This window comes from Melanerpes formicivorus, unplaced genomic scaffold (genome assembly GCF_026170545.1).
Source record: "Melanerpes formicivorus ecotype bairdi unplaced genomic scaffold, bMelFor1.0.p_v2 SCAF_15, whole genome shotgun sequence".
Classification (NCBI taxonomy): domain Eukaryota; kingdom Metazoa; phylum Chordata; class Aves; order Piciformes; family Picidae; genus Melanerpes; species Melanerpes formicivorus.
The window spans coordinates 9,450,577-9,522,665 of record NW_027142367.1 but is presented as its reverse complement, the minus strand read 5'-3'; the positions used below and the strand labels follow the sequence as shown (position 1 = coordinate 9,522,665).

At 42.0% G+C, this 72,089-nt stretch overlaps 2 protein-coding genes across 2 annotated transcripts; one reads left to right on the top strand and one right to left on the bottom strand.

The window, feature by feature from the left end:
- Window positions 1–28,067: 28,067 nt before the first annotated feature.
- CYB5A (cytochrome b5 type A) lies at window positions 28,068–43,900 on the bottom strand. The gene is made up of 5 exons (XM_068147573.1): window positions 43,681–43,900; window positions 34,288–34,416; window positions 32,658–32,687; window positions 30,030–30,064; window positions 28,068–29,107 (listed from the first exon to the last, which is right to left on the bottom strand). The coding sequence occupies exons 1-5, from the start codon at window positions 43,822–43,824 to the stop codon at window positions 29,029–29,031; spliced, it is 417 nt and encodes a 138-aa protein (XP_068003674.1). The 5' UTR covers window positions 43,825–43,900; the 3' UTR covers window positions 28,068–29,028.
- Window positions 43,901–45,682: 1,782 nt separating this feature from the next.
- Window positions 45,683–68,293, top strand: CUNH18orf63 (chromosome unknown C18orf63 homolog). Its single transcript, XM_068147572.1, has 15 exons — window positions 45,683–45,730; window positions 49,001–49,142; window positions 49,400–49,563; window positions 49,717–49,795; window positions 50,476–50,532; window positions 51,899–52,010; window positions 53,191–53,232; window positions 54,201–54,277; window positions 56,215–56,324; window positions 56,976–57,072; window positions 57,172–57,257; window positions 57,812–57,989; window positions 59,105–60,181; window positions 63,837–63,927; window positions 66,837–68,293. Exons 3-14 carry the CDS (start codon window positions 49,430–49,432, stop codon window positions 63,894–63,896), a joined length of 2,109 nt encoding a protein of 702 aa, XP_068003673.1. The 5' UTR covers window positions 45,683–45,730; window positions 49,001–49,142; window positions 49,400–49,429; the 3' UTR covers window positions 63,897–63,927; window positions 66,837–68,293.
- Window positions 68,294–72,089: the final 3,796 nt, after the last annotated feature.

Here is a 72,089-nt window from a genome sequence, read left to right as displayed (position 1 = left end):
CGAAGCGATGATAGTGTAAGGGACCGAGAAGTGGGAGGGACGGGGAACTGTTCCGCTGCGCCGGTGGAATGGTATTGTGAGAAATGCAGTAATAGATGGAGAATGTAATACCGCATTTCCTGTGGTATTAGAAGGCCAACAATGAATATGGCAATGGAAGAGGTTCTGATGGTCGCTCTACCCGTTTTCTTGGTCTGTGTGGGGATGAACCTTCAGGTAGGTGACCGCTGCCCATTAGGGGGCAAGGGGGTGGGGGGGAATATTGTGTGGTGCTGGGAGCTGCTCCCATCTCACTCTGCTCTTTGGGGTCCTGCAGAAGTGGCAGCAGAAGGGGAAGAGCAAGAAGAGCAGCAGGTTGTATTCCATTCAACAGATTGTAGATAATGTGAGGACACTAGCCAGTTTTGAAACAGGTGCTTTATTTTACAAAAGGGGTAATATTATCAAATTATTGGAGCAAGCGATTCAATAGTGAAAGTATCTATATATGTCTTTGAGCAACTCAGGTATAAATTAAGCAGGAAGGAATCTAGTGTTGGTGTTAGAGTACTCCCTTATATCAAGCATCCTATGCATCCTACACACCTATCTGTCTCTTCACAGTAGCTGCAATTTTTCTACTACCAAGATATCTGAGAATTTTTCTGTAAAGGTCATTTTAGAAAGCATTTATCTGCAGCAGCAGGCCTCTCTTACTTAAGTGATTCTGATGGACTTTGATAGGAAGACAAGGTCACTATAACTGAAAAGGAAAGGCCATCACCTGGGAACCAGAGGGAAATCTTTGTCCCAAGATTCACTCTTGAGGGTAATGGGTTGACTCTTCCAGTGGGATGTAGCTGCCATGGGAAAAAAAAAACAGTTCATAGAAGTAATGTAGCAAAATTCTGTGAAGGTGTTGAAGGTGAAGAGTGAAAGTTCACATGTAATTTGGAACTACTTGGGGGATTACTAATGGTAGTGGAATGCAGATTAGTAATTTCTGATCAGATGAGCTATAGCCTTCCCTTGTTAGTTCTGAATTCTTTAAGTACACAAAGACAAACCTTCAGTTTACCAGGCAGGCTATTTATTGGACTTTAAGCTATATTCCTTTGGTGATTCCTTATTAGAATGAAGTATATAGATTGATAATTTTTAATCCTATCACTGTTCACTGATTGTCCACTTGTGAAATTGACAGAATCAAATGGAGTCATTTCAGTTCCAAGATGACCTTATAGCATGCAACATAATGTGTTTCCATGCAATTAATATGCAGCATGTGATACTCCATTTATGTGACCAAGCACATACAGAACTCAGTTTATGCTTTTTGGACTAATATGTCATCACTGGCTTTATTCAGCTAACTAAACAGAAATGCAGAAAAATAAATAATGCTTGGAGTATTTTATTATTCTAAGTTGCATTTGTTACAGTAAAGAATAGCTAGTCAAATCCTGTCAAAGGAATCATGAAAGAAATGTTGTCTTAAAAATGTGTGGATTTAGTTATGTATTTGTTTGCTTGTTTATTCAGAATAACGAACTATGAATCAGCCATAAACCATTGCCAATGTCATATGGTAAGGTCATGTTCTTGATTTCAGAATTTCAGCTGTAACCAGTCTCCAGTACACACTGTGGTTTGGAGACTTTTCATTTATCTTCTGGAGGAAGAAAGAAAGGTGTTAAGGTTAAGAATCAGGTGCATTCATGGGTTTGCTGATTTTGAAACTGAAGAAAACCTTCTAAAGAAAATTTCCTAAATGCTAAGGATAATATGAAGAGAACAGGAGAGCTGTGTAATCTGTTAATTTATCTTATTGCTAAGACTTCTCTGAACAGTGTATATATGTGCTTATATGTGTACAAATACACACTGATACAGTGGATTGTACTGATTAATGGAATAGGTTTACTGATGAACTCCCTTCAGGATATTTGTACAACAGTATTACATATTTCTTTAATATCTAAATTTGACAATGAATCTTCTCACAGCATTTAGAATGCTCCCTACTATTAATTTTCACAAAGGCTTGCTGTTGCAGAGGAGTTAATAGTTTTGCCACACTTTAACAGAAGCTTTGTGATGAAAAGGTCCAAATCTCTTTCTTTGTGTGTGTTTGTATCCACAGATGGGATTCTCCCCAATGCTGTTCTGTTTAAAACCTGTGTGGAGTGGGAAGAATCCAGGGAGGTGGTTGTTTCCAGATAATGTATTGAGAGTCCTGTCCTAGTCACAACCAAGAAGTGAAGGATATCTCTGAAAGAATAAAATACAGTAAACTGCTAACAATCTTAGGAAAAATTAAGGACTTAAGATCGGAACAGAGACTTTTGCTACACATATTTCATCTGAACTGATTTTCCTCTATTGCTACGTTTTTCAACTTCCATGATTGCATTAGGTAATTCACAGATGTGAAGGAAAATGTTCCACTTTACAGGGACTGCAATCTCATTTTTACTTATAGACAGTCTTCATTGTCAAAGACTGAATGTGGAGATAATGGTTGGCTAATAGATGCTCAGTCTGGGCAGGCAGCCGTTTGTGATACTCACTCTATTGTTGCTTTCACAGTTCTGTTAGAAGGGTTTGGCCAGATGTACTGTGTTTGCATGGGTGGGTGCTTATGCAAAGATCAGCCATTCAGGTAAAATGTTATTAGACTTACCAATTGCCTTCTGATTTTCGTTATCGTTGTTGGTGTTCAGTATTCTCCTCATGGACTTCAGAGAAGTTGTTTCTTGTATCGATTGTATTCTTTAGTTTGAGAATATTGCATTGTCACATGCCAGTTATATTATTTTCCAGAACAAAATATAATGAAGATGAAATGCTGAAAATGTTTATGAGGAAGATGCTATGAGAGAGTGCTCAGATCATTCCAAAGCTCAGCCATATTAAATTAGGGCTTGGACTGAAGCCTGTTGTTTCTCTTCTCATGGACTAGGAAACTTTTCAATTCTGATCTAAGAAATTTGCAGCTGAGAAAGAGAGACTGTCTCTTTATTCAGGCTCCACTTTCTGTGATTTCGTCCCTGGCAGGTGACAAGAATTAACACTAATATTCAGCATTCCTGATCTACACAAATGTAGTCGTATTTTTCTTGTTTCCCAGAAACCAGAAGAAATCCAGGCCCAAGAGTATATTATGGATTTTTCTGCATTCCCATTTGGTTACAATGAGACCAACTGCTGTTTAATGTTGTATTCCAGATCTTGTGTGGGGGAGGATGTTAGATTAAATGTTAATAGGGTACTTGTCAGTTTAACTTTGCTCTGGTGGTATTTGCACTACATCACCAATATTTCTCCCCTAAGAATGGAGAAGCTGACCTCACAAATATTTGAAGTTGGACCACTGTAGGTGAGTAATAAGTAGTATTTAATCCCCCATGGTCTTCAAAACAAGTAGAATTGTCAATGCAGGTGTATGTTTCCTCTTTTAAATCAACTTCTGCACCATTCATAAATACTTCTTCTATGGGGTGCCTAGTTTGACTACGTGGATCAACTCTGTTCCTTGTCAAACAAAACAAGAAGTGTTCCTCACAGGATTAGGAGCAGGTCTTGGGATACTTATTAATAGAGATGCCAGAGTACTTGCAAGAAAACATGTTGCAACACATAGTGGGATGGACGAATTAGAGCAGCCTTTAGGATCCTCTCTGTTAGCATTAGAGACTAGTCAATGGCTCTTATCTGATATAATGCCCCGGTGGGGAAGAATTAGTGAAAAAGGCCACCAGGTGCTTGTAGATACACTCAGAATAATTCAAAATAATATCTCATTAGCTCTTAGCTGTGCACAAGCACATTTGTGGATATAATCTACAGTGGCAGCAATTAGAAAAGAAAGTGAAGAAGAAATTTTACCCACTGAGATTCAAAAAGCAATTTGGGATAACACAATTGAATTTGAAAGTGGTGTTTTATCTATATAATCTATGTGTAATGCATATGGTACATACTACTCATCCCAGTATAACATTAGGATTAAATGATGAACAAATTGTACTTTATCCAATAGAACATAGAGTTCTATGGAGGCCCAACAAAAAGGAAGTAGATGGCAAACAATTGATGTAGACACATGTAATGTGTGAGAATAACAAGGGTTTACCTGAAGCTCAAGATGTATGTTTACATACCATGCAAAATGTCAGTTTGAAATACTTCCCAATGGAATCATAGAACCCAGACTGGTGTATATGGGTAAAGGATGTGTCTGCAGAAGAACTCTGTAATTTTATACATGTAGATGGTAATTTTGTGCACACAGATAACTATTCAAATATTTCTATTTGTAACTTTACTGTGTTCATGGGATGGGAATTTAATTATTCAGTTCCCTTTACATCCCAACAGTTACTACATTCAGATTGTTCTCTGTACCAAGACTTGTTACCCACTGTCATAGGGTTGGAAGGGTAAGGCCAAAAAGCCTCCTCCCTCCCCGCTGTAAAGTAAAGGGAAGGAAAAATTGAAGGGAAAGGAAAAACAACTCACAGCTGAATTAGCAAAGCAGTGGAGCTGTATATTTACAAAGCAGGGAAATGCAGGGGAATTTACAGAATTTACAATATTTACAATATATACAAAGATATACAATAAAGTAGCACAGAAATGAGAGTTCCCCCCTCTGCTGAGGGGGTTCCCCACCTCTGCTCTCCCCTCTCTCCCCCTTTCCCCAGAGTGGGTTAGAAAGAGAGAGAAAAGAGGAAAAAAAGTTAGAAGCAGTTATGTGTTAATTGGAAAGCAGTTAATACAGGCCTTGCAGTTTATCAGTTTTTCAAGGTCAAGCCTTGGCCGAAAGCCCAGCACAGAGAGAGCTGCTGCTCGGCGGAGGAGCGGAAGAAAGACTGATAGAAGAGTGCCGGAATGCCCAGGATACCCTCCTGCACTCCCAGTTCAGAAGGTGCTTCCTCCCAATCTACCAATGAAATTAGTTTAGATCCATCTTTTAGTTTACCAACTTCCGTCCACCATATTCCCTTTCTTAAGGGGACAGCCTCAAACGGTCACACCCACTTCCACTGGAATGAACCTGGTGGTGGTAAGACAATTGCTGCACCACCAAGAACAGAAGCATGCATTAAAAAAGCAAGAGGAAATGGACAAAAAGCCCTGTTTGCCACCCACCATGGGGAAAAAGAAATCCACTGTGTCCCTAAGAGGGTAAAAAAGGATACTGACCACTGTTGGTGGGAATCCATTTGTGGATGGTCACTCACAGCCACTTGCATATCTAACCACATGTTGCATCTGATGATAATAGCATTATGCTTAGCTTTATAGTGTTTGTTACTTATAATTACCTTAGAACTAATAAGATTAAGATTAATATAATCTCATATATTAAGGACATGAAGGTTAATTGTTTGTCTTGAAAGACTTTATGAACTTTGTCTGACCTTTGTCTGACATACTAAGCAGGAATGCTGGATAAAAACAGAGGGAGGACAGTTACAGCAGTCACTTCCTAGCTCAAATGGAATCTACTGTATAGCATCACTAGAAAGACTTCTTAAAGCCTTAAGCTGTAAGATGTGAACTTTCACCTGGAAACTGCTGAAATTTTACTTAGTTATGTGAAGGGAGGTCTTGAAGCCCATGCAAACCAGAAAGAGAGCCACAGCCATCAGCAGAAGGTGCTGCTTTGAGATAGGAAAAGGAATGGCCCACATGGAGACAGTGAAAGGATTCCAAGAAGAACAAGGAGGCCACAGACCAACGTATTACTATTGGAACAAACCATCATGGGAGGAGAACTTGGATTGTCAGGGTCTAATTGCCCAGAGATTTCCTTACTCAGTATCCATCTCCAGAGCCATTCAGCTCAACACATTCTCGACTTCTGTATCACTCAATAAATTCATCATATATGTCACATTGGAGAACCTGGGTCAAACCTGAGGGAAGAGGAATCAACCAAGAGCGAGTGTGTGTGTGTGTGCGCGCGTGTGCGTGCGTGCATGCATGCAAGGAGTCAGAGGAGGCACCCAGGTCTACTAGAGCTGCATGATGCAAAGGGACTCTGATACTACCAGTTAAAATCTCTTGTGTGGGTGTGACTCCTGGAATGGTGTAAGGGCTTCTTTCTTAGCACTCTGCAAGCCTCTGTAATCTTACCCCTATATAAATCAAGGGGATAGTTTTGAATCTAAACTGAACTTGAATGTGAAGGAAAAAATGTAAGAAATCACCTACAGATCTGGCAACAGCTCATGTTCCTGGCCAAGCTGTCAGCCCGTGGCTTGGACAGCAGCACCCTGCGCTGGGTTAGGAACTGGCTGGAGGGCCTAGTCCAGGGAGTGGAAGTGAATGGTGCCACATCCAGCTGGCAGCCAGTCACCAGTGGTATCCCCCCAGGGATCAGTGCTGGGCCCCATCCTGTTCAATATCTGTATTGAGGATCTGGATAAGGGCATTGAGCCCATCATCAGTAAATTTGCAGATGACAGCAAGTTGGGGGCAGGTGTTGATCTGTTAAAGGGTAGAAGGGCTCTCCAGAGGGACCTTGACAGGCTGGACAGATGGCCAGACTCCAACATGATGGCATTTCACAAGTCCAAGTACCGGGTGCTGCACTTTGGTCACAACAACCCCATGCAGTGCTGCAGGCTGCGGTCGGAGTGGCTGCAGAACTGCCAAAGAGAAAGGGACCTGGGGGTAGTGGTTGATAGTAGGCTGAACATGAGCCAGTAGTGTGCCCAGGTGGCCAAGAAGGCAAATGGCATCCTGGACTGCATCAAGAATAGTGTGTAGCAGGGAGGTCATTCTGCCCCTATACTCAGCACTGGTTAAGCCACACCTTGAGTACTGTGTCCAGTTCTGGGCCCCTCAGTTTAAGAAGGCTATTGAGACTCTTGAACATGTCCAGAGAAGGCTAACAAGGCTGGTGAGAGGCCTTGAGCACAAGCCCTATGAGGAGAGGCTGAGGGAGCTGGGAGTGTTTAGCCTGGAGAAGAGGAGGCTCAGGGGAGACCTTATTGCTGTCTACAACTACCTGAAGGGAGGTTGTAGCCAGGTGGGGGTTGGTCTCTTCTCCCAGGCAACCAGCACCAGAACAAGAGGACACAGTCTCAAGCTGTGCCAGGGGAGATTTAGGCTGGAGGTGAGGAGAAAGTTTTTCACAGAAAGAGTTGTTGGCCTTTGGAATGTGCTGCCCAGGGAGGTGGTGGAGTCACCGTCCCTGGGGTTGTTCAAAAGAGAATTGGACGTGGCACTTGGTGCCATGGTTTAGTAGTCATGAGGTGTTGGGTGACAGGTTGGACTTGATGATCTCTGAGGCCTTTTCCAACCTTATTGATCCTATGATCTCCAGGGAAGTGGCCTCAACCACCTCCCTGGACAATCTGTTCCAGTGTTCCACCACCCTCATAGTGAAGAACAACTTCCAGATATCCAATCTAAATCTGCCCTTCTCCAGTTGGAAGCCATTGCCCCTTGTCCTGCAGGCCTATGTAAACAGTCTCTCCCCATGCTTCCTGTAGGCTTCCTCAGGCACTGGAAGGCTGCCATTTGGTCTCCCAAGATTCTTCTCCAGAGTGAACAATGCCAGCTCCCTCAGCCTGTCCACATAGCAGAGGTGCTCCAACACCCTGATAATTTTTGTGGCCCTCCTCTGGACCCTCTCCATCATTTCCATGTCCTTCCTATATGAGAGTAATTGGGGGGGGGGAAGGGGGAGCTGGAAGAGACACAGATCACTGAAGGAGCAAGCTGAAAGGTAGAAATAAGACGATGTATCATGACTGCAGGAAGAGAGCGAGCTGGTTCTCGGCCCGCGCTGACAGTAAGTATCTCAATGGGACATAGAGCAATTGCTGTAGATAACAGAATAAAGTGGGATAAACTGGCAAAATGAGGGAGATCTCAGGGAAGGATGGTTGGATTTCAGAGGAGACTAAGAGGAAGGTGTATGAGCAAAGGCCAAACATGGCAGCTGAAGGCTCTGCAGTGGGGTTTTGAGAGCATTGTACCTCAGAAGGTCAACAAGGCCTGGAGATCCACTTCAGTAATGTCCTCCAAGGCTGAGGGTATCACAAATAGCAAACCTGATGTGGGATGCAGCAGAACTGGGAGCAATGAGGAACAAGTGATTAGGATCAGGCTGTTTATCTGAGTGGAGATAAGGGGAAGAAAGGAATGTAAAGGAGCAGCTAAAAAGGTAATCAAGAGAGGAAAAGGAAAGGGTAGGAAAAAGGAATAGAATAGAATAGAATAGAATAGAATAGAATAGAATAGAATAGAATAGAATAGACCAGACCAGGTTGGAAGAGACCTTCAAGATCATCGCGTCCAACCCATCAACCAATCCAACCCACCTAAACAACTAACCCATGGCACCAAGCACCCCATCAAGTCTCCTCCTGAACACTTCCAATGATGGTGACTCCACCACCTCTCCGGGCAGCCCATTCCAATGGGCAATCACTCTCTCTGTATAGAAATTCTTCCTAACATCCAACCTAAACCTCCCCTGGTCCAGCCTAGGACTGTGTCCTCTTGTTCTGGTACTGGCTGCCTGGGAGAAGAGACCAACATCCGCCTGTCTACAACCTCCCTTCAGGTAGTTGTAGAGAGTGATAAGGTCACCCCTGAGTCTCCTCCTCTCCAGGCTAAACAACCCCAGCTCCCTCAGCCTCTCCTCATAGGGCTTGTGTTCCAAACCCCTCACCAACTTTGTTGCCCTTCTCTGGACACCTTCCAGCAACTCAACCTCCTTCCTAAACTAAGGGGCCCAGAACTGGACACAGGACTCGAGGTGTGGCCTAACCAGTGCAGTGTACAGGGGCAGAATGACCTCCCTGCTCCTGCTGGCCACACTGTTCTTGATGCAGGCCAGGATGCCATTGGCCCTCTTGGCTGCCTGGGCACACTGCAGGCTCGTGTTCAGCCTACCATCAACCAGCACCCCCAGGTCCCTCTCTGCCTGGCTGCTCTCCAGCCACTCTGACCCCAGCCTGTAGCACTGCATGGGGTTGCTTTGGCCAATGTGCAGAACCCGGCACTTGGATGTGTTCAATCTCATGCCGTTGGACTCTGCCCATCTGTCCAGCCTGTCAAGGTCCCTCTGCAAAGCCTCTCTACCCTCCAGCAGATCAACTCCTGCCCCCAGCTTGGTGTCATCAGCAAATTTACTGATGATGGACTCAATGCCCTCATCCAGATCATCAATAAAGATGTTAAAGTGCACAGGGCCCAGCACTGATCCCTGGGGCACACCACTACTGACTGGCTGCCAGCTGGATGTGACACCATTCACCACCACTCTCTGGGCTCTGCCTCCAGCCAGTTCCTAACCCAGCTCAGAGTGCTGCTGTCCAAGCCATGGGCTGACAGCTTGGCCAGGAGTTTGCTACGGGGGACAGTGTCAAAGGCCTTGCTGAGGTCCAGGTAGACTACATCAACAGGCCTCCCCACATCCACCAGGCGGGTCACCTGATCATACGAGTAGATCAGGTTGGTCAGGCAGGACCTGCCCTTCCTAAATCCATGCTGGCTAGTCCGGATCCCTTGGCCATCCTGTAAGTGCTGTGTGATTGCACTCAGGATGACCTGTTCCATGATCTTGCCTGGCACTGAGGTCAGGCTGACAGGCCTATAATTCCCTGGCTCATCCAACCGGCTCTTCTTGTGGATGGGCACCACGTTGGCCAGCTTCCAGTCCTCTGGGACCTCTCCTGGACCCCTTTGTTTTTAAGGGCTTTATCCCAAGGAACCCTCTGAGTTAGTTCCTTGAGTAACCTGAAGTCTGCCCTCCGGAAGTCCAGAGTGGAGGTCTTCTTGCTGCCCCTCTTAGCTTGACCGAATACCAAAAATTCAATTATCTCGTGGTCCCTGGCCCCTAAGCACCCTCCGACCACCACATCGCCCACCAGCCCTTCCCTGTTGGTGAAGAGGAGGTCAAGCATAGCCTTACCCCTGGTAGGCTCTTGCAGCACCTGGGATAAGAAGCTGTCCTCCATGCACTCTAAGAACCTCCTAGACTGTCTCCTCTCTGCTGTGTTGAGTTCCCAGCAGATGTCAGGCAGGTTGAAGTCGCCCATGAGAACAAGGTCTGGTGATCTTGAGACAGCCTTAAGCTGCCTATAGAATGCTTCATCAACATCTTCCTCCTGGTTGGGTGGTCTATAACAGACTCCAACCAGGATGTCAGCCCTGCTGGTCTTCCCTCTAATTCTCACCCACAGGCACTCAACCCGATCGTCCCTGATCTCCAGCTCAATGGCATCTAGTGCCTCCCTGATGTACAGGGCTACCCCTCCACCCCTTCTTCCTCGCCTGTCTCTCCTGAAGAGCCTGTAGCCGTCAATTGCAGTGCTCCAGTCATGTGAGTTGTCCCACCACGTCTCTGTGATGGCAACTACATCATAACTTTCCCGCTGCAACAAGGCTTCCAGCTCCTCTTGTTTGTTGCCCATGCTTTGTGCATTAGTGTACATGCACTGCAGCTGGGCTGATGGTTTCACCTCTGACTCTAGCTTATTGCCCCCAGACTCCTGCCTGAGGGGCTAGTTTCAGCCCCTTCCCCCTTCAAAACTAGTTTAAAGCCTTGTCGATGAGACCTGCCAATTCCCTTCCCAGAATCTTTTTACCTTTGGGGGACAGGAAGATAAGATATACAAACAATGTGACCTGGGCAGTATGGAGGTACTTTCAGACCACCTCAGCAATAGTTCACAGGCTTACAGGACCACTCAGGATGGAAGGGAACTTAGGTGGCCTCAGCCCAGCATCCCTCACACAGCTCTGACCAGTTGGTTTTGAAAACCTCCAAGGATTTGCAAAATCAGGGTCTTAAATCACATCAGTTGTCTTGCCCACACCACATATCAGCCCCTCTGCCATGGCCTGGAGGCAATGGGACACTTCCCTTGTGCAAGCAGCCCATGATCCTGGGGACCTTACCAAAGCTGCATGTTAAAGCAATGCAACCCTCCAACACAGTGTTCTGTATGTCCAGGATAGCTGCCTGAAAGCTTGTTATCCCTTGTGCCCCATCCTGCCCCCCCTCTCAGGTCATTTGATGGACACAAACACTGCACTGGGTTTAGCCAGCAGTGAGTGACTGCACAAGTTGGGGTCAACAAAAAGTTTGTTCATAGCTAACTCTACTTTAGCATGGATAATGCACAAGAAAGTGGTTTGAATCAGGATAGAATTCATTTATGCAAACCAGGCTGCCCAGTCAGTGTTTCCACATTTAGTAACTTGTGACTAATTCTTAACTCATTGAATGTTTTGGTACCTGGTAATTTAATCACTGAGTTCTCTGTACGAACCAAATTAACCAGGCCTCAAGATGCCCAGTTCCCTAACATTTCATTTTTAATTGACTCTTTATGTGACTTGCTCTGGGACTGCAATGCCAGCACCTCTTCCTCAGGCACCAGTTGTTGTGATTTAACCACATCATTCATGTAGTCATAAGGCAGTAAAAGACCACAAGAGGTCAGCTAGCCTAGGCCTGACTTCAAGGCCAGGGAAAAGTGCACCCAAAAGTAAACTGTCTAACCTAAAGACCTTTGGCTGTGGCAGCTCCACAAATACCCATGAAGCCTCTTCTATTGCTTCCTATTCTTGGTAGACCTATGATCCTCAAATGTCCTCTAATCTTTTCCTGTGCACCAACAGTATTCAGTGACACCTGCCCAACTGCGTCATCTTTCTTTTAACACCATGATAAAAATGATCCCTATCTCCAGTTTATCAAAGTTTTTGAACTCTTTGTTCCCCTGTATTCACACCTTCTTATAGGCAAGAAAATCTGCACAAGAGACACCTGGAGCATAAGCCTCTAGTGAAGGTGTGGGTTGGTACTCTCTGTGTCAGTCTTCCACAGGCACTCTGTGACCACACAGGCTCAGCTCTTACGCTGCTGTCCTTAGGGGCATACATTAAAGGCTTTTCCTTTGTATCTGGGCCAGCTGTTTTTACAAGCAGTGTCAAACCTAGTATCTTCAAAACTCTTTTCCCACTGCCAAATTTATTAAACAATAGGTAATAATTTCCAAACTACCTGGGGGAAATACTACACACTTGATTTCAAATGTGACACTTCTTTAGGAAATACTAAGAGCAAAACAGATTCATGTATTTTGCCTTCATGGTAAGTACATAATTTCTTCATTGGCTGAGCAAAATTAGATGAATCCACATATGAATCTAAGTTTTTTTTTTTTCAGCCCTGGAGCACTTATTCCTGCTATAATTTTAAAATCCTGGCATAGGACAACAACTCTTAAAATAGTGACAGTGCAAGGCCTGGAGAAGATGAGATATTTTCTGAACACTAAGAAATCAATGAGTGAGTCACCTGTGCCATACTTTATGATACTCATCTTGCTTTGAGAGGCAATGTTTTGGGTCTTTTATCTGGAATAACCTGGTATTAAGGTGCTTTTAGTGCACAACTTTGTTTCTGATTTGAAAGAAAGTTGGCTTTGTTTGATGTTTTGGAGGTTTTGGGGGGGGGTTATGCTAATGAGTACTGTTATTTACATTCTGATATCACAGTATTCTAGATCTAATAAACCTCTGATTATTTTTCCTTTCCCTCTCAAAGTGACTGTTTGAAAGGAAGGAAGAAGCAATGACTCTCACTGTGCCAGTACTTTAGAGATGTAGAATAATCTGTAGTTGGTGTATTTCATCACTAGAGGGAAATCCACTACAGTGCTCTTCTCAGTAATGCTGGTAGGCACACGCTGTTCTCTGGAGCTACAAGATGTGCAACAGCCTTCATGTTTGGATACAAGTATTACAGTCTTCCCTACAACTTTGGACGCTGTTTTTTCCCTTTCTCAGAAAGGTGCCCTGGGTTATTGTCCCTAGTCTTATCACAGCACACCAGAAAATAAGAAAGAAGAAGCTGGAGCGCAATTATTCTCAGGAAAGATTAAAACTGAAACCGGGCCAGACTCATCAGTGTAATCATCCTGCAGCAGCGTCTCCAAGCCTCCAGGACAAAAAGCTATCACCGTTATGAGAATACAAGAAAGGAGACAGTGAGCCCTGTGTGCACCACCAGCCCTCAGACCACAGATCTTTGGAAGAAACAGCAGGATTTTGAGAAGCTGTAAAAACCACTTCCAGTTGCTCTTTCCCTAACTAATTTCCATCTTACACCAGAACTCATGATTGCTGATATTGAAAGCATCTTGTTCTGTCCAGTTTTAAAGGGACTAAACATACATTTGGAAATTAATGGGCACAAATGAAAAGAATGACAGATAGCCGGGGTGCTGTGAAGGCAAATTTATTGCACTCTGCCTCATAGACTTGATGTCACCTTATGTATTCCTGTGCTCATACCCTGTCTTGGAGCACACCGAAAGCTTTTGAGACATGGACACTATGGATGTGTACATCCTTGCCTCACCAGCTCTAGGTTTGCTGGCAGCCAGCACTGCTGCCTGAACGGCCACTCAGTCACCTTGCCAGCCCACCCTTATCCAGCTCCCCAAGGGGACAGTCCCTGCTCCAGTCCACCAAACACTGCAGATGATCTGTATCATTAAGAGAAGGAAAGAAATGAAGGAGAAATGCTAACGAGGGAGCAAACCTGATTTTCACTTCTAGTTCTTAGGGATTTTATAGTGCATTTTATCTTTGACCTCATTTGGTAGGAGTTAAAGTAAGTCAACAAGAGAAAAGGATTGCATAAGCTACTACCATTTTGTATGACAGGTTGTCTATTTCTGCTTTAAATGTTTCATTTCAAGATTATAAATTGAATTTGCCTCCAGAAACATAATTTCATGCTGTTTTTACAGTGCCCTGCTGTAGTGAAGCACTACAGAAATCAGTACTGCATGTGTAGCTGTCATTAATTATGCTCCTTTTATTCAGTCATTAATTATGCTCTGTTTAATCAAAGCCTCAATTTTAATGAAACAGTTGTATGATTCATTTCTTAATACTTCTATTTTCCCTTTTGAACAGTGTTATGTTCCTTAGCATTCAAATATTGCATTGAAGTTTGTGGAGATTTTTCATGCCTGAACTCATGCTATGATTGAAAGATTTCTGAGTGATTTCTTGACAGACAGATCCTCACATTGCCATCTATGCTTTTTGGGGTATTTTTCTTGCTTTTGTCTCCCCTGCAGTGGTATACAGTAGTATCCACTTTGCCGCTCTGGAGCCCTATGCACAGATGCTGAAAGATGGAGTAAGTCTTTGAACAAGGTTACATCAACTGATGGGAACATCTTAAGCTCTGATCAGCCTCCTCTGTAATTTCATAATGATATTGTTCCTTTAACCTGTTGCAAAGTGATTTTCATCTTCTTACTCAACCTTCTTTGAATGCAGCTGAGCATTTGATTACAAGACTTTCAGGCTTCAATGATGAACATCTGAACCTAAGGATCATCAAACCGCAGAGATCAGACTGAAGAAGTGCTTGGCATCACACTAGTTTTGAACACCTATCAAAATCCATTTGACTCTTGTATTCTCTTCTGAAAACTGAAGTATCTCCACATTTGCATATTGAAAAACCAGGGCACTAAGTAATACATCATGTGTCCTTGGAGGCTTTCTCTCCTAACAGCATTTTTTTTTCTCCTGTGAACATACCTTTTAGCACATATATTAAAAAGGCTATTTAAAAAGGATTTAAGTGCTATTCCTAGATAATAGCAACTAACAGAGAAAAGAAGGTGAAGGAGAGCAGGAATAGAGAAAGGAAAAGGAAAGAAAAACCTAGGGAAATTGCAAGCAGGTTATCTGCAAAGGCTGATCAAAACAGACTGGTGGAGACACCAGAACCTGCCTCCACCCTGTCTTAAGCCCCCGCCTCTGTCTTGTGCTGCAGGTCAGTTTTGAGCATACAGACAGGCAGGCTTTCTAGATTTGCCTGGTTTGGAGATGGGAATGCCAAAACACCCAGGACTCAAGGCTCTTTCTAGACTTTTCTTTTTTAATTTTTCTCCAAGAAACAAATATCTTAGGAAGAAGAAATTTACCTTGCAGAGATCCATAGGTCATAGCCCCTTACTCACATGGGTTAGTGGTCCTGTAACTGCTTTTCCATATTTGTGTGCTTCAGAAGAGCAAGGTAAATAACAAGCATTTTCTTTACCCACTGATTTAGCCATAATGCCTTATGACACATTTCATACTGATGTTTTCAGTGAAGATTATATCATTAGGCCAGAGCCAAAGAGTAACCTTCTTTTGGTACTTGTTTGCATACACATACATGCACATTTACAGAGAAAGGCATAGGAAAAAGCCAGTCAGAAGGATCCTCCTGATCTCATCGAGTCCAATCCCTGCTCAAAGCAGAGCCAACCTTGAAGCTAGATTCACTGTTAAAATTAGATGGGATTGCTCAGGGTCATGTCTAGCCAAGTTCTGATTATCTCCAAGGATGGAGATACATGCCCCTTCTGTAATAAACAAGTGGCTTAGGCCCAGAGCACAGGCAGCCCAAGGACTTAACCTTTTGGAGTTTATCTGCAAAATAAATTAAGACTAACGGAAGGCATCATGTGAAAGCAAAGAAACTTCATCACATTTACTAGACTCACATCTGTCTTTGGATTATAATCTACTGTTCTGCAATTAATTTTGCTTTTCTAATTCCAGTGTTTCACTCTAACATCACAAAAGTTACGGATATTTTTCCCTTAGGGAAGAAAAATAGTTACATTTTATAGAGGTATTCAATTTAGGGGCAAAAATTAAAATGGTATGAAAATGTTTTCATTAGGTTCTCTCACTCACAAATACTAAGAAAATTACCTTTACTGATTAATAGACTTCTGGCAATCAAGCAGTCCAAAGTTTTGTTTTCAGGACTGAACTCTTTTGCACTGTATCAATGATAAGCCTTTTCAAAGAGTTGTAGAAGTAATGAGTTAGGCTTAATAATAAATTACCTGGGGAATGATCCAAGGGCTGCAGCTGCATTTTTGCAGGCATCCCTAACTCTGACATTGTTGAAGTGTCAGTTCTTGTATAGTGCCCCTGACAGAGGCAGTGCTCAGTGACCCATGCAGGCATCAGCTGACAGCTTATAGTTTCATAGTTTAATAGTTTCATTCAGGGTTGGAAGGGACCACACGGATCATCTAGTTCCAACCCCCCTGCCATGGGCAGCAACACCCCACACTAGATCAGCCTGGCCAGAGCCTCATCCAGCCTGCTCTTAAACACCTCCAGGGACGGGGCCTCGACCACCTCCCTGGACAACCCATTCCAGGGTCTCACCACTCTCATGGTGAAGAACCTCCTCCTCACATCTAGCCTGAATCTCCCCACCTCTAGCTTCATTCCATTCCCCCTAGTCCTATCACTACCTGAGATCCTGAGAAGTCCTTCCCCAGCCTTCCTGTAGGCCCCCTTAACTTGTCACCTCCCTTATTAGTCTACCAGTTGCCTTGGTGTATCCCAAATCTCAGCTGCAGTCAGGTTGTGTAAAAGGATGATGGCTCAGGCTTGCATACACCTATGAGCTGGAGTAATGAGCTGGAGTAGGCTGGAGGTCAATCTATCTGGTTCCAACAGCACTCTTACAGCTTTCCACCTCCTCTTCTGCTGCTGTCCCAATCTGAGAGCTTGAGGCATGGCAAAAGGGTCACACTATGCCAACAGCTGGAAAAAAGGGAGAGGCTGCCCATGCAGAGTCCAAATCAGTTCACTGACAGTCTCGCCTTTCCTTTGGACTTCCTGCTCTCTGATGTCTCTAGACTTGGCTTAGGTCTTCTGGAAAGCATTACTCTGAACGTTTTTCCTTCCAGTTTGCATACTGGACCATGACAATGGCTCTTAGGCAACAGAAATAGTTAATTAAGGGGCAAACCTCTGCAGGGAGCTGTCATGCAACAGGGTCAGCTTAACTCTTGCCTTGGACTTTGTCCCGGAATGGTTGCCTCCACAGAGTCCAGAAGGACACAGTCAAAGCTTAAGTAAACAAAAGACTATTGGTCTGCCTGGGCAACTGGGAAGAGGAAAGATAAATTAAACTGCCTGGATAATCGTAAAAAGATTAATTGTAACTAATGTAGGGCAAAGATGGAGAAAGAATAAAAGGCTTCTCCAAGATTTGCAGTGAGGAAAGATAGAAAAAACATCAAAACCGAAACTTTTCCCACTTATATGAGTATGAAAAGTATGCTGTACACAAACAATGAATTACAAAAATTACTCAATGAAAGGAAAAGCTTTTTGGTTTGTTTTCTGTCTTTTAAAAAGGAATCAAACCCAAGTGTAAAGACTTTGCTTAATCTAAAACCCGTGAATCACTTTATATTCTTTTCTGTTTATACACCACATATTAACTAAGATCAAGATCTATTTTCAGCTACCATTACATTGAAAAAAAAAACCAGATCTCAAGGGTTTTCTTCCATCTTCTTTCAACTTTGGGTGTTTTAGCAAATGTTTGTGTTTACAGAATACTCTCATTCAGGATGTCAGCTTCATTATGTATCTCCACTTAAACCCACAGCCTGACATAACCATAGTCCTCCTCACCAAGGAAAATCTTTTTGATGGTTAACCAATTTAAGATTCTTGCAAGGATCCCAGTGTATCATAGAATCATAGAATTATCAGGGCTCAAAGGTACCTCAAGGATCATCCAGTTCCAACCCCCCTGCCATGGGCAGGGACCCCTCACACTACATCAGGTTGCTCAGAGCCACATCCAGCCTGGCCTTAAAATATTCAAGGGATGGGGCTTCTACCACCTCCCTGGGCAACCTGTTCCAGTGTCTCACCACCCTCATCATGAAGAACTTCTTCCTAATATCCAATCTTAATCTACCCACTTCTAGTTTTGCTCCATTCCCCCTAGTCCTATCATTACCTGACACTCTAAAAAGTCCCTCACCAGCTTTCTTGTAGGCCCCCTTCTGGAAGGCCACAATAAGGTCACCTCAGAGCCTTCTCTTCTCCAGACTGAACAACCCCAACTCTCTCAGTTGGTCTCCATAGGAGAGGTGCTCCAGCCCCCTGATCATCCTCGTGGCCCTTCTCTGGACACATTCCAGCATGCCAAATCTTTCTTGTAACAGGGGCTTCAGAACTGGATGCAGCACTCCAGGTCAGGTCTCACCAGAGTGGAGTAGAGGGGGAGAATCACCTCCTTGGCCCTGTATCCTATTCCTTTAGAGCAGTTTTATGATGCCTTGCTTCTAAGAGCACTGCTTTTCATTAACATGCACTTGTGTGACACAGCTGATACTGGCACGCCTTTAAAAGAAAGTCCTTTTGCAACCTCTCAGAGAGCTTATAGCAGTCTTCAGAGGTACCTGTGAAAGGAGTTTTGCAAATAAAGCCATACTATCAGGAAAGAAAGAATTATGAAAATACAATAGGCAGCCCTAAACCATCACTTCTAGGACCCAGTCCTCTAGAGCCAGACATTTGTTTAAAAACTCTCTGCTGTAGTTAATTAAACCCTCGGCCACAGCAGAGTTAGCCAAGTGCCTTCAGCCAGCAAAGCCAGCACTGGCCAGAGTTGAGAGAACACACACAAACTCTTCTGTGGTGGGTGGGCAACATTTCTTTCTCCTCTGAAACCTGACTATTAAAAACCAAAAATATCTACTAGGAATAAGGGAATCATTCAAAACCTCCCCTGGATACAGATCAAGCCCCTCAGTGACTTAGAGCCCCGTTATTTCAGCAAGGTCAGTGGGAGTTAGCCTGAATTTATGGCCAAGCAGCATTTGGCCCAATGTTGTTTTTCTTCTGTCTCTGCCCAATTTTCAATTAAAGGTAAAATAAAACTGGAGGATTGGGACTGAGTGGGGTATGTATACTGGCCCCCCAGGTACCCCTGCATGTAGCATGCTCTGCATCACCCATGCTGGCAAGTGAAAGGTTTTGAATGAAGAAAACGCAGCGGCAGTGACTACAGAAGTCAGGTAACCCTACATGGTACACATTCCTGTAATTTTATCTCAACAAGGAAAAAGACCATAAAGAGATCACTCCAGCCTCTTAGAAAACCTTTTGTTCCTCACTGCTCACATTGCCTGGCAACAGAGAAGCTCTATGTTTGGGCTGAAACTTGTGTCTCGGCTGTATTTTGGTACAGCTACAAAATCCAGGGACAGTATTTGCCACACAGAAGTAGACTGTTGTGTTTTCCTTTTTCAGTTTATATATATGCACACATATGCAGCTAGATGAACAATTAGAAGGTATCAAGGTCCTTGCAGCAGTACAGAACAATAATCCCACTAGGTTTTGGCATTAAGCAACTTTGAGCTTTACCTTAGCTCAGTAAATCTGTTTGCTTTTCTCAAGTGTTTCTAATAAGTAGTGTCTCCTTCATGGCCTTGCCTCTGAGAAGCTACCTCAGGCACTAGGTTGCAGGAGTCTCAGTGTATAGATGGAACAACTGGGTGAAGGTAGCCTTGTTTTACCAGCACAAGGCTTCTTGTGAATAAAGATTCACTGGTACAAAGCATCCTTAAACAAAGGCAGTGGATCCACCTTGTCAGTCCAACAAAGCACTGTCAAAATGCTCTAGAGTAAGGGTATCTGAGGAAGCTTCAACAGCCACAGCGTGGTGGCTTAGTGGAGTACAGGAGCTGCAGTGTGCAAAGAGCAGGACAGGAAGGCTGTCACTACCCAACGATAACTCCAGAATCCTTGGGTTTGAAAACAACACTAGTGAAGCATTGCAGGACACTCAGAAGGTGACATAAGAAAGCAGTTTTTACTTGTTAAGGAAAGTGTTTCAGAGTTTTCAAATGCAGAGTTTTCAATGCCTGCTGCTTGGAGCAAGCCTTATTTTACCAGACAAAACTTGTTAAACTTGCACTTATACCTTCCTTATTCTTTTCTGTTGCCAACAATTTTAATTCCCATACATCATTCCTGTTTCACTAAGCTACTTCTGATCTCTGAACTGCTTGGTGATGTGGTAATTCCCAATATCATTAGAAACTAGAGGAACCTCTGGATGAAAACTCCAGTATTTGGAGTACAACAAATTTGTTGAGTTTTCTGCTTGTTTGTTTGGTTTTGTGTGTGTGTTTTGCAGTGGAAATCAAATCAAGTTCTGACCTTGTGAAGTCATCGAATGTATGCTATGAAATATTTATTACTACATCAGAGATATGAAATCATAGAATCATATCTGGTCTAGATTGGGAGGGATCTCCAAAGCTCATCTAGTCCAACCTCCTCTGCAGTAAGCAGTAAGCATCCTCAACTAGATCAGGCTGCCCAGAGCCCTGTTGAGCCTTACCTTGAATATCTCCAGGGATGGGGCCTCAACTACCTCCCTGGGCAATCTGCCTGCACTCTGGCTTTGCCACATTAAATTGTAATAATAAGACTTTAGCTATTTCATTAAATGGAGACATCAGGAGGAAGATGATAAGCAGAATGTACCCTCTATCTTTTACCAATGTTTTAGCCACTTAAACAAAACCCAGTAAAGAAATATTTTTTAGGATATAGCAATCTGATTTCTGTGGAAATCCTGTTTTCTTCATGACATTCCCAGTCACAGATCTCCAAAAGCAGTAGAATAGAAAAAACAGAATAGAATAGAATAAACCAGGTTGGAAGAGACCTTCAAGATCATCGCGTCAAACCTATCATCCAACACCACCTAATCAACTAACCCATGTAACCAAGCACCCTGTCAAGTCTCCTCCTGAACACCTCCAGTGACGGCGACTCCACCACCTCCCCGGGCAGTCCATTCCAATGGGCAATCACTCTCTCTGTGTAAAACTTCCTCCTGACCTCCAGCCTGAACTTCCCCTGGCACAGCCTGAGACTGTGTCCTCTTGTTCTGGTGCTGGCTGCCTGGGAGAAGAGACCAACCTCTGCCTGTCTACAACCCCCCTTCAGGTAGTTGTAGAGAGCAATAAGGTCACCCCTGAGTCTCCTCCTCTCCAGGCTAAGCAGCCCCAGCTCCCTCAGTCTCTCCTCATAGGGCTTGTGTTCCAAGCCCCTCACCAACTTCGTTGCCCTTCTCTGGACTCGTTCCAGCAAGTCAACATCCTTCCTAAACTGAGGGGCCCAGAACTGGACACAGTACTCGAGGTGTGGCCTAACCAGTGCAGTGTACAGGGGCACAATGACCTCCCTGCTCCTGCTGGCCACACTGTTCCTGATGCAGGCCAGGATGCCATTGGCCCTCCTGGCCGCCTGGGCACACTGCAGGCTCATGTTCATCCTACCATCAACCAGCACCCCCAGGTCCCTCTCTGCCTGGCTGCTCTCCAGCCACTCTGACCCCAGCCTGTAGCACTGCATGGGGTTGTTGTGGCCAATGTGCAGAACCCGGCACTTGGATGTGTTCAATCTCATGCCGTTGGACTCTGCCCATCTGTCCAGCCTGTTGAGGTCTCTCTGCAGAGCCTCTCTACCCTCTAGCAGATCAACTCCTGCCCCCAGCTTGGTGTCATCAGCAAATTTACTGATGATGAACTCAATGCCCTCATCCAGATCATCAATAAAGATGTTAAAGAGTATCACTGCCAGGATACAATCGACGAATCCTAGGACTCCTAACAACTGAATGACATTTTAAAACCCTAGAATTCCTTTTTTATTCTGTTAATAAAACAAGTATTAGAGTAAATTTATCTTTGTTTTAATAGCATTGTGTGTGTGGATTCAAAATGAGAAGGGAGTTTTTACCCCAAAGCCAGAATGCTCATTGCTCTCTACAACTACCTGAAAGGTGGTTGTAGCCAGGAAGGGGGGGTTGGTCTCTTCTCTCTAGCAACCAGCACCAGAACAAGAGGAACAGTCTCAAGCTGCACCAGGGGAAAGTTTAGACTCAAGGTGAGGAGAAAGTTCTTCACTGAGAGAGTCGTTAGCCACTGGAATGTGCTGCCCAGAGAGGTGATGGAGTCACCGTCCCTGGAGGTGTTCAAGAGGGGATTGGATATGGCACTTGGTGCCATGGTCTAGTCATGAGGTCTGTGGTTACAGGTTGGACTTGATGATCTTTGAGGTCTCTTCCAACCTTGGCGATACTATGATACTGTGATGACTGGAGTGCAGTGTGCCAGAAGCAGCAGCGTGCTGGGCGACAGCCACTAACGCCCCACAGCACAGAACACGGCCACAGCTCAACGCAAGGTTCACACCGGGTGTCTCATTTTGTGCTCAGGTTTAAGACATAGCCCTGCAATCTTAATTCATTGCATACTTCGGATTGTTCATTGTTCTGCTGGTTTACATAGTAAACAAAAAAATCCAATACTGACAGGTGTGAATTTTTAAGGGCATTTAGGATCATCTGCTTGCCTGCAGGCCCTGTTACTGACACCTTTTTCAGCAGTGTCATTAGAAGTACTGAGCATTCCAAACAAGATCACTCTATTTGTACTAAGGATTTTAGACACAAGAGTGAAGTCCCTGCACTGATGGGTTTAAAATATAGGCATTTTTTAGAGTACAAAAATAACACAGATTGCTGCTTTGTCATCAACCTTAACCCTCTGTATTTTTAAAAATGAAATTCCAATGAGCAGTTGGAAGTAAGAAGGGCAGCTACTTTTTAAGGGATTCATAATGAGCTCATGCTGACTGCAAAAAGCAAACTGAAGGGTTCCATACAGAAGTGTGTGACAAGTCTGGAGCTGTATTCTCATGCTTCACGCAAACCAGCAGCAAGACCCAGCAGAGCAGTAAAGTCATGCCTACTGGGAATGATACAGACACATCCGAGCTCACTCTAAACTAGGCCAAAGTTCACCCAGGCTGTAAAACTTTGTCCAAGAAACAGGATCAATACTCAAGCAGTTCATCTGTTTCAGTTAAAGAAAAAAAGCAAGCCGAATTCATAGCAGAGAGAGTAGGACTCCCTGTAGCTTAGCAGTTAGGGCAAAGAACTCAGAAAATTCTGGATGACAGCACTTGGTTTTTTTCCAGCAACTCTTCCTGCTCTTTCTCACCTGCTGACACTTACGTGCAGACACCAACTCCCTGCACAAAAAGCACAGTCTGTTGTTAGGAGGCTGATCCTGTTGACGTGTGCTATGTGACCTCAGACACTACCCTCCTCCTGGGAGTCCTCTCAGGACTCTCATGGGACCTTGAGGCAGGAAGGTCTTGTTGCACACACACTAGATGTTGAGCTTTTGAAGCAGAGGATCATATATCCTTCAGTAAAGGTACAACCAATTATCTTGCATGCAAGTAAGACTCAGAGCAGACCAGCACCAGTAACTGCCTGGGACTAGTTAGTCAGCTTTAAATCTACACACCCTAGCTAGTATTCTAGTAGCTCATTCACCCATATCCTCAGGTCTGAAGATCCCCTTGCCATGACAACAAAGTATATAATAACCTGTATTCATTAAATAAACAGCATCAGAAATTAGTTCCACAGCATCACCTAAAGCAAGGTTTTCTCATTCTCATCCTGAAAGCTGTGACTGCTCAAATACCAGCTTCCATTTATTATTCATACACGGCCTGTCCTTCCTCAGACTGATGCACTGAATGTTACCCACTGCAACACTACTCTGAAAATGGACATAGTTGCTTGTTTCCAGCTCCCATCACCCTGTGGGTGTCTAAGCAAGAAGCTAAGCGCTTCTTTCATGTCCATCATCAGCACTTACATAGACAACAGACCTATCTTGCTCTTAGAGATATCTCTGCAAGCCATGTTAAGACCACATGAGTGACACTAAAACCATCAACTAGCTTCAGAAATCTGTGACAGCTGGCTGTGGCAGGAGAATGATCTTCTCTTCAAGAAGGCAGTTAATCACTCCCCTTGCCTGGCTTGCCTTTTTCTCTTGAACCACTCCCTCCTTGACCTTGAAGCAGTTTCTACAACACATTCCATTTAAAGAGACATTCTCCCCTAGTTGACAGGTAAAATCCTTGTGATTTAAAACCATAAAAGGACATCTTTCTCCAACACCTAAGTAGGGGGAACTCCAGAGATACGGCGGAGCACTCTCACCCTCCAGTAGGATCAGTCAGTCAGCTTAATCCACACCCCAGGGTCTATGGGAAAAGACAAGATTTCTGTGGTATTGTGCTACTGTGTGCAGTTCCTGAGCTCTGGGAGTCCACGTGAGTTCTGTGGTGTTCCATCTGGAGATACAAAACACAATGTCTCTGAGGTTTTCCTGTGCATAACTCCTCTGGCCTGACAGTGCTACTTTCAGTGAACAGAGCTGACAGCTCTTGGCAGTACGCTGTCTGCCTGAGTACAGTAAATTGTAAGACACAGGTGCAGAAATTATACCACACAGGATAAAAATAAATCAATCAATCTATTCCTTGTATGTGAGACTCTGCAGCACACTTGAGCCCACGCTGAGCTGTGTTTCAGAAGCTATCAGTATAGACCAGCAGTCACACTGAATGTCCACAGTGTTAGAAAGATGACAAAGAAAATGTCAAGGGTTGTTTTATGCACACTCTTTCACCTAAGAAGATTAAGAACAAGTCTAACTAGTTTTCAGAAAGAACAGAAAATCCACCATTAATCATCTACTGAGATCCAATGTTCCAACATTTCCCATTAAATCATGTGCTTGTCTTCCCACCCACTTATAAGCCAGGTCATTCAAAAATCAAAATATTTCAACACAAAATGAATTAACCATGAGAAGGAATGAAATGTGGTATGAAAGGAAAGTAAATTCAAATAGGTGATCCATTAGTTACTAGCTTCACCTCAGCTCTGGCCAGGCTTCAGAGCTAAGCATGCACAAACATGAGCTTCCTCCCGCTCCTTGTTTCTTCTGTGCTGTTTCTGAACTTCTATAATGAGGAGAAAAAGTTTTAATTCTATGAGTGGTCTACATGTTCTGTGTGACACTTTGATACTGCTCATTCATTCTGAGTTTTGGTTAATGACCTTCATTGCTAGCCTTGCAGAAAATACAGTAGCAGGTTTGCTCAACATGGTCAAGAATGTACCCTCAGTCAAATATCCAGAATATAACAATAGCTTCTTCCCTTTTCTTTTCTTTTGCCTCTGAAGAAGGTTTGTGATCAGTGGCCATCTGCCCAGCTTGTAGCCCCTTGCCAGTTTTTCTCCAGCATTCTGCAAAATTCTGACTGCAGTGCAGCATTCAGAACTGGAGACAGGCATTGGACCAGTGTGTGGAAGCAAGTGAGCCAGAGAAAGAGATAGTCTACTACCTTTTCCTCATCACAGCAGAAGGGCCAAGTGATCAAGCTGTGCTGGCTTAACTCCACAGCCACCAAGAGGATGCCAAGGCTGTCTCCATTTAAGGGAGCTCTCTGCCACTATGCATTCTTGTGAACAAGCAAGGACAGACAAATGAAGGCCAGAAGTGCAATACTCAATTAAAGGCTGTATACACAGTTACAAGCAGACAGTGTAAGACAACGATCTCATTTTAAGAACCCACCAATAAAAACAGCCTCTCCAAACAAAAATCAGTATTCAAGTTTATTGCCAGACAATTAGAGCAGATGAGGTCTGGGGACAAAGGATTTTGTTCTGAGGAGAAAGGAGACTCTGTCCATTCTTCTCTTTTTGCTGTCAGACTGTGAAAACATTGGCTACCCTTAATTCCCTCGGCTAGTTTTTCAATAGCATAGTCATTCATTCCTCAACACACCCACAGACCTTTTCTCTCTTCCTCTCATACTCATAATCAAAAGCTAAGTCAAAAAGACTCCTCTATGACCTCCTATGGAAAGCAGATCTAATCTTAGGCTATTAAAAAGGAAAACTACAAGCCTGGTGATTTTTGAACATCAGTTTACATTCAAAAACCTGCAATAGTTATGTCCATCTTGGAGGAATAATTTACTTCAGCACTGGTGGAAAGCAGTATGAACAGACAAACTACAAGGCATGAGCTGTGTACATCTACATTAACATTTTAACTTCTAAGCAGTTTTTGAAGCATTGCCTACCCAGCTTCACTCTGCGGATGTCAGTCTCTTCTCCCAGGCAGACAGTACCAGAACAAGAGGACACAGTCTCAGGATGCACCAGGGGAGGTTTAGGTTGGATGTTAGGAAGAAGTTCTACACAGAGAGAGTGATTGCCCATTGGAATGGGCTGCCCGGGGAGGTGGTGGAGTCGCCGTCACTGGAGGTGTTCAGGAGGAGACTTGATGGGGTGCTTGGTGCCATGGGTTAGCTGTTTGGGTGGGTTGGAATGGTTGATGGGTTGGACGTGATGATCTTGAAGGTCTCTTCCAACCTGGTTTATTCCATGATCCTTTCCAAATCCTCTGCACAGGCCGACTCACCTGCTTTTAGATGGGACTGTGCTTGCATGTAGACTGCAAAAACACAGATCCAGGATATGGGACCCAAAAAGAGCTAAGTCATACTAGAACTCCTGAAACATACACAGCATGGGAAAGAAGGCCTTTAGCAGCAAGTGTTTTGCCTTGCCCACGCTGATTGTACTGCCCTGTCTGCTGATGTGAACATAATTATCCCAGTCTCAAATTCTTGAAAAAAATAATATAAAAAGTAAGCTTTCTAAAAGCTGCTAGGTTTGGGGATTTTTTTTCCCCTTCCCCTCACCTAGACATGTGAACTGAAATGTTACTTTAAAAACTAACAGAAAATTCAGTGCTTGAAACTTGATTGATGAGTCTAAATAACTCAAGAATTAATACAAATGTTCATACATATATATATATAAATAGATCCTGTAAAAACTGACACTAAACCATGAATTTTGAAACTCCACCACACCAAGGAAAAGCGAGGGTGAAACCAGGACAAAGTAAGTTAGTGCTAAACACAATCCCAAATGTTACCATTTACACTGAGGGTTAGGAGTTCCAAGGTAAAGCAGTTCACAGGGTCACAGGGTGTCTGGGGTTGGAAGGGACCTCCGGAGATCTTTGAGTCCAACCCTTCTGCCTTAGCAGGGGCATAGAATCTAGCGTAGGTCACACAGGAATGCATCCAGATGGGTCTTGAAAGTCTCCAGAGAGCCTCTCTGGGGAGCCTGTTCCAGTGCCCTGTGACCCTAACAGTAAAGAAGTTCTTCATATAGAGGTGGAACTTCCTGTGCTGTAGTTTACATTCACTGCCCCTTGTCACAGGGTGTGAGAAGAGGCTGTCCCTTCCTGACACCCAGCCCTCAGATATTTATAAACATCTATTAGATCCCCTTTCAGCCTTCCCCTCTCCAGATTAAACAGCCCCAGGTCTCTCAGCCTCTCCTCACAAGGCAGTGCTCCAGTCCCTTAATCATCCTTGTAGCCCTCCATTGGACTCTCTCAAGTAGATTCCTGTCCCTCTTGAACTGGGAAGCCCAGAACTGGATGCAATATTCCAGGTGGGGCCTCACTAAAGCAGAGTAGAGGGGGAGGACACACTCTTCTTAATGCACCCCAGGATACCATTGGCTTTCTTGGCCACAAAGGCATATTGCTGTCCCATGGGTAACTTCTTGTCCCCCAGGACTGCCATGTCCTTCTCCATGGGGCTGCTCTCTAGCAGGTCACCTCCTGACCTGTACTGGTGCAGTTTATGATTCCTTCCCAGGTGCAGGACTCTGCATTTATCCTTGTTGAACCTCATTAGGTTGATGTGATCTACTCTAAGTACACGTCTGCAACTGTAAAACAAGGCTGACAGAACACATGAACACAAATGTGAGAGACTTTCAGAGCTGAGGCTGTGTGAGATGTGCTTATTTGTTGTAAGAGTTAAATGAAGTCTCACAAAAGGAATCCCACCATAAGGGATCTTTAAATGACTCTTATAAGACACATATAAGACAACCCTCTCAAGTCACAACACTTTCCTCCCTCAAGTACTTTTTTAAAGCTAATGCTTAGAGCGTACCATCTTTCAATTTGATTTGACACAGGGCCTAAATTTCCTAAAAGACAGGCCTTGGAATGGTGTCTGAAGTCCTGATGACTGTCATGGGGGCAGAGCTTGCAGGCCCAAACCGCTGCTAAGTCACAAGTTGGTCACGCTGATGACAATGTTCATCTATGCAAACTCCTCTATAATACACATTCCCACTTTTTAAATGCAACTTGCCTGCATAAGGGACACAACTTTCAGCATGCACAAGTAGTTCTGAAAGAGCCCCAGTATGCAAGACCCTACAAAAGAGTTTGAAATGAATGCACCTGAACCAACAAGAGTTAGCAATTAAAGTTTTATTCATGACCATTTACATTGCCCAAAAATGTTCCTCACAAAATGCAAACTTTCAGTTATGTTGTATTTACCATGAAAAATAGTCACCACAGAGTCAGAACCACATTCCATGCAGCAGTTTTTCCCTCTCAGAATGTACATAGTAAAGATGAAGATTTTATAAAAGTCTAAAAGTTCCAGAACAAATTCTAGGGTCACCTGAGTGCTTGGCAAGAACAGTATTTAGTATCAGGGGAAAAAAAAAAGATAATCTACTTTTCACAAAACTGAGACAGACATAACTGGGCCAAACATGGGTTTCATGTTTCACCTGAACTTTTCACTAGGGGCCCAACAGAACAGTTTGCTTGTAGAAGTATCTACAACAACCACCGAACAAGATGTCAAGAGGAAAAGAATAAAATAAGAATCAGCTCATTAGCCTGATTGGTAGAGCCCAAGCACTTAGAGGCACCTATAAACTACTACTCCACTAAGCTTTTCCCACTGTATTTAATTAGCATTTAATTCAAATGTACTACATTTAAGGAGACACTATGATTTTAAGTCAAGTTGTATACATGGACAAACACATGTACACAGTTTTGGTAGTCATTTAAAGCTGTAAAATGTATACATAAAGTGAATCCTATGGATCCCATTACAGATTAAAGAGACATAACCAGGATCAGTGTTACATACAAAACAATATTCTAACACAGAAACCAATACAGTTATCAAATAATTCGAGTAAAATTGTTATACAAAAAGAGAAATGCTACCTTTTTATTACTTCAGAACAGCAAATAAGAAGGCAACATTAAGAAAAGTGCACAACAGAAGAGAATCATTCAACTTTTTTTTTCCCAGAAAATGGAACCTTTCTTCAGACATCAGGCTTTTGGGGCAGGATTGCTCATGTTCTCTCCCACATCAGCCTCTTCTTGCATTAGTTCAGTAAGGCACTTACTCTGACATGTAGGAACGATACATCAGGGCCACGATGATTGCTGCTATGGCTGGGATCAGCCAGCTGGTCCACGGACTAAAAGGAAGGTTTTGAAACTGTAGTTTAGGAAGTAACAACCAGCAAGTTTAAAGAAAAATCAAACAACCCCAGCCCCCTTAAAAAAAAGCCACCACAAAAACAAGCAAACCAGCCCAAACAAACAAAACAAGAACACAACTAACCAAAAAACCCCACCAAAAGCAGAACAAAATTGCTTAAAGAAGTCCTTCCTCCGTCCTTGAGCAAGTACTTCAAATATAGATTGACAGAACACCTGGGCTGGCCAGCAATACTCTAGCCAATAGAAATTGTCAAGGCTTTGTACTACAGCTTACAAGAAGTTTGCTTACTAGAGAAGAATCTAAGACGTATTTAAAGTCATGGCAAACTGCCCAGAATATCATTCATTCAAAAGCCATTTAAGTAGCAGCATCACATGACAATATCAGGCACCCAAGCTCCACACTGAAAGGAGCATGAACAGTCCTCTGAGGTTTCAGCAATAGGCAACTGTCAGCAGGGCATAACTTCATAAAGTTTGATTCAGCAGTGTTCCAAAGTGTGTCCCAGCCTAGGACGCTCCTTATAGGCATAACCCCCTTACTTCCCTTAAATGCCACAGCTGTAGCAAAAGCGATGTGTCTGTGTCAGTAAAAAGTCAGTAACAGCACCAAGTGTCTTCTATTCACCTGACAGGCTGCAGAAATGAAGGCTTGTGCACCATAAAGCATTTGGTACTGATACATACCAATGGAAAGGGAAAAAAAATATCTAGGTAGTAAGCTAACACGCTTGTGAAGTAGTACACAGGTGCCAACTTGGTCTTCATATTGAACAGAAACCTTCATGCACCATCCTCTCACATTTAAGCTTCCAGCAGATGAAAGCTATTCAGCTTTCTAAGCTTCAGAAACATATTCATGAGACACTTGGTTTGACATCAGGTTTCATACTATACCTGGAAGTAGACTCAACGGTGGTAATAAGCGTTTCCTGGAAAGTAAAGCATAGACAGATATTTACATCAGGCAGACACCCACCTCCATCTTAGCCAGCCCCTCAAATTCAGAGAGCTCATTAAGTGACACCAATTTACAAATAACTCAGTACATTGCATTTAGAAGGCATTTGCTCAGAACTCCTATAACAGGCTGCTGTATTAGAAGGAGTTTATATAATTAGCACTGTATTAAAAACTAATTAAAAACCAAACAAAAATCATCACAAGGAATTGTGCTGCAAGCCTTCCGTAACACTAATTTCAACCTCAGGTTACATTTGAAAAGTTTGTTTTTAAGGCATCTAAGAGATCCTTTACTTGCTTGAACTCTGAATTAATACACAATCATTTCTTGTACCAAATCTACATGAAGAAAGCTATTAACTTACACCCGCAAGGCCCATTACACTCAGATGTTTTGTGTTTCAGATGGCTTAAGAACTAGTCAAATCATTATAGGTGCTTCCAATGCTGATTTCAATTTCTTGTTCAGTTTCCACAGAAAAAGCAACACTACAAGATCAAAGCCCAGTTGGGTGTATGTGCAAATTTTATATGAGGATTTAATCTGAGTACTAGTAATTGCAAGTGACCCAAGTGCTTTTAAAAGAGCCAAGCACTAAGCTGTGCTTACCTTTAGTGGTACAAGAACCAGCACTGAAAAATTGTTTCAGTATCAAAATATTTGCAATTCTTTTAAAGAGCAGGAGATTCCTAATATTCTCTCACAGGTTCAAACAGGTCAAGCACAGGTTTGCAAGTGACAAATACCACATTTTATAGATGTAATCACTGAGTCTTAACTCTCCTCTGGTTTTGTGAGCACCTCTGTAAAAAGCTAATCCCAAATACAAGCAGCCTGGAACATTTTACACCCACACTATCAAGTCTAACACCTTCTACAACACTCGCCACATTCAGGGCCAGGGGATGGCTCCCCCCACACCAAGAGAGCAAGAGAAATGTGGCCCAGCACATCAAAACCTGCTTTTAAACACCAGAACTCTTGACATCTACACTAAGGGTACTTTAAATATCATGGAAAGGATAAGAAAACCATCTGAAAGCACAAGGCCTTTTGGCAGCTCCTAGATAGCCACAGCAAAGAGTCTAAGCTGTCACATGTCACCCATCCAGAGTGCAGTCTTATCAGCCACACCCACACATCAAGCTGGAGAAAAGTGTTCCAGCTTCCTTGTGGAATGATGGAAAGCACACACATAGTGTAGAAAAATACAACCAGCACCAAAACAACCCAATATGTCAAATAGGACTGCAGTAAAAAGCAACTGTGATACATCTTAATTCTCATCTGACCATGCTTTGGTCAAACTAACATTCTAAGCACTTCAGTAAGTTCATGTGCGTTTTATCAAGAGATTGTATACCACTTGCACTGGGCAGTCTATTTCTCAGTTGCATTTATGGTTGTTGTTCTTACAGCTTAAGTGTGAAGTGCTCTGAATTAACAACAAAACAAAACACCAAAAAAACCCCACCAACCAACAAACCACATAAAAGTCACAGAATCACCAAGGTTGGAAGAGACCTCAAAGATCATCAAGTGGAACCTGTCACCACAGACCTCATGACTACTAGACCTCACCTAAAAAACCCCAAACCCAGACACTGTTCTTGGTATGAAGCTTTGAATTCCAGTTACCAGTCCATTTCTTATTTTTATTAGTGTACCAGTACCAATCCTTAATGACTGAGAAAGAAAACAATTTCAGGACATGTGTATATATATATAGATATATTTTTGAAAAATGTCTTTAACTTATTTGTGTTATTGGAGAATCTCACAGAAGTGAGCATTTCTTAAAAGTAATGTCTCAAACATCAAGATCCTATTCCTACTGAATTCCACTTAAAAATAATCTTCACTTATTTCCTAAGTGCACTGCTACACTGTTAAGCCAGTCCCAAGCAAATATCCTTTATATACACAGCAGCAGCACCTTTACAAATTAATCCCTGATGCACTTGCTTCTTTAAGGGACATCTGAATTTTACAGGTTTGATAACTGAGTCCCAGTACAACTCTGCTTATTAAAGATGGGGGGGATGGGGGTGGGAAAGAAGGGCAATACTGAATTGATAGGACGCCGATGAAAATCTACCGGAGACAACCAGGAAGCCAACACAATTTTCACCTGGAGAAAGGCTCCTGATTGCAAATTAACTGATCTGTAATATGCAGCAATCAATGCCTCTACATTCCCTGTCTACTCGTGTTTCCAATGTATTGTTATCATCACATTTTTTCCCCCATAAAACACTTAGTTTAATCCATTCTGTCTATCAATTGATTTTTATTCCTTAAAACTGAATAATTGAAAATCACTGACACTAGGCTCACCCTTTTGCTATAGTGTAATGCTTAGTAACCTCTTGGTTTGAAACTGTGAATGAAAACAGCTAGCAGAAAAAAAAAAATTGAAGCTGATGCAACAGATTTAAGAGATTTATGAACTGAAACACTTAAATCAAGTGTGAATTACTTTTGCCTCTGAGGATATATCATTTGCAAACAGACACTGACTGAAATACTTAAAAGAAACAGTCAAATCAAGATACACTTACTGCTGGTTTCTGAAGCTTTCCTCTGTCATCCTGCAGGGATTAAGAAAGAAACATTTAGTCTAACCCCCAAAGCATTAGAGAAACCTTTGTCACTGAATTTGATTTGCAATTTATTCTGGAAATGTGTAACTATTTTCACCCAGCAAACAGACTTGCAAAAGAGCAGATGTCAGTGTACAACAGCTCAAGCTACCATAAACAAGGTGACTTCCTTAAATAATACTTCCAAATATAATGAAAGAAATTAAGCCTTATTTATTTTTTGTGTGCCTGTGGTTTTGCATTTCCCTTGTCTCTAAGCAGTACATTTGACCTTAGCTTATACACTGATAACAATTATATGATTCTATTTGTACCTCATCTACCCGTCACTGGGTAAAGTCACCTGACTAGTTTCAGTCCCACGTCCAGCACAAAGGTCCCAAATTCTATGGAAGTTTCACAAACTCATGCAGTTTTACTTCAAATAGTCCCATTCATAAAAAAAACCCCAAACACTGGATCATCAATATGCAATGTGCAAATACTGCACTGTCAATCTGTTTGTTTCAGATAAAATGAAAACTGGCACTTGTCACACAAAGCAGAACTGGACTGCTTGCCTGGTTAAGAATAACTTTACTGGCATCAAATGCCATCTGAAGTAGGTAAGACTGCATGGATACAAATGTGCGTCAGAGCTCAACTGCTCAATTGTTTTGTATTGGGAGAAGTGACACTTAGTATTTATTAAGAGTAACTAAGACAGATACAAGATCAGGACTCTTACTGTGAAATAGCCTGCTCAAGACAATTGTATTTACCCTAAATACAAGACAAAACATGCACAAAATAGATAGAAAAGAGGCAGGGATGGGCAGGAGACCTTAAATAAAGCCTTGAATGTGGGAGAGCTTAAATAAGGCCTATGTGAAGCAAGTCAAGGCAGCAGCTTTTTAGCTAGAAATAAACTTTTCAAAGCTTGAGACAGCAGAAAGATGCTTGTTAGAACTAAAGGAAATGTTAAGAGTATAGAAAAGATGAGGTGACAGATTATGCAGTGGAAGCTGATCATAACCCTGACAGCTACATGTAGGGAACAACACAGGAGAAGCCAGAAAGCAAGAAAGAGCAACAAACTAGAAGCAAGATGCTTACAGAAACCATTTTTTAAATATATACATGAAGAGGCAGGATTGTACTTTTAGATACAGATGGAGGCCTGGCATATGTGTTTACAATGATGAAAGAACTAAAGCAGGTATTAGGAGTCGCTCTACATACTGACATAGGGTTGTAAGGTGCAAATACTCTGACACTGTCAGTCACTTCAGGGGTTTTACGGTATCATGACAAAGCTCACACGGCACACTGGAAATGGCATGATTCCATATTCTGTTTTTTCAAGAACTAAGCTGTAAAATATTTCAAAGCAGCAAACATTTAGATCTGACCATCCTTACACTGCACTAATTAAATCTCTTCACATCAGGTGAACCTACCTCTAGTCCAGGTCCATCCACAAACAGCTACAGGGCTAGTATGTAAAAAACCCTAGCTGTATTCATTTATTTATGAAGTAATTTGCAGAGAAATAACTACATACAAGAAGACAATAGTAAACTATAAGGACTGCTACTCTCACACTCACCGGATGAAGTTCTCCAATAATAAAAGTTTCTGACAGCGCCCTTGCATCTTTGGAATGACCAACGTCTTCAAAGTTCTCAGTAGCATCTCCTCCAGCTTGCTCCCTCAGGACCTCTTCACCACCTGGGTGCTGCAATTTTTAATGAGTTTGTTACTAAAGATCATTCCACATTCTAAAAATCAAAATACTTAATTTCTACAGTTCTAAAAATAGTAATTAAAAGGTCCTTGCAAAGGACAGCTGCTGGACATCTTAGAGGAGACAGAAATCTCTCTCAGTAACTAGAGTGCTTTATGTATTCTCTGAAGCAAAAAACAAGGAGTGATGGAGCAGCAAGAGTCATTACCCGTAGCAGTTTCAGCATTCAGAACATTATGGAAATCAGTCAGATTTTTAATAGCCCAACTGTTATCTGAAGTTACATTCCATGTTCTCACTTCTGCAGAAAATGGGTGTTTTTACCCAAGCAACTACACAAAGCAATAAAAGCCTAAAGGTGTAAGCTGTAGGAAGAACATATGGGGTAGATACAACAACAACAAAAAAACTATTCACAAGAGCAAGTAAGCACTGAAACAAGTTGGCAAGGGAGCAAATAGAATCCTCATCCTTTGAGGATGCCTAGACAGGCACTAGGGACCATGACTTTCAAGTTAGTTGTATTTTCAAATGAAGGCTGGACCTGGACCTTCAAGAGTCCTTTCCAAAAGAAGCAACTGTATGATTCTAGTAAGCCTGCTACTTTGGAACTGCTTAAGCACAACTGAAATCTCACACGAGACATCAGAAAGGCAATTTGGTTTTAGAACACTGTGGGATCCCCAAACTTCATTGCTGATGTAACCCTTGAGATGTAGAAAAGTTGCTTCCTGGTATCTCCTAATACCTCAACTCATCATCATTCCCTTAACTTAAATCCCTGCTCTCCGTTGACTTTTAGTCTTCTTCAGGATGTACTTTCAGGATTGTATGCATTTCCACATATCCATCCATCAAATAACTATCAACTGTCTGTGAATACTGCAAGATATATCACATCTTCTAGCTCAGTGGATTTTATCAGCTTCAAGTTACTCATTCACGTAACAGATAAGTAACATGCCATAAAAATTCACCACTCAACTTTTACATAAAACACCAGCAATTATTACGTTAGCAAGTTGGAAACACTTTACTACTGCTGTCTTGAATTAAGGCAATCATGAAATAAGTTCTAACACTTCAAAGTGTCAGAGAAAATAAGGCTTTGGAGCCTCAACTCAATTTTTAATGCTTCTGACTACAGGGTCTAAAATTATGGTAACAGGCTAAGTTTCTATTTCAAGTCATCTTGCCTGAAGTATAGCTCAATAGAGATCATAGAATTAATAAGGTTGAAAAAGACCTCAGAGATCATCAAGCCCAACCTGTCACTCAACACCTCATGACTAACTAAACCATGGCTTCAAGTGCCACATCCAATCCCCTCTTGAACACCTCTAGGGATGGTGACTCCACTACCTCCCTGGGCAGCACATTTCAATGGCCAATAACTTTCTGTGAAGAACTTTCTCCTCACCTCAAGCCTAAACTTCCCCTGGCACAGCTTGAGACTGTGTCCTCTTGTTCTGGTGCTGGCTGCCTGGGAGAAAAGACCAACTCCCACCTGTCTACAGCCTCCTTTCAGGTAGTTGTAGACAGCAATAAGGTCTCCCCTACGCCTCCTCTTCTCCAAACAACCCCAGCTCCCTCAGCCTCCCCTCATAGGGTTGTGCTCCAGACCTTTCATCAGCCTCACTGCCCTTCTCTGGACACATTCAAATGTCTCAATATCTTTCTTAAATTGAGGAGCTCAGAACTGGACATAGTGCTCAAGGTGTGGCCTAAGCAGTGATGGTACACTTAGTAAAGAAATGGCACAAACATTTCTATTGCTCTAGACAATTCAAGTCAGCATTTACTTCAAATTTACCATACAAACCTACCATCAATTCTTGCCTTCAAACTAAACCAAGGTTTGTTCATACAGACATAGAAGATACAATTAGTACCTGTTACCAGCAGTACTTAAGCTCCAAACATGAATCATTGCATTAAAAGCATTCTTTTATTTGAATAATGTAACAGCTTTGAGAAAAAAAAACCAAACCAACCCCCAAATACACCAACAAAAAAGCCTACAAAAACCAAATCAACCCAACACTTTTTCCAAAGAGCCAAGACACTACAGCAAGAACAGTAAGGGATCCCGACCATGACTAAGCAAAAACAAGATTAAGCAATGATAGATTAGGCACAGCAGCTGAGCCAAAAAAGGTTATGACAGTGCATGCAGAGTAAAGATTATGCAAGCAGACAGGCAAATATGCCATGCACTCCAAAATCCTGCCCTTGAGTAAATTCTGCTAGTTTGTCACTGAAAGAACTGAACAAAAGTCGAGGGAGCACTCAAGTTCAATGCCTTGAAACAAAGTACATTCAAGCAGCTGAACTTGGGTCTAACAGGCTCTCCCAGATACTGCCGTAATCAAGTCTTCCAGGAATTCCTTCAGCAACCTAGGACTTGGGGTGTTTTTTGTTTATTTGTTTCTGCTGGTTGTTGGTTGGTTGGTTGATTTTTTTCTTTGTGTGTATGTTTGTTGTTGAGTTTGCCTTTTTTTCGGTTATTTGTTTGGGGAGTTTGGTTTTTAATACCATGCTAAAGAATTGCACTCCCCAAAAAAGGGGGGGAGGAGGGAAAAAAAAAATAAAAAATATATAGCCTCTTCAACAGAAGATAAGGCAAAAATCCTGGAAAAACATGCTTAACAAACCAGACACCAACAACTAGCAAAAGGCTTTTAATTAATACACTCATGTGATGCAATGAACCCAAACCCTACTGATACACAGATAAAACATTAGTTAAAACATTAGTTACTCCAGCAAGTTGTCAAGATCACATGGTTTACACTAGCTCCCCCAAAAATTTCACCAATGAACTGGATACCTACCAGTATATACACTAAAGCTACTTCACAGAGTACTCTAACAAAAACTACCTGCAGATTGCTGACTGCAAAATAATTATATACTAACTCATTCCAAAATTCCTCCCTTTTGCCATTACAAAACAATTGGGCAACTTCACTGAGGCACTCCAATTTTTCTCTTCAGGATTAACTTTTGGGCTAATTAGTAACTGATGCCTCTATCTTCAAACCCACAACATTAGAATCACCACAGTGTCCGGGACCAACCCTCTCTGTAGCTGAAGGGGACAAGTTCACCTGAACTCTGCTACCATAGCTGGACATTGATGGTATTTTTGACCCTCCTACATCAAGAAGACTAAGGTTGAGAGAATCACATACAGAGGTCCTAACTTAAGTCCTCTAGCAGATGTTACTAGTAACCTAGTCTACATGCATTAAAATACTTTGAAGGTGATCCCTTTTAGATGGCACCTCTACTTGAAAATGCACACTCACAAACCCTCTGCAAACTAGCATGAAACACAAGTGAACTTCTCTAATGAAAGGGAGCAACTGTAGTGTCTCAAAGAGCAAGAAATGGCCTTTCTATCAAAAGCTGAGCATTTTCCAGGGTTCTCAAAGTTTGTTTCTACAAGGCCTTTGTTCACACTTCTGCATGGTAAACAAAGCTTTGCTACCAGAATTTCTACTTTTATGAAGAGCCTCTGCATAGTTCCTGCAACTGAAGGCCACGAGACTATACATGTAATGACTCAAACAGAAATTCTGCTGATACAGATAATTAGTGGGTTTGCTGGCAAAATTGTGGCTCAGGGGAAAAGAAAAAGCTTTTGCTGGTAAATTAAGCTACTCTAGCTCATTCCCAGGACTTTCCTAATATGTGATATTTAGGTTACATATGTAACAGAAGTCTGCACAAAGCCAGCACTAGTGCTTAGTGCAGACTAATTCTTAAGAGCAGCACAATAGGAAGTTTTAGGTAAAGCAAGTAAGCAGTTAAATTCACTGCTCTCATCTGGGTCAGAAGTCTGCAGTTGCTTCATGCTGAACTCTATCACCACCTCCCCCTGCTACAATCACGCAACTTTCTCAGTGTCATAGTTCAAGAGTATTAAAGAATAACTACCTTAATTCATCGTTTCTGCCTCCTCCCCTTTCCCATATCAGGGGAATCTAATTCAGGGTAGAATTTAACTTTTGGGGAGATTAGCAAAGGAGATTAGTGTCAGACTCAAATTCAAGCTTTGCTTTCTGCACCACAGGGAATGAGAAGCAGAAAAGGGCAGTGACAGAGCCAGAAATACCCAGAGAACCTCAGCTTCATTGTGCAAGGCAGACAGACTAATACTGGTTTGTTTTAGCAGCACTTTCATGTAGCCTGAAGAGCCCTCTAAGTTATTTCCACCACCTATTTAAGTTACAAGACGGAAATTCTGTACTCATGTAAAATTTTAGGAGAGTATATACCTTTAGAGAGAGTGGTTTCGAAAACCATCATCAGGATTTTAGATGAACTGCAAAAGAAATACCCAGTACCTGGGTACCCATTTCCCCACTTACAAAACAATTACAGTTTGCAGGGTTTTGCATAAAAGAGCATGAAGGAGTATTATTTTTTCAAAGCATTTTCAAACCCTCCTGCATGCTTCAGGCGACTATGGAAGTGATAACACCGTAGTTTAATCCTTAGACTGTAAGGCTCTGCAATAAAAGTTCACATAGTACACCAAGAGACTTCAAAATAGTATCACACAAATATGTAACTATCTGCAAGACAGCCATGCTGTGAGAGCACATGCAACCCCATGCAGAGCTACAGGCAGGGGTCAGAGTGGCTGGAGAGCTCCCAAACAGAGAGGGACCTGGGGGTGCTGACTGACAGCCGCCTAAACATGAGCCAGCAGTGTGCCCAGGTGGCCAAGAAGGCCAATGGCATCCTGGCCTGCATTAAGAATGGTGTGGCCAGCAGGAGCAGGGAAGTCATTGTGCCCCTGTACTCTGCATTGGTTAGGCCACACCTTGAGTACTGTGTCCAGTTCTGGGCCCCTCAGTTCAAGAAGGACATTGAGACACTTGAACGTGTCCAGAGAAGGGCAACAAGGCTGGGGAGAGGCCTTGAACACAAGCCCCATGAGGAGAGGCTGAGGGAGCTGGGATTGTTTAGCCTGGAGAAGAGGAGGCTCAGGGGAGACCTTATTGCTCTCTACAACTACCTGAAGGGTGGTTGTAGCCAGGAAGGGGTGGGTCTCTTCTCCCAGGCAACCAGCACCAGAACAAGGGGACACAGTCTCAAGCTGCGCCAGGGGAAGTTTAGGCTTGAGGTAAGGAGAAAGTTCTTCACAGAGAGTCGTTGGCCATTGGAATGTGCTGCCCAGGGAGGTGGTGGAGTCATCATCCCTGGAGGTGTTCAAGAGGAGATTGGATGTGGCACTTGGTGCCATGGTCTAGTCATGAGGTCTGTGATGACAGGTTGGACTCGATGATCTTTGAGGTCTCTTCCAACCTTGGTGATACTGTGATTTCTAGTAGCTATTTTCCTGTAACTATGACTCAAAAGTATTTCCCAAGTTTTCTGTCATACAGGTGGCAATAGGCTTTGAATCAAAACAGTGATATACAAGTTTCTGGTCTCAAGGACATTATTACATGCCCCAAACTTTTAGCTACTGCACTGCAAAAGCTGAGGTCTCTGGATTTCCTCTCCTGTAGGATATACTTAAAAAAAAGAAATCAAATAAAATTCAGAGATCTATTTTCAACTTCTAAAGTTTTCCTGAGATGTGCCATTAAAAAACCAACCAAACAAAAAAACCCCAAACCAACCCAAACCCAACCAACCAACCTCCCCCCCCCGCCCCCCAAACAAACACAATACCCCCAAACAAAACAAAAAGCTTACTGGAATTGTCATCTCTGGTAATTCCTAGATTAAGATATCAAAGTGCACAATCTTTCAGCGCTTAATCTTTATTTCAAATATCTTAGCCTTAGGCAACCAAACTAAAATGGTCGCAGTATGTAATGCCTCCACTTCTTTTCAGCCTTCTCACTCCTAACACATGTACATCACTACCCCAGATCACCTACTATCTTAGCTTCAAGCGTTAAGAAGTCGATGGTTCTTCCAAAACAAATTAAGTTTCACTGAAGATCTGCAAGATTTATGAAGAGACAGTAGCTGGACAGAAGAAATACACCTTTTAAGTACTGTAATGGAGTGAAAGCAGGATACTTTCACTTACTATGCATAAGAGCATACAGGCTGTGTTTTGCTCTGAAGCACTCTAAAGTTTTTAACTTTATAAACAATTAGAAAGTATTTCCCCAGAGTAATGCAGTGGCTAGAAAGATTGATTGTCAAATTCAGAACTGGGACTGGTGAAATCAGATTCCATTCCCAGCTCTTCACAGTAAAGTGATACCACTTGGTAAGCACAGGAATGAGGTGATGCTTTAAGCAATGCATCCTCTTTAGTAGTATGGGCTTTATTTTAGTAGCCTACATTTAACTGAAATATATTAAGCTTTTCTACTTCAAGAAGTAAAACTGAGTTGACCAATAATGCTATTGGAACAGCTAACAGCCTCCAGTTTGCTGAGAATTGTTTGCCATACTCCAGAAGACACCAGCAAGAGCGGAGCTCCCATTTCACCTCATCTGTCACATAAATGCCTCAAGTGTATGACAATGTCAAAAGAATTAGTTCATTACTTCATAACCTAACTGCGTATCAAAAGCATTTTAAAAAGTAAAAAGAGTCCTATGAAATATTTTAATCCAAGGGCCCCATCCCAAAAATCACTGACACAATGAACATGACAACATGCAAGAGCTTCCATTAGGAATGCAGCCTCATTTTAGGCACTCTTGAAAATAGTTATCCAATCTCATTCTTTTATTATCCTAGAACATGGCTCATATATTTCAGCTCCACAACCAGCCATATTCTATTGAAAGCTGCTTAGTGTGAGACTAGTTTGATCCGTGGGTTTCAGAGTGCATCAGACATCCTATAGCTGTCCAAGAAACAATTGTTAACCTGCTTAGAGACAAATTTTAATATGTTGCTTAGTCAGGAAGTGTCCTGAAGCTGGAAATGAATACTTTCTTGGAGAAATCTGATCAAGGCAGTGCCTCTCAATATTTACCTATTTCATAAACTTATACTGAAGGATGAGACTTTCAGATTGTTTGTGCAACTAAAATCCAAAAGCTCGTTAGATCCTGGATTTTTTGTCAAGTATGGGCCTTTTTCCCTTAGATTTGAGGAAGCCTATTTTCTTGGGGGGGGGGGGTGGTGGTGTTTGGTTTTGGTGGGGCTTTTTGTTGGAAGTCTCTCCCCTCATCCAGAAATGATTATACAATTATGTATCACCTAAAACTGATCAAGTTTCCAAGAGTCCAATCTGTCACCACAGACCTCATGACTAGATCATAGCACCAAGTGCCACGTCCAACACCCTCTTGAACACCTCCAGGGACGATGACTCCACCACCCCCCTGGGCAGCACATTCCAATGACAAATGACTCTCTCCGTAAAGAACTTTCTCCTCACCTCGAGCCTAAACTTCCCCTGGCACAGCTTGAGACTGTGTCCTCTTGTTCTGGTGCTGGTTGCCTGGGAGAAGAGACCAACCCCTTCCTGGCTACAACCACTCCTCAGGTAGTTGTAGAGAGCATTGAAGTCTCCCCTGAGCCTCCTCTTCTCCAGGCTAAACAATCCCAGCTCCCTCAGCCTCTCCTCGTGGGGCTTGTGCTCAAGTGCCGGGTGCTGCACTTTGGCCACAGCAACCCCATGCAGAGCTACAGGCTGGGGTCAGAGTGGCTGGAGAGCTGTCAGACAGAGAGGGACCTGGGGATGCTGCCTAAACATGAGCCAGCAGTGTGCCCAGGTGGCCAAGAAGGCCAATGGCATCTTGGTCTGCATTAGGAATAGTGTGGCCAGCAGGAGCAGGGAGGTCATTGTGCCCCTGTACTTTGCATTGAGTACTTGAGTACTGTGTCCAGTTCTGGGCCCCTCAGTTTAGGAAGGACACTGAGACACTTGAACGTGTCCAGAGAAGGGCAACAAGGCTGGTCAGAGGCATAATTAAATTACTCTTCCCTGCATAACCAATGGAAGAAAGATGAACCAGACTGAGGACAGCGCTAACTGAAAAAATAATCAAGGAGAGTTAGTAGATCAGTTTCACAAATCACTTTGCTGAAAAGAAACAAACACAATTTGTGCCAGCACACATCTTGAGAAAAAAATATTATCCATGTCAGATTTGACAGATTGCTTGTCAACCTCTTATCTGCAAAACACTAAATACTATGAATTTCAAGTGTTTACAACCACAAAAGTATCAAGATAGGGTTACAGATCTACTGAGGTTTTAACCCCATCAAGTCTCTATCAGTCTCAACCGTATTCTCAATGAAATCCATGTAAGTCTATTGTAACACTTTCTAACTGGATGCTAGATTTTGTAGATTGGGAATAATAAGAGTGAGGGAGAAAAATCCAAGTTTCATTAATGAAGTACATTTAATAGTGACAAAAATTGCTCAGTAGCTGCATTTTTTTTAATTTTCCACAGAAGAATGTTTTGGTCCAATAACTAAAATGCTTCATTATTAACCATAACTATAAATGACTACACCAGTCGTTCACAGAATCCTTCGGATTGGAAGGGACCTTTAAAGGTCATCTAGTCCAACCCCCCTGCAGTGAGCAAGGGCATCTTCAACTAGATCAGGCTGCTGAGAACCCCCGTCTATCTTGACCTAATGATCACCAGTAAGTGATCAAAACCATCAATCGTTAAATGGAGGAAAAAAAAAAAACCCAAACGACCGAAGCCTTTTTGGCTGATCGCTGAACTCCACTAGAGTTTCAACTCCGGCAGCGCCTTGTTGCATGCCCACGCTGAGTGCATTAAGACAGCACCAAGAGCACAAAGCCTCCGGGGAACTTCGGATTCTACAACAGCAGCAGGTCTACAGGCAGCTGACAGCAAAAAGCTGTTCCTAGCACCCGATTACACACGAGTGGTGCCCGCCACGCTCGAGGTTTTCTTGTCCAAGACTAGCTCGCCGGAGCTCCTGGAGCCCGAGCCCAACCCCAGCCCCCCATGGCCGCCGGCCCCGCCGCTCTCCCTCCGACCACTACAATCAAGGCCTAGGGTGGTCCTTAGACCTTTCCTGAGAGCATTATCGCGTCAGACCGAGGACAGCACCCTCGGCTGTACTGCAACCCACGGCGCCAGCCTCGGCCCGGGTGAGGCCGACAGAAGCCTACGAGCGGCAGTCGCCGCCCCTGCCCGGCCACAGCTCGAAGCAGCCGGCAAACCCGCACTGCGCCACGGGGCTCGAAAGGGGGGAACCGGGGCGCCTGCAAGGTCCCAGTAGCGCGGCCGCGGGCCTCTGCCTGCTCACCCGTCCCGGGTACCGACCTCGTCTAGGAACTTGGTGACATCGTAGATGCGGTTGTGCACGATAAACCACGTGCTCTGGCTGTTATTATGCTTCTGCACTTCCTCCAGCCGGTAGTACCGGCCCTTCCAGGACTCGCTGCTAGCCTCATTGGAGCCCGCCATGTCCTCCACAACTCCGCTCAACTCAACACAGCACACCACCACACTACCGACAGCTACACTCCCACAATCGGCTATAGCCCCACGAGCACTCACCAGAGCCCGGCCGGCAGCCTATCACTGGCCTCTCCTCTACGCCCGGCCCACCCTGCCGGCTTCTCATTGGCGCACGAAATGCCTTTCAAAGAAGGAGGTGGCTGCGTGGGGTGGCCTTGGGAGACTGGGCCGGCAGCCTCTTGCTCCGTTCCCTCATGCCCGTCCCTTTCTCCTCCCCGCTCCCCGCCGTGGGCGGGTGTGGCGTCCTCCGCGTGACCCACTGGCGGTCCCACGGCTCCTGGGGTTCTGCTGCCACAGCCCTGGTGCGTCAGAATGGCGCCTCGTAGCGGCTGCTGGCCCCTTACCGGGCTCCGGACTTCCAGCTTCCTGCACTGCCACCGCGGGCCAACTGTACTGCGAGGGGAGGCGTCCTGGCTAGAGCTAGAGCAGCACCGCCTCTGTGTAGGCGCTACTTAGCAGTAACAAAAACATTACTGTTACCAACTCCGTTTCCAGCATAAATCCATAATATAGATGCTACTAGGAAGTGAATTAACTCTACTCAAAACAGAACCAGAGCAAGAGGATGCTCCGGCTCGTCTCCTTCAGCAGCCGTTGGCTATGGGTGAAGAGCTGATTCACCTCCCTTTCATCCCCGCTGTCGCCGCCGCTTTCCTCCGCAAAGCGGGCACTTCCCGCGCCGGCGGGCAGCATCCTGCCGTCTCCTATTGCTACTCCACCACGCCAGTGCTTGGCCGAAAGAAGTCACACACTCACTCAGGCCCTCCCTTGCCGTTCCCAGTGACCCTGAACACCGCCCGCAGCCTGCCGGCGGGCGCCCTCTCCTTTGGTCCCGCTCGCAGCGCCCCCGGGCGAAGGCGGGAAGCGCGCGCGCCGGGGTAGGCGAGCTGCGTTGCGCCTGAGGGAGCGCGGCGGAGGCGGCTCGGGGAGCGTCGCTGCATAGGTGCGGCATTCCCCATTCTGAAACCTCCGGCGGCTGCCCCAAGAATCCCTCGTCCTGCCTTGGGAGAGCTCTCCTGCGACCTGAGGCTTCCCTTGAACCGCCCTGCTTGCCGTGCAGCCGGTTTGCCGCATCTCTTGGTGACACCCTTTCGCGCACACACGCCACCCTGTTTCCCTTCGGTTTAGTTTAAGCTAAAACTGTTTCCTTCATTGTGACCTTAGGTGTGTTTGATGGCTTTGTTTTCTTGTTGGTCCGGAAAGGTTTCTCCCCTGTCTTCATCATGGCAGCACCCACCGCCGGGTGATGGCTGTATGTTACTTGGGTGCCTCAATAGCAACCGCACCATGTACGCCCTCTGGTGTGATCACAGTTTTGTTTTGGTGGGGTTTTTTGTTTGTTTATTTTGTTGTTGTTTGGTTGGGGGTTTTGTGTATGGGGGTGTGTGTGTGTTTTTGTTTGGTTTTGTTTGTTTTGTTTTGAAATAGGATTTGGTTACAGCACAACTAAAATGACATAAAATTTACTGAGCATCCCCTGTCATGACGGGCACCTTTCCTTCCAGCTGGTGGTGAGGTGGTTGTACCTTCTGTGTCTGCTGTTGGTTATCTATGTGCAGGACAGCTTCATTCTTCTCGATGAATGTTGCCAGATCTCTAGGTCATTACAGTCTAATGGAGAGAGTAGTTACTGACCCTCATAGCTTGGTGTTGTCAGCTTTAATAGGGAGCCTTTTCATTCCATCCTCCAGGTCTCTACCAAAAATAGCAAATACTGCTGCTAAGCTCTGCAATTTACCTGTCCCAACAGTGAACCAGCTATAGCCATTCTCTGGCTGATGGCCCATTCAGTTTAGAAGGAGCTCTGTGGTGGCTTCAAGTTCACAAGTTGTGATTATTTGCATCCAGAGAGGTAATTTCTCCCACACTTTAAGGTCTTCTACTTGTAAAGAAGGCATTTTGGTTTATTTCCTATGATTTATTATTGGTAGTTCTGTGTTAATGAGTAGTTCTCTAATCTCTCCCTGAAGGGAGAAGCCATTTGCAAGCACTCTGTCCCATTAGCTTTTAAGATGACTGGGGAGATTTAACCTACCCTGAATATAGCAAGTGGTTCCCATGAGGGAATTGGCCTAAAACAGCAAGGGGATCACTGGAGCGTTGCAGCATGTGTTTTACAGCATCTTTGCCACAAAACTAGAATAGAATGGAATAGAATAAACCAGGTTGGAAGAGACCTTCAAGATCATCGCGTCCAACCTATCATCCAACACCACCTAATCAACTAACCCATGTAACCAAGCACCCTGTCAAGTCTCCTCCTGAACACCTCCAGTGACGGCAACTCCACCACCTCCCTGGGCAGTCCATTCCAATGGGCAATCACTCTCTCTGTGTAAAACTTCCTCCTGACCTCCAGCCTGAACTTCCCCTGGCACAGCCTGAGACTGTGTCCTCTTGTTCTGGTGCTGGCCGCCTGGGAGAAGAGACCAACCTCTGCCTGTTTACAACCCCCCTTCAGGTAGTTGTAGAGAGCAATAAGGTCACCCCTGAGTCTCCTCCTCTCCAGGCTAAGCAGCCCCAGCTCCCTCAGCCTCTCCTCATAGGGCTTGTGTTCCAAGCCCCTCACCAACTTCGTTGCCCTTCTCTGGACTCGTTCCAGCAAGTCAACCTCCTTCCTAAACTGAGGAGCCCAGAACTGGACACAGTACTCGAGGTGTGGCCTAACCAGTGCAGTGTACAGGGGCACAATGACCTCCCTGCTCCTGCTGGCCACACTGTTCTTAATGCAGGCCAGGATGCCATTGGCCCTCTTGGTCACCTGGGCACTCTGCTGGCTCATATTCAGGTGGCTGTCGATCAGCACCCCCAGGTCCCTCTCTGTTTGGCAGCTCTCCAGCCACTCCGACCCCACTTATGGTTCTTTTAAACATTATGAAAGCTGAGGATGCAGCTTTTATGTGTTTTCAAACTGACAAGATTTTTCTTCTCATTTGTTTAAAATGGTAATTTCCTTTAAGCTGTAGCTTTTGGAATTCTTTGATGACGTCATAGTCTTGGCTGGCATTTTGAAAAAATCCCTGCTTTTCATGATTGCTGAAAAAACCTTGAAATTTTTTTTTTTTCCTTTAAGGACACAAACAAGCAAACATGCTGTTTTCTTTTAAATTACAATTATAAAACACTGACCTTGTGATTTGTCTAGGATATGACAGAGATTAAACTTTTAAACTTGTTATGCCATAAGCAAGACAAAGCAAAACCACAAGAGTAAAGTTATCTTTGACATTGTTCCTCAAAAAAATGTTTCCAGTTCATCATTTTTGTGATCACAGTTTGCAAAATTACTTTTCAGGTGAATACCTGGTGACTTTGTAAAACTGAGAAACAAAATATTTTTTGCTGTTTTCTCTGTGCTGATAAGACCATTTGCCAAAAGCATTGTAGGGTTTGGATCAGAGAGAACTATTAAGCAGCTTTTTATGGTGTGCAGTGTTTGTTCCTGGCTTTTCATAAACAGCAGACTTTCTACTTACTTGTTTTTCCTTGAAAGAGTTGAACTGAGAAAGGTGCTGTAACTAAAAGGTGTATGTTCTTTAAATAATTAAATAGTATGTGTTGTTTTATTTTAAATATTCCTTTGTACTGAGCCTGGCCTTTGCTGCAATACACATGAGGACACAGTGGGCATTCTGCAAGCCAGGTAGCAGCCATAACTTTGTATTACCCCTCTCACAGGACATTTCTTAGTGCTGCATCAAAAGATCACATCCTCAGCCTGAAATTCTGATTCTTTATAAGTTCTAACTTTTGTTGCCTTTCAGTAAGTTCAAAAAATAATGGAGCTTCAGTACATGTGCTCAGTGTTACATTAGTGCACATACATGTACTCTGTATTCTAATGTTGCATGAAATACCAGGTCATGTGCACTTCCACATACAGCTGTGGTCTTGAGGCCAAAGCTAACTCATACCTTCAAATATAGTCACAGAATCACAGATCACAGAATGTTAGGGGTTGGAAGGGACCTTCAGAGATCATTGAGTCCTACCCACTGCCAAAGCAGGATCACCAAGGGCAGGCTGCACAGGAGCACATCCAGGTGGGTTTTCACAACTTCTCTGGGCAGCCTGTTCCAGTGCTCTGTCTCCTCGTTTTGAGGTAGGGCCTCCCATGTTCTAGCCTGCAGCTGTTGTTCCTTGTTCTATCACTCAGCACCACTACAAAAGAGATTGTCACCTTTGTCTTGACACCCAACCCTCAGATATTTGTGGACATTAATAAGATCCCTTATTACCCTTCTGTTCTTCAGACTAAACAGCCCCAGGTCTCTCAGTGTTTCTTCAATAATTTCTTTGTAAGGCAAAGCTTAGGATATGACAGCTTTAGAACTACAAAGATGGTCAGGGGTCTGGAGTATCTCTCTTAGGAGGAAAGGCTGAGACACCTAGGCATGTTCAGTTTGGAGAAAACTTAGAGGGGATCTTATTAATGCTTATCAATATCTAAAGGATGGGGGTCAAAAGGATAGGGCCAGGCTCTTTTTAGCAACAAGACAAAGGGCAACAGGCACAAGCTGGAACACAGGAATTTACTTCTGCACAGAGTGCCCAGTGAGGTTGTGGAATCTCCTCTGGAGAAATTTAAAACCCATCTTGATGCGATCCTAGGCAACCTGCTCTGGGTCACCCTGCTTTAGCAGGGGCTTTGGATTAGGTGATCTCCAGAGGTAACTTCCAACCCCTGCCATCCTGTGATTCTGTGATGTGAGACAATTTTGGTGGAACCACTGTATGTCTAATCGTGTTCCACTTCAACAACGTGTTTTCTTCAACTTTTGATAAATCTGTAGGGGTGCACTTATTAAAAATTCCCACCAAGATAAAATGACATGCTTACATTTCTCCTTGGAAAGCAAGAATAGGAGAATGAATTGTGTTCATTATTACTGGTATAACCAAATATTACTCTGGATTAGTACATCTTTCGGTCTGATGTAGGACTGTGTTCAGTTCTGGATAGAGTGGAACATAGCATTCACCTGTTGCTTGACTAGAGGTTTGGGTTTAAGCAGGGAGCGCACGAGTTCTTTGTACCACTAGTAAGTGAGCCTGGTGTGGGGAAAAAGGAAAAGATTTCCAGTGTTCCCTCATTTTCTGTGGTTTTCATTCTCTCTGACAGGCTGGCCATGGTCTTTGTATGATTCAGTGAAATTGCTGTTAAGCTTCTGGGAATTGAACTTTTCTTGCCAGAGAGGAGACCAACATTGCAGAGGGATTTCTCTGCTCTTGGATGCAAGATAGATTCCAGACTTTGAAAGAAGGTAGGAGAGACTCTTTTGCTGCTGTCTTGACTCTGAATATTTTGACTTTTGTAAATAACCATTTTTCCAGGTATAGTGCATTATTTGTAGCACAAATACATTGATCTGTCTGGTTTAATTGGCCAAATTATTATATTGCCTACCTAACCCTAATGAGAAGGTAATTCATTGTCCATTTACCTGATACACCATACAAAGTTCTGTAAACAAATATCTGCATTATAAAAATGAATTATTTTTTTTGTTTTAAAACCCAGGTGCCATTTTGGGGCAATAAACAATATAACATGAATGACAGCAGGCACCAGTCTCTGTTCTTTGTCAGTCTGCCTGAGCTCCAAAAGCTCTGCGCTGGTACAGTAACACTGAGTTCTCACATACCAGAATCCGAGGCAAGGAGCACACAGATAAAGATTTGCAGGTAAGGAATTCTGAGGGTTATTTCAGAAGCTACTGGTGGTTGTTATTAAAAGATTTTAATGGCAGTACTAGAATTAACTGTTCTAAAATCAGCAAAAATCAAGTATGGAAAATTATGTTTTCATTTTTTTCCTTGCTTTTTTTTTTTTAATAGGCAATTGTTATACCTCCATCAAGAAATTCTTTGTGCACCTGTTATTGGAACACTACATCAAATTTCAGTTGTGATGGCGGTCAGTATCACTGTATTGTGTTTATCTTATACTTTGGGGGTTCAACACCACCTTTTGAAATATTTTTCAAGACATCTTCACTCCCTTGTACACGAGTCAAGAAGGGCTTTCCAGCTCACAAGTTCATCCCAAGGACATGTGGCCTGTTGTGTCAGCCTGAACCAAACTAGTACTGACTAGTAGTCAAGTGTCTCCATCACACATACGTGCATGTTTCTCTAAAAAGTGTTGCATTTGAGAATCAAGGAAAGGCAAAATTAAGTTATTTAATGCAGACTTTTATTTTTGTGCATTAGTAATGTAGATGACAGCATATTTCTTCTACTCTTTTGATGAAATGATCTTTTCAGATGGTGAACCTTTTGTAGAACAGAATGGACTCAGCTGGTAAGATGCCACGCAATTCGGAGCAGCAGGGGCAGAATTCTATGATTTTTGTTTTGAGCAGTCTTTTGCTTGCTTGTTAATCTATCTTTAGCTGCAAATGAGAGTACACTGACAAATGCCTGAACTAATTTCAGTTATCGTTCTGCTCTAGAATACAGGATATGACATTTGTATAACTACACCTTACAGTGTTTTTCATAGGCAGAATCACCGATGGAGCAGAAGTTAGTTTATGGTTTGCTGAAACACCCCATAACTGCAAACACTCAACTTTTTTTTTTCTTAATTTTTAGATACCATTTTACAAATCAGGGATATGCCAAGCCTACATAAAGCAACAAGGAGCTACTGTAAGTGCTGAAAGATGTCACAGGATTGTTATGTTTGTGTGCAATTGCTGTTGCCAGGGCCTGCAGTTTGCACTATAGAAGCCAAGTTTCAGGGTAAAAAAGGTCTGTACCATAGACAAAATGTCTCTTACAAATGTGGCTATAGTAAATATGCTTTGTCAGAGTCAAAATTTTTAAGAAGTTCTTGAACAATTTCACCAGATTTCTCTGCTGCAGTGGGATTCTGGTCCTGCTCCATGGCCTTGGGGTTTGACCTCAAGGCAATGACAGACCTGCCCTTCAGGCTAGAGAACTGCAGCTCCCCTGCAGGTGTCACCTCTTCAGTCTGTGCTTTGTAGGTTCCACAGCTAGGGGTTTTCAGACAGCTGAACTGTCTCCCATTCCTTTTTTGGGTCTATCCAATCTGTGTAGGACAGTCTCAGAGAAACAAACCAAAAAATATAGAGAAGAAATGGAATCCAAGAGCTTAACAGCTGGTGTGCTTTAGACCATGACACTTAGGAACTTATATGTGGATGCACTAAAATTGCTGAGTCAAAAGGCTAATTGGAATACAAGCCAGTAGCTCTCATGATTCATTTGCACAACCAGTTTGGTGTATTTTTCATTGTTCCAAGAGCTATAAATGTGTGTCTGGATTAGTAAAACATAGACTGCTCAAATCTGCTTCTCTTACTTTATGCTTCTACGTGTAACTGACCTGTCATTGTTAGTTTTTCCTAACACTAGCAGATTAGTAGTACAAAGTATATTTAATAATGATGAGCTAGAAACAGATCCTTGCAGGATCTCATTCAAAGCATCCTTCTCATGGTGTATTAGTTAACTCTTTTTAACCCATTGTAGTTATTTTCTTTTTCTTGACTAATGCCAACTGTCAACAGAAAGCTATGTTGGGGCAGGCAAGCAGGCAGGGAAGTAGTACTGCTGGGTGAACAAAGCTATGGATGTCTATTGTTCTTGGGATGGCAAGAAAATGTCTCTTGAGTTTGACAGCAGAATGTGTATATGTAAATTTTGGACATCATGCCTATTATCTGAAAAGAGATGCATATTCAATAAAATACTCCCGATTGTTCAGTTAGTCTCCTCCCCAAGACTATTACCACAACCTGTGAAAATATTAAATGAATTGTTGTGCACTTTACATTGATGATGCATGCAATTTAAATGCTTACATCAAATATTATGCTAATCTCTTCTTGTAACTAAATAAATGAATAGTAAAGACATGTAGCATATGCAAGGATTTGGCTCCAAAATGCAGCAGCAGTATTTTTTATCAATTTTTGTCTGAAATATTTAAAATATGTTAAATTGTTAATAATGTAATTAATACATTTTCTTTTCTCATTGATGTTATTAGCTGGAAGCACCACAAACCGTTAGTCCACCTATTCTCCAAGCCTGTCTCTCCTACACACTTGTAGCCAAGCTTGCACCCAGATGGAACAGGGCTGGTCATCTCTTGGTGCAAGGTATTTGTTTCACCTGGGTCAGCCATCAAACATTTAGTTTTCAGTTCTTTATTGCTTCCTTTGTTTTGCATAATTTTCTTTCCATCATTACATCATTCATTATATTAAATTACTACATTGTTTCGTCCTAGGATTTTTTTTAATTGCAATGTTAATTTTCCTTCATCTGAGTTCAGTTATTCCAGGAAACAACCTGAATGGACATACCATTTGCTTTTGCATCTTCTCATCTTTGTAATAGACCAAATACTTATTTCAGCTGAACACAACAAAAGTTGTCGGACAGTAAATGTCTTCTAAAAATTGCACCTGCTTTTTCAGATTCTTGCTTTCATCAGTGGCATTTTTGCCATGGTTTGCATGCTTTTCTAATACAAATGTGGTTTTCTACCAGGCCCTCTACTTCTACCAAGTTCTGTCTCTTCAAATGGTAGTTCCTTTGTCTTACGCCTCCCTACTAACTCTTGCATAGGATAAATATGAATTACCATAGGATAGAAAAATAGATCTGTTTCAGATACCATGGCGTGCTCCTAAGTAGAGCAATTGTAAAAATACTTCCAAAATATACACTTAGAAATATGTGTATGTTATTACCTTACTCCCAGTCACAATATTAACAGTATCTTGTTTTCAATAGCTTCAAAAAATGTAGCTTCCCGAATGAAATCAGTTTATTCAGGAACAGCAGCTAGATGTAGATAGCTAGGTGGTAGCTGATATAAAACTGATTTCAACTGAAGACATTAAGTTACAGCAATGTGACCTGGTACTTGCAGCTTATCTAATCATATATGTTGCTAAACCTGGGCAAAGCTGATGCTCTCTGGTAAAATAGGTAGTAATGCTATACTGATTTGCTTTTGAACCTAAGAAATGTATTAACTATTAGTCAATGAAAAATAGTTCTATATATAAATTCCTTACTGGAAGGAAGAAACAATGTGTAAATTGCTGTCCACTAATTCTACTTTCTTATATCTTTCTTTTTTATATAAGATATTAATGAATCAGTGAGAAGTTAATTGCTGAGGGGATTTTCTCTCCTTAAAGAGAACAAACCTTTCAGAATTCATGACACACACAAACCAAACTGTATGATTTAGCTTTTTTTTTTTTTGCATAAAGGCATTAAGCATATGGTTTAAGAAAATAACATCTATCTGTTTTATTTATTAAGGAAGAGATTTTTTGTCTTGTTCAGGAAAGCAAAATGCTGTTGGTAAGTACAGTATTCTGTTAATGGTAAACTTGAGAGAACAAGGTATGGTTATGTGTTTAGATGCTGCTCTGATCTTGGTATTATCAACACAGTGTCTTTTTATCATTCTGATTTAACCTCTGTCAAAATACAGTTGATGGCACATGATGCTCTGTGTGTGAAAGTTATCTCATCTGCACCTTTAAAAAATCACCCACAAAAAAGGTGATTTTTCTATTATCAGTCTGCAGCCACAGCTTGAAATTTGCCATGTAAAAGTTACGATTATTACAATTAAATGCACTTGTCTCAAATGATGTGTCTGGCAAGTGATGTAGAAGTTCCACAATCATAGACAGGAAAGTGAGCTGAAGTGACCATCCTGTATGTACTATGTTTGCTGTTCACAACAGTTAAGTCACAGAGCATGCTGCTTAGCTATGGCACAAATTGCAAGATAATATTTTTATTCCAGTATAGAAGTTAAAGACATCTGGGGACAATGGAGCCTAAATTTTTAACAATAATATATGCTGAGGAGCATAATACATTCAGTCCCTGTCTTACAGAGTGCTGAAAGCTGGGTGAATGTTCTGGATATGTGTCAATAAATGCTTGCCATGGTCTTTCCCATTGACCACTTCTGGATGTGTAATACTGGGTAGATGACTCAATACAGATAATGGTCATGAGAACTGAATTTGCTTTAAAAAAATCAGTGTTTGTGTATCAAAGATGTGAGTATGAAGCCTCCAGTTGCATGAACAGCCATGAATTCCTAGGGAAGTGTAATGCATGAATGGTAAGCCATATTTTTTCACAGTTAAAATGTGTTTAATTTTAATTTCCATAGTGAGGAAGTCTAGCCTTTTGATTTTCAAATGCATCATTTTGACTAAGAATTACTTTGAATAAGCATTTGGGTTAGCTTTTGTGTAAGAAATGACCTGTAGTTCAGAACAGTGCTTTGTGCTTTGTTTTTACTTTAGTTTTAGACCTCAATGTATCAGAGAGACAGCTTTGCATCAGTGTGGAGGCTTGTTTAATTCGGTTGCCACCCCCTGAGGTATCAAACAGCTGTATTTTTTTGTGACTATGCTTGCTTTATTAATCATTCTTTTCTGTTAAGTGACTTGCATTGTGACAGTAATTGTATTCATTGACTATCTGCATCTGCTAAATGCATAATGTCCATATTACGTCTATAGTGATGCATTCTAGCAACCAATATGAAAGTATCATACTATCATAGTATCAGTCAGGGTTGGAAGGGACCACAAGGATCATCCAGTTCCAACCCCCCTGCCAAGAGCAGGGACACCCCACACTAGATCAGGCTGGACAGAGTCTCATCCAGCCTGGTCTTAAACACCTCCAGGGACGGGGCCTCGACCACCTCCCTGGACAACCCATTCCAGGGTTTCACCACTCTCATGGTGAAGAACCTCCTCCTCACATCCAGCCTGAATTTCCTCATCTCCAGCTTCATTCCATTCCCCCTAGTCCTATCACTACCTGAGGTCCTGAGAAGTCCCTCCCCAGCCTTCCTGTAGGCCCCCTTCAGATACTGGAAGGCCACAATCAGGTCACCTTGGAGCCTTCTCTTCTGCAGACTGAACAGCCCCAACTCCTTCAGTCTGTCCTCATAGGAGAGGTGCTCCAGCCCTCTGATCATCCTTGTGGCCCTTCTCTGGACCCTTTCCAGCACGTCCGTATCCCTCTTGTAATAGGGGCTCCAGAACTGGAGGCAGTACTCCAGGTGGGGTCTTACCACACTGTTCAAAAAACTCCAGCAGAGTACCGTATTGAATTGTCTTTGTGATTCTAGATTTCCTTCTAGCAGTGTTTTCTAGAAGGCTTTCAATGTTTCACTGTAAAACAAAGATAGTTTTGAGTAACAACCTTAAAGTGAAGCTACAAGTAAGTTGTCAGCACTCTGCTGAAAGTCCCTGTATATAATTGTTCTGGAATCTGCTTCATTTTCCACACATTTTCCAAAATAGTGGAGTGACCTGGATCATGCTGTTTCTTTAGGAAATTGTGGCTGAGGTTGAAAAATTACCATCTGCCATGACAGCCATGTTACCTTCACTGATTATGTGCATACATGAAGAAGCGTATTTGCCAGGCTTGCTGGTTTCTTCCCAAATAAGTGTTTCTGTTCAAAATTCTTCTTTCTTAGAAAAGAATAGGATTTATTGTGTGATGTAGCTGGACAGCATAAATGTTAATGCTGTCTATAGGAATACTATTCCAAATGATACAGAGCAATGCTGGAAGTAATCATGATGTGGTTTCCTCATCAGTTTGATCTTTGTTAAGCATTTCTAAAACAGAAATGACAGCTTTTCTTGTCAGTGAATAAATGAGGACCCTGGTAGACCATAGAGAGGAAAATGTTTTTCAAATCTCTGTTTGGTTGGTCCTTACAGTCATGGTTTAGTCATGAGGTCTGTGGTGACAGGTTGGACTTGATGATCTTTGAGGTCTCTTCCAACCTTGTTGATTCTGTGATTTTGACATTGTCAAAAAGTGTGGGGTTTTGAATTCTGCCAGAGTGAAACTACATGTCCCATTATTTCTGTTTCTTGGATCTTTGCACTTGATAAGGCAAGGTGGTCTGTGCAGCTACTACACTGTCAAACGTGGGTTTCTCATTTGGACTTTAAACAATGCATGAAAGTAAGACAATTCTTAGATTGATAAATTTCTTCTTCATTCTTACTTATTAAAACACTTCAAACAGAGTTTAAATCTCACTGAATTAAATAACCTTTAAACCTTGTACTTGCATAACTTTTGGAAATGCAGTTTCTTACATAAGGTTGTGTGCAATTTGATAGTAGGAATACCTTTTGAAATGGTCTGATAAATGATACATTTTGAAATGAGCTGATAAATAATAATGTATCACAGTATCACTTAGGTTGGAAAGGACCTCGATTGATTTTGTACTGCTGTAAAAATATTTGCAAGTAACTTCCCCCCCACCTCTGTTTTCAGCTGGAAGAATTTGGTATTCTATCAAATACCTTAAAGCAGTTTGACAGCAATGAAAACATGGTTATTCACCAACACTCCATATTAAGTAACTGGTGCTATGTTTTGCCAAGGTAAGAGTCTGTTTCCATTTCATCAGAAATAAACATTTCCTGGAATGATTGCCATGCCAGTTGTGAATTTGGTACTAGTGGTAAGAACTCTTTTGCTTTACAGACTGCTTTAAATTTGGGAGTCTTTCTTTTTTTACTTCTAAAGTCTCAGTGTTATGGAAAATGAGAAATACTAATCAGTGGATCATAAACCATATATTTAAGTGTACCAAGTTGAGTAATCTCTGCTATTTCTGTGGTATGCTAGGGCATTTCTCTAAATTTTTCTAAAATATAATGCTAGCAGGAAGTGTCAAGTCAAAGCAAAATCACCTTTGCCACAAATTATCCCTATTTTTGCCTATAATTTTCATCACAAAAATACAAGAACCAATGATATATGTGCTTTTATTCTACATTTACTGGTAGTGAGTTTTAGAGACGTGAGAAATTAAGAGTTGTGGGTGTCAAGTTCTTTTCCATACTTTAAGAAATACTGCTATTGTTCTGTCATAAATTTATGAGCTAAAGGTATTAGTCCTCCAAACATAAAAATAACCCATAAATTCTTTCAATGCCAAAAAAAGGTTTGTTTTTTCCCCAAAGTCCAGTATATTTTCAGCTGAATTTTATTATACCTTTTCTAAGCATCCCTTTTTTACCTATGTACAGCATGAAAATGGGTCAGATCATAAACATCAGCCATATAATTCCTTCAGAATCTCCTTTCCATTCCTATGAAGACTTTCAGATGCACTGGAAGAATATGGTAAGAAACAATATACACTGCTTTCATTTCCCCCCTGCCTTCTGTACCTATTGAGTTTGTGTTTCTAATGCACATTTGTATTTGTTTTGTTTTTTTAAGTATGGATATGTTCTTCCAGAGAATCATGAAGAGACAAAAATATATGCCAGTGTTTACTTCAAGCCAATAGGGGAAAGGTTCTTTACGTATCCTTTCAGTATATTATTCCATTTCCTTTACTATACCTCTATGAAGACCTAAATTTTCAGTTTTGATTGTGTTACATTTTCTTCTTCTTTTATTTCATAGGAGTCAGTGGAGAACTGTTGCACTAGACACACAAAGTGGAGAAAATACATAGTCAGTTCTCTTTGTATGTCGAGTAATTGTCAAATAGATCAGTTTGCTTCACAGCTTTTGTAAGCATGGTAATGTCACCCTGGGTGGTGATGTACAAGGAATAGTTAAATTCCCATAAAAAGTGTGGCTAACAAGGATTTGTTTTGAAGAGAATATTCCTGGTAGGAAAGATCAGACTAAGGATTAATTATAATGAGTAATCTTTGCTATGGTAGGTTAGTATGGCATAGTCATATTGAGTTCTATAACTTTATAAGCTTCAGTTTGTTTAGAAAGTAGGTGCTTTTGATCACTTTCTTTTCAAAACCTTGGGCATGTTCATGCTTTCTTCCCAACAAAGATGATTCATAGTCAATGACATGTAAAGAAACTTGTTATGTAACCCTGAATACTTGTTCAGGTACCCTTTAAGTTGCATTCGGAGTGAGCCAGCGCAGTATTTCCCCAGAATAGATTCAGAAAGTGTGTTGAACTCATTTCTTTCTGACATGAAAGTTAATCTTTCACATCTCTGTGGATTTCCAGTGAAGATGACAAGTAAAGCACTTTATGCTACACAGGAACTCTCCAGGGCTCCGGTGCGTATGAAGTTTTTTATAACCATATTAATGGCATGTACTTCGCTCATAGGAACAAGTGGTCTTAGTCACATTCAGAACACAGTAAGAGCATGAAACAATGCTTTTCACAACAAACACCTATCAACTGTGTGACTTTTAAATATATGCAAAATTAAATATTATATTGCCATTGTTATCTTGTTGCTACATCACAACTACATTAAAAACACTGGATGATTTGGTGTTAAATAGTTGCTATCAATATTTGCAGTTCTTTAGACCTTATTTTACTATTTTGCACATCCAGGACTTTCTCACACCTCTTCTGTAATAATCACAATAAAACCAATAACAATAAAAAGTATCATTGTTGTAGCTACAATTTAGTGAAAAAAACAACACACTGAGATAAAGTTAAAGTTCTGTGTGTTTATGCATTTAAAAACACTCAAGCTGTAAGATTCACTCCATGGCTGGTGATGGGAAGAAGGCAAGTAATCAAAACTCCTTTAATTTGAGATTGTGACAAAGGCTGAGACTCCAATTTCTTTGGTGGTAGTGTGTGAAAGAAGAAATGAAGTAATTAATTCTGAACAAAGAATAGTGACAGAAATTGCAGAGATTCTAAAATACTATAATCCCCTTTCAGAAAGCAGTTCCTGTTTATGTCTCCTTGGTGATCAAAGCTAGAATGGCTCCTCTTTGTCATCTGCAGTTTTTATAGACATCCAAACTATCTTTCTCTCAGAATACAGATGCCCTTAGAAGTCTTAAGAGATGAGGAGCCCTGTCAGTCAAACTCTCTGTAGACCCCCTGAAAAGGAGTAGGCAATACCCAGTTAGAAAGCACTAAAGCAAGATAATGACTGTAATTTAAGACTTTCCTTCTGAGAGGTACAATATTCCAGCGTTGAATATAAACAAAGAGCAGGGAGGAGAAAGCAGATCTTCATTTATAGTGACAATAAAATATTGATTAGAAGTACCGTTCAGATTAATTCAAAACAGGAAAATGTGTGGTTCTGCATTATATATTGTGACATAGGTTAAGTTGATATCTTAGATGCATTAGGTAGCACTATCAGTTTTTGAAATCCACTTCGTTCAATTTAGCAGCTCTTGTTGTGTTGCAGGAAATAAAAGCTGAGCGTACAAAATTGGCTGGTGAGATGGTTTGTGTAGTATCTCTAACACAGGAACCTCCAAGGAAACAGACTTTGTCTGGAATTCCTTCATCGTGCAGTATGGAAAACAGCCACTGGATGGAGCGTTTGATCAGAGAGCCAGAACAGCACGCTTTTTTGGGTAGCTGTAAGGGTACAGAAAATTCTTCCATTGAAGCCACAGAGAAATCAACCAATAACAGGCAAACACCAGGAGTACCAGAGTTACCAGGTGGAAGATTTTTAGGAATGTCTGTGAATTCAGTCTTGGAACTCCCTCCCCAAAAAGCCAGCAAAATTATACCAATTTTCAAAGGACATTTGATACAAATGAACAGAAGGACCACAAATGACATGGATGACAAGAGGAGAGAAAACACTGAAAGACATTCACCAATAGAAATGATGGGTGTTTCATCTTCTGTGGTGAGTCTGCACAAGACCAGCATAACTCAGGTTTGCAAACCTGTTCAAAATATGTCAGTCAAAAATCCTACTCAGAGCAGCATACTTCGGGTAATAAATATGAAAACATACACAAAACGCACTACACGCGTATTTCGGTGGAAAACAGAGACTGGCAGGCAAATGACTAATTCTGATTTTGCTGCTAGCTCAGTATCAGGTGGGAATTCAAGTGAAATCAATCACAAAAAGGCCAGTTCTTCTCCCTTTCCTAAGGATGTTGGACTGGTGCTTCAGAAGCCAATCACCGATCTGAGTCTGAACACTTATGCATCAGCTCCTTCCAGTGCAAGAAGGGGAAAAAGGTTCGCAAGTCAAAATACCTCACAGGTTCTTGAGAAACAACTCCAGTCAAACAGAGTACCTTTGCAGATTTGCAAATTAGACAATGAAATGACAAATACTGCTCTATCACAGCAGCAAACAAAGAGATCAAATGAAGAAACAGGGTTAAATATTTATGGATCTGTCTCAAATGATACAAAGTGCATTGCCGGAAGTGAAGCAAACAGAGCAGTACGCTATTCGCAGGCCTACATCGCTGCAACAGCCACTCGGCATTCCAAATCTAACTCGGAACAGGTACAGTAAATAACAGAGCTTGTTCTCACAAATACTGTATATTCTAATACAACATGAAGCAGTAAAGAGCATGATTTCCATCATGTTCTACAATCATCCTCAATATAGTTTTCTAAAACTTCTACCATACAAGTTAATGTTTTCAGCCATGGCTGCTTCTCTATTTTTCTGAAAGGGAAGATGATTTACGGTGTTGTTTGAGGTACGTGCTTTTTCTAGTTGGGACTTCTAAGGTAGGATAATTAGTTTTCCTTTCTTTAAGACAGTTTATCAGTTGATCAAGATTTGTGTGAGGTTAGCACAGTGAAATATTCAGTGTTCAGTCTGTCTTCATATGAAACCGCATTAATGAAAAGAATCTCAAACCTCATAAATCGTGTCATGCTGACTGCAGTGCGTGTAAGGCTTTGTGCTGTTAGACAAACATGGAAGTTTTGCAAATACAAGTTTAATTACAACTTCACTAAAAGCACAAGTTGCAACAGGAAAAAATTCCTACTGTGCATAAAGAAAACTCTTCAGACTGAGAGTGGTGAAGTATTGGAACAAGCTGCATAGAGAGGTTGTGGATTTGATTTCCTTTTAGATTCTCAAAATGACTGGAATGTGGATATAGCTCCCAAGTTAGCTCTGTTTTGAGTGAAAGTTGCAATTAGATTACTGCTAGAGGTACTTTACAACCTAAATTTTCTGTTTCTGCCTGTTTCAGTTAATACAGGGGAAACAAGAAATTTTATTGAGCCTAGTTCTGGTTAAAATTAACAAGGATAAAATTAACCTTAACCATTGGTTATGTTAATGTTACTTTAAGCATGTTTGTCTCCTGCAAAAGATGCTGCTAAAATGAAAGCATTTAATTATGTTACTTAATGTAAATATATCTCTGAAGCAGATTTTCTGATTCTACAGAAAGCAGGTTTTATCCTGTCAGATATAACTGTGGGCATTCTCCATGGCTCTGAAAGTGTCTCATCTTAAGTGCTTGCATTCAGCAACATCCTGTAAATGAGTTCCAAAAGCCTATTTGTAATGCATTCTGTCTTTAAGTTATATTCTCTTAATTATTTAATATATTTAAGTTGTTATTGCATTACTAGATGGAGCCAGCATCAGCAATTAGATAATTTCCTACCAAGAAGTTTTTTTAATACTCTGGATGCTGCTTTGATGATAGTGGTGTGCACTTTTAAATTCCTCTTCATAATATCTTTTAGTGCTATTCAAACATTACTTTTACCTACCACTAGGCGACTCCTCTGTTTCTAAAAATCATCTCTTTAAAACTCAGTTGTGTCTTCCATCTCCCTCTCCCTATAACCACATTTTCCATGCTTTAACTACTCAGAATTTAGACCCATTAAAAGGAACAACTCCCAAGTATCCAATGCCCAGCACAACTGTATTTTCTTACATAGATACATTTGTTTAATTTCTGCTACTAGCCAATTGAGGTATTGTGCAATAACTCTGCAGAAGTCAGAAGGAAAATTTGGCTGCATTTTTTACCCTTTTCATCCAGGTTCCTTTGCCTTTTATATTTCATTGCAAGCATGACCCATGCTTGGGTCTCATTACCCAGTCCTCATTACCACAGTATCACCAAGGTTGGAAGAGACCTCAAAGATCGAGTCCAACCTGTCACCACAGACCTCATGACTAGACCATGGCACCAAGTGCCACGTCCAATCCCCTCTTGAACACCCCATTGACCTGAAGTGCTTTTGCCTAGTGAAATATTGTGGTACACAAACTTACCTTGTCAACAGACTCATTGACTCTTAAGAACTTGTATCCATAATTTGGATTCTCCCACTTAATTAGTGCTTGTAAACATTAAATTTTAACTGTCATGGTTTTGTTTGGTTATGCTTTTAAAGCCAAGTACAAGACAATTCTGTCCAACTGCAATCCATGCAGTTCAGAAGGGGCAGGTAGAGCAGCCTCAGGGGCCTGCTGTGGGAACACACTCATACCCTAGAGCTCAGTCTGTAGCAGGGAAGAGAGGAGTTGGTGTGAGAGATGCCAGCCCAGATGCTCTGAGCTGGCCCCAGCCAACTGCAGCTGGGAAAGGCCCTTCTATACGACTGCAGTTGCTAATTACAGACCCAGCTTTGCAATGCTACAGCAGTAGGCAGGAGTCAATCTCACAAAGAAAAAATCTGCAACTGAAAATACCTGTGGTTGTAAGAATAACAACCCCAGGGTCCAAGAGAAAGAGTACTGAAGAGGGACATAAACCATAATACACATTAGATCCTGGTGTCCTTTCAACTGGGAATGACCCAACTACACTAGGGCTAGGGAGCATAGAAGCTAGCTCTGCAGCTTGGGCAAACTGGGCAAGCAAAGAGCTTCTATCTGGTCTGGCAACACTGCTGGGATGGGGAAGGGACACTGGCCTGTCCTAGTCATGAGTCACTAGTACCCCATGCCATTCCTCTCTCTCCAGGCAGGCTGTGAGTAGCACAGGTACCAGCCTGAGCCCTGCAAGCTACTTCTGGGAAATGGCAGGACAAGGCAAGTTGTCACTGTCTGCCTGCCACACTGCCGCTGCTGGACCTGAGTGGAGTGAATACACAACTCTATGGATACTTCAGCTGGATTCTCATTAATAGGAGCAGGACTACTTAAAAGGGCCTGTGATGATAGGACAAAGGGCAGTGGTTTGAAAGTAGAGCGGGGTAGATTTGGATTAGACATTAGGAAGACGTTCTTTAACATAAGAGTAGTGAGACATTGGAATGAGTTGCCCAGAGACACCTTGTCCCTAGAAGTGTTTAAGACCAGGCTGGATGAGGCTTGGAGTGGGATGTGGGCCTGCCTATGGCAGGGGAGTTGGAAATAGGTGATCTTTAAGGTCCCTTCCAACTCAAGCCATTCTATGATTCCATGATTGTCTGCTAATGGGTGTAGAGATAGACTCTTCAATGATCACTAAGTTGTTTCCTCCTCTCCTGTATTACAATATGACGTCAACTGAGGATGCCGCTAAACATTTCTCTGAAGAATAAGCCATTGTCATCACTGCCAGTTTAAACAACAAAAAATGATCATCTGATTTTGAAAGCTTTGGCTGCCAGCCTTTAATTATGTTGGAAAATAGAAAGCTTTATTAAGTACTTCTCATATCACTTTTTTAATTGAGCTCTTAGTATTACTGCCTTGTTTTGCTGGGGTTTTGTCTGGTTTTTGATGTTGTTTGTGTTGGTTACAAGCCCTATGAGGAGAGGCTGAGGGAGCTGGGGTTGCTCAGCCTGGAGAAGAGGAGACTCAGGGATGACCTTATCACTCTCTACAACTACCTGAAGGGAGGTTGTAGACAGGCGGATGATGGTCTCTTCTCCCAGGCACCCAGTACCAGAACAAGAGGACACAGTCTCAGGCTGCGCCAGGGGAGGTTCAGGTTGGATGTTAGGAAGAAGTTCTATACAGAAAGAGTGATTGCAATATGGAATGGGTTGCCTGGGGAGGTGGTGGAGTCGCCGTCATTGAAGGTGTTCAGAAGGAGACTTGATGGGGTGCTTGGTGCCATGGGTTAGCTGTTTGGGTGGGTTGGATTGGTTGATGGGTTGGACACGATGATCTTGAAGGTCTCTTCCAACCTGGTTTGGTTTATTCTAAAGGTTATTCTAATAAAGGTTGGTTGGTTTGTTAGCAGAAAGAAGAATGTCATTCAAAGTTAAAGAAAGCTAAAAGAAGTAAGCTTGCTATTTAGGATGTTCTACAACACTGAAAGAAAACTGTAGGTATGCTCATTACAAATTTTAAGTATTTTTCTTTACAAAAATAATAGTTCTTTGTCTGTAATAACTCCTGCTCTTTTGGATCATGGTAATGATATCTGGTGTCTCCAGTGGAACCACTTTACTAAACAGATGGCTTCTAGAGCAAAATAAGGAGGTAATAGAAACTAAGATTTTTGGGTTTACTCAACACTAGCAAATAAAGCTGTGCTTTACTTTAGTGAAGCAGGCAATGTTAAATACAAAGACATCCTGTACTTATTAGAACTTAGAATTTGGCTTAAATTGGTAGTTTGATTGGCTCATTTTCTTTCAGACTGAAATAAACCTGCTTCTTGTGCTGCTGAGTTTCATTTGAATCTGAGCTGAAGTTCAAACTGTAAGGTTGTTACATAATTTAATATCATTAGATTAAGTGGGATGGCAAAATGCTTTTGTGGTGCTAAGGTCTAATCCGAGGACAAAATGTCTGTTCTATAAAATGAATAATTTACAGCTTTGTGACCATATATTTCAACCTGCTTTGTCAATAATTGTCTTTCAGAATTAATCTTCCTTTGAATCTTCCTTTGAATATTAAGAATACATATAGCAGATGAAACCCACTGGTTTTATTGACCTAATGCTTACCACAAGGTATCACTAGTAAAACATTCAAGAAGGAGTAGCAGTAGTTAACTGCTTCAGCGATAAATGGAAGTATATTTCTTCCAAGGAAAATATTGATGGTCACACAGACACAACGGCACAAATATGTGTGTTACACAGAACAAATGGGAAAATGTAGCAACAAAAAAGCAAAATATACACTATGCATCTTTTAATCTGGCTTTTGGCATTAATGGAAATGATAACAAGTAGCCAAATGCGCATTTTGTCTCCAAGATGAACTTTACATTCTTCCTTTTTTGTGAGAATGAATTTCCTCCAGAGAACATATATATCAGTTGCCTGCTTTCCCTAAAGAAAGTCCATTCTATGGATGGAAGCTTTCCATATAGAACCTTCATATTTCAGTACTCAGCATATCCTATTCCTGGGTCTAACATTTCCCTTCTGCTGCTTTAAGCCAGCAGTTCAGACATGGTCCTTCTTCAGAGGTGACCTGTTTTAATAGTTCAGCATAGATATCTGTAAGTCTGTGACTTTGAGTGAGGACTGATGAACAGAAATGGTGTCTCTTGGAATGGTCAGAACATTACATTTTTTACTTTAACTTTTTGTCCCCCCCCCTTATTTATGACTTACAATGCCACAGGATCAAGTCGATTATGGTAAATGTCGCTTAAACCCTGGAGAGGAAAGAATGTCTTCCATAAAGTGTTTAAAATACAATGTTTAAGAACCCCATCAGTGTGGGATTTCACAGTCTGTCTGTGGCACTGGATTCTTCATTGATATTGATAATTTAAAAAGAAAACTAAAGCTACAACAGCTTCCACTATTGGATCAGTGCCTAGAATTCTGATTCTGAAGAGCTTTGCTCTGAATTCCTTTATTATGTATTACTACGGTTGCATTCAGAGTGCATGTTTCCATTTGAACACTTGAGAATTACTTGTAAGATTTCAAATTCACTGTGTAGCGAGATTTATGGATGAGAAGGTCTTACAATGGAGTTCAAGGCAACAGAAAGGACTTGGCTCTATAATTCACGACAATAACAATAGTTTTTTACAATTATCATGCAAAAAGGGTCGATTTTCATGACTAATGTGCCAAGTTGCACAGCCTCTTAACTTGTTCAGGAAATCACATCATATTCCTAATTTTCTTCTTTGCTGGTGAGAACAGTGGGTATGTTAATAAAACAATGTGAGAGAAATACTTAACATCTTAAGAAGCTGAACATTTGATTCTAACTCCAAGCCATTCTCATTCATTCTGGTTTTACCTATATGCAGACCATCCTCCACGGTCTGGAAAAAGTCTCGGACTTTTCCTTTGGCATAAAAAGAGCTTATTGATATTAAGCACAAATTTGAGATACTCCCCTCCAGCCCCCATATGGATGAATTGTTGGTTTCCAGGTCTATGTGGACTGGGACAGTGCAACCTCCAAGGCTGCTGAGGTGTCCAGCCTGTGGAGTGGGGTCAGGCCATCTGCTGTCGAGTGAGATCTCTCGAGTCTATTAGGTCCATCTATTAGGTTTTAACTGAATTTAGTAGGAGTTTTGATATCTAACACATATCTAGACAGCTAAATTTAAGTGGTCTAAATCTGGACCATCCCAAGAGTCAAGCCTGAATTCAGTTTAGATAAAGACCTGCCTGACTGCAGAGTTTTCAGGAGAGGTTTATATATTCTCTTAAAGCTATTTTGTATTTGCTGTCAATTTTTTAAAAAGTCTCCATCAAAAGTCATCCTATCATTTTCAAATTCAAAACCTACTGTGGAAGTTTGGCTTCTCAGAACAATCAGCAGAACAGAACTTTGGGTATTTTTCATTGCTGTAGGATTGTTCCTGGTTAGGAATAATCAAACTTACTTTATGCTTGACCACTGAAAAATGCTAAAGAGCACTTTCTAATCATTCCGTCTCTTACTTTCTTGTAGAACTGAGAATGTGGTTTGGCTACCTGAGCTCAGATGGTTAAGAATGTATGATTAGACTCCCTTCTTTCATCTCTAAACTCACTGTAATATTTTGAGGGCTTTAAATTTGAAATCCCAAGCAGAAGAGGAAGTAAATGCTGTGCATAGCACCATAGATTTATCAAGGAGAGAATTCTTTCTTCTTCTTTATAAAAATGCAAACATTTAACCTGAGTGCCCCAAATCCAAACTTTGTAAACACAGTACCAGTACAAACAGGCAATACAGCAACTTCTGTTTGCAGATTAGCCATAAAGCTCTGCATTTTATTCTGGTTTCTTTCACGAGCTAAACTTTTCTGCTTTCCTCCATTCAGGTTCCCAAGACAACATTAACATTTGTGAGGATCTCTGAGCATTGTGAATATTGTCTCTTTATTTTACGTCCCTGGTACCTGTTTCTGCATGAAAAACTGAGGGTTAAACACATACAGGTGAATGTGCATCAACAACTTCTCCAGACAGTTTAGGTTAATGAGCCTCCTCATTAACCTCCAAATTTAGCTCACTTCTTAGTTTTTGAACCACTTTATATCTGTCCTGGTACTCACTTATACACTAATTCTTCCAAGTTACTTTGAAGTTTTAAGTCTGTCTTTATGATTGTATTTAATTCTCTGCTATGATGTCCGGGCCTCTTTGTTTCATCACTAGAACATTCCTAAATAACTTTTCCTTGTCAAGTCAAATTGTTAGAAGATAAGTAAGTGGTACACTTTTTGTTAGAGGAATAATCTAAAGGCTGGATTGGATTAAAGCTTCTTCATTCTGACTATAATTCTAAATGAATTTCCATTTCCAGAAAGGAAATGGCTCTGTGAAAAATTTTTTCAGGTCCAGTTGGTAATGCCATTCTTCAGCAGTTTGTACAGAGTGTGTATAGCTGTCCTTTGAATAATTTTATCAGCAGAAACCTCTCTTCAATGTCCTCCTTGAAGGTGTAGTTAGTTACAGATATATAGTGTATAGGCTTGTTGCCCCATGTTCACTGGTTTTAAGTGAATGTTATTGTGTTACTTGGGAAATAAGAATCAAATGTCCCACTAGCTCCTAAACTCAAACGATGCAGAACTGTAGTTTAACACTTGCTTTGGATATACATTTGCAAACCTTTTTTTCCTAAAGGAATTGGTACAGTGGGGCTTTATGTGCTTTAGGAAAGCTCTTTTTAGGGTTATATTGCCATAGCTGTATGTGTATGTACTTCATGAACTTCTCTTTTCTTCTGTGGCTTTTTTGTTTATCTTTCTGAGTGTCGACTGTTAACATAGCTCTGTTTTAATGGTGGCAGTGTTTAAAAGGAGGTGGGTACCTCAGCAACATCTAACTTTTTCAAATGTGATATTAAAAAAGTGGAAATCCACACAAATATTGCAAAAGTTTGAGCAATATGCTCAGCTAGACATCACATTATATTTCCGTTTGTCTGGCCATTGGCATACAAAGCTACTTTTCAAACGCTAAGGATTCTTCCATAGGTTCATCTATATGTACTCAATCTTGTCTTATGATACAAAAATGCCTGCAGAGCAGTTGCATTCCTACTGTGCTATATAAATTAGTGCCCCAGGTGATCCATTTCCTATTGCTGCTTTTTAAATGCTGCCGGTTGCCATCATTTGCCTGTTATTACAAGAGAAGTAATTTTGCATCATTCTTGCATTTTCAGATGTTAGCATCATTCTGTGTTATCTGTTGTAACACTCACCATACAGACAATTTAATTATTGCAGATCTAGTTTCTTCCACTTAAAATAAACTGTTGAATTACTCACTTGTGCTAAATTGCTGAATGCTTCCTAGTCTGTGCTGCTGCAGAGCACCCTCTTATTCTACCCCACCCACCCACTCCTATAAATGTGTACTAGGGTGTTGATAGTGAGTGGAGACGTGGTGGGTGCAGGAGTGTTGTTGGAAATTGCACTGGTGGAGGGGGAAAGAGATGAGCGCTGTGGCTGCCTTCAGCGGATTTGGCGATGCTGAAGGAGCCTTTGCTGCTACCTTACTCTTCACTGTTTATAGGGAGGGATTGTGCAAGCCTGTCTCAGTTTCTTCTTTTAATCAGTTCTTACTAACTGGGCAGAATATTCTAAATGCTGCCAGGTACATGAAGCTGTCAAAGCACCTGAGCCCTTGGCATCTAGCAACATCTGGAGCATCTACACGTAATATCTGCAGGTTATTTTTCAGGATTAAAGGCACAGACCCCTCCAACCTGGCCCAGACTATAAAAATGGAACACCAGGAACAAGTGGAAGTGTAAAAGTTTAAAATAATCCCTAGGTGTGTGAAACTGGTAAGAAATTAAATGGCAGATGTCGTCACCTGTGCTTTGATGCCTGCTGAGTTTTACAGTGTTTCATAGCTTTTTCATCAGTTTTCAAATCATCTGATTCTGTGTCTAAGCAGATTCAGACTTACATTTTCAAAACCTTTCTCTGGTCACTCTTAGAGAGGCTACAGGAAGCTTCAGCTGAAGTATTCACAAGCAGTTCACATTTTTCAGTAAATATGCACGTCCAGAGAGAGATCTCTTCTCACATATTTTTGTAAGTTGACAGTGTTCTTTTCCTCCCTAGCCTTCACAGATGTAAGCCAGAGGGACTTCATACATACTTTCAGTTGGCATATGCTCAAGTGCTCTGTCAAATCTGAACTTAGAAGTTTCTGAATTATATCATATGAGCTTATAACAGCAGGGAAGCTCGCTGTTCAGTTCTTTGGGTGCTGGTTTCATACCAGCTTGTGTTTAATAGCTGGTTTAAAAGTGGTCAGGTTAAGACCTCTAAAAGCACTATGTTATGTTATCACAAAGTAATGAGTAAATACAGCAATTGAAGGGCTTTTGGCCTTAAGCTGATTTGCATCAATATGCCCATCCTAGTTGGAAGAATTCTGTGGCATCTCTCATACTAGTTCAGGAGAACAATTCATCCCAGCCCTGCAAACAACAGTGTTCTGTCTCTTCACAAAACTGTGCTGTTCTGCTGGCCCATGGACAGTGCAGGGCAGCAGGTCAACCTCTCACCTAAACATGTGCAGCAAGGATGAGCAAGTATGTTCTCCCTGGAATCTGTGCAGGACTTGATGCAACTTCTGAACAGCTCATTTCCACTAGGCCAGCATTAGGATCTGGGACAAAGTTCTTACATTTTGGAAAATATGTGAAAATAGTTCCCAAGGAGCTGTCAGTTCTACCAGGAGCACACACAGCCTCCTGCAATGATTTGTTTTTTATTGTTCAAAACAGTGACAACAAATCTCTTACTAAACCAAATATGTAACAGGGAGTCAAACTTGCTCCAGCAAGAGAATTTCAGATGTATTGAAAGCTAATATGTCTGATCTTCTCACAGGGTGAAGCTCCATGTCTGGGATCAGATAATCACTTTTGGGAACACATACGGTGTGAGAGCAGCCAAATACGTGACTCTGTGTGTGTATAGACATAGATACACACACATACATACAACTGTGTTTCATTACAGATGTTTCAGATGTTCCAGTACAGACAGTTCAGATGGGGCAACAGCATTTGGCAGTTCCTTGTTACCAGGTACCAGGGGGTGATGGCATGAGGCATAATTTTTCTTCTGTCACCCTGATTCTCTTGTCCACAACACAATTTCTATCAACACCATTTATATTGACAGGAACAATCTGCCAAGGTTTAGCTGGCTTTAACTGTGCCACCTCATTACTGTATGAGATTAAGTACTATTAAACCATCTACTACTATTTAAATAAATCAGTAATTAGCCAAATGTGCCAAGAGCTGCAGTGTGCAGTGTGATGTGAAATCTTGGGTGTTGGCAGCCTAATAGTAAGGGTTAAAACTTTCACTCTTTCCTACATGCCAGGACCTAACACATCGATTTGTGCACTGCAGGTATGCCTGGGAGTTGAAATGGGCACATGGGTAGACAATCCAAAGTTGAACATAAATAAACATAAAGCATGTGGTTAAGTGCTCTTCAGCTTCCACAGCACAGTAAAACTCATTTCCCTTACTTAGGTGTGATATGGCAGCACAGATAGCAACAACAAACATTCCTCTTACAAAGCAGATGGCTGCTGGTCTCAGCTCAGCTGTGAATAGTACCAGGGAAGTCAGCTAAGTCTGTTCAGTGCAAAGTGCTGGCCAACATGAAAATAAGAAGGGTTATTCCACGGGGAGGTGCTAGCAAAAGTTAACTGTGCCTACACATCCCAGCTAGATGCAGCTACCTAATACAACTTTCTATGTTACATTCCTTTTATTATATTTATTATGCAGCAGAAGTGTTTTTGTTGCAACTGGAGCTGCATGCTTCTGGGATATTTCAAAGCAGATGAGGTAAATGAAGCAAAATTAAATCTCTGCTGAAGAAGGGGAAAGAGGGTGGTAAGTCATAATTCAAACATTACAAGGTGTAATTTTCAGACTTCAAAAGAACCAATTATCAGAAAATTTACTGCATTTTTTTCATATTCATATGATGAAAAATAATACAGGGGAAAAAAAAAAGGACCCTCAGCATAACAGAAAGCATTCTGCAGCTCATTGTGGCATTGAGGTGACAGAAAGCAGCCCTGCAAAAAAGGACTTGGGAGTTTTGGTGGACGAGAAGCTGGACATGAGCCAATAGTGTGTGCTTACAGCCCAGAGAGCAAATTGTACTTTGGCTGCATGAAGAGTGTCCAGCAGATCAAGAGAAGGTGATTCTGCCACTTGATTCTGCTCTGGTGAGACCTCACCTGAAGTACTACACCCAGCTGTGGTGCCCTCAACACAAGGAGGACATGGGCCCGATGGAGTGGGTCCAAAGGAGGGCCATGAGAATGATCAGGGGGCTGGAGCACCTCTCCTATGAGGACAGGCTGAGGGACCTGGGGTTGTTCTGCCTGGAGAAAAGCAGACTCTAGGGAGACCTAATAGTGGCCCTGAAGGGGGCCTAAAAGAAGGCTGGAGAGGGTCTGTAGTGATAGGACAGGGGAGATGGTTTGAAATTAGAGAAGAGTAGATTTAGGTTGGACATTAGGAAGAAGTTCTTTACCATGAGGGTAGTAGAACACTGGAACAGGTTGCCCAGGGAGGTAATTGAGACCTCATCCTTGGAGATATTCAAGGTCAGGCTCAAGAGGGCTCTGGACAACCTGATCTAATGGAGGATGTCCCTGCTCACTGCAGGGATTTGGACTAGATGACCTTTGGAGGTCCCTTCCAACCTAAACCATTCTATGATTCTAACATGTGGCCAACATTGTACAGAACTGAAATTTGTGTAAATTCAAACATTTGTTAAGCAGGACATTTCTGTAGTGCCTTTTCCACTGAAAGAGAGACTTAAGTAAGACTCAATTCCATAAGGTTTTATACCCTGGGAGATCACGTGTTCTGAAGGCTGATGAAAACATTTCACAGAATCACACACAAAATCACAGAATGTTAGGGTTTGGAAGGGATTTCTAGAGATCCTCTAGTCCAACCCCCCTGCCAAAGCAGGTTCATCTAGGATGCTATTAGAAGTGCTTCAGAGATGCAGACATTCAGGGTGAGAGTGATGGGTTTCTACATGATCACAGAATGA

Coding starts and splice junctions, on each gene's coding strand:
- CUNH18orf63 (XM_068147572.1), top strand. CDS start 49,430: ATGAATGACAGCAGGCACCAGTCTCTGTTCTTTGTCAGTCTGCCTGAG. Junction 50,533..51,898: donor TAAAGCAACAAGGAGCTACT/GTAAGTGCTGAA, acceptor TGATGTTATTAG/CTGGAAGCACCACAAACCGT. Junction 60,182..63,836: donor CCAAATCTAACTCGGAACAG/GTACAGTAAATA, acceptor TTGGTTTGTTAG/CAGAAAGAAGAATGTCATTC.
- CYB5A (XM_068147573.1), bottom strand. CDS start 43,824: ATGGCGGGCTCCAATGAGGCTAGCAGCGAGTCCTGGAAGGGCCGGTAC. Junction 34,417..43,680: donor TCACCAAGTTCCTAGACGAG/GTCGGTACCCGG, acceptor TAAAAATTGCAG/CACCCAGGTGGTGAAGAGGT. Junction 29,108..30,029: donor ACCGTTGAGTCTACTTCCAG/GTATAGTATGAA, acceptor CCTTCCTTTTAG/TCCGTGGACCAGCTGGCTGA.